General features: G+C 36.5%; 3 protein-coding genes across 3 annotated transcripts in view; 2 read left to right on the forward strand and 1 right to left on the reverse strand.

The window, feature by feature from the left end:
* The window catches only part of LOC136775072 (uncharacterized), a 3,776-nt gene extending 1,722 nt beyond the window's left edge, over positions 1-2,054 (forward strand). The window contains exon 2 of the mRNA XM_066729549.1: positions 1-2,054. This exon is cut by the window's left edge and continues 85 nt beyond it. Coding sequence (XP_066585646.1) covers positions 1-2,054 — 2,054 coding nt within the window.
* A 2,126-nt stretch (positions 2,055-4,180) lies between these two features.
* On the reverse strand, positions 4,181-8,701 carry LOC136775073 (uncharacterized protein MCAP_0864-like). The gene is made up of 5 exons (XM_066729550.1): positions 8,449-8,701; positions 7,754-7,889; positions 5,115-5,666; positions 4,353-5,056; positions 4,181-4,305 (listed from the first exon to the last, which is right to left on the reverse strand). Exons 1-5 carry the CDS (start codon positions 8,699-8,701, stop codon positions 4,181-4,183), a joined length of 1,770 nt encoding a protein of 589 aa, XP_066585647.1.
* Positions 8,702-29,424: 20,723 nt separating this feature from the next.
* Positions 29,425-30,645, forward strand: LOC136775074 (uncharacterized). The gene has a single exon (XM_066729551.1). It carries the CDS (start codon positions 29,425-29,427, stop codon positions 30,643-30,645), a length of 1,221 nt encoding a protein of 406 aa, XP_066585648.1.
* The last annotated feature ends 41,444 nt before the right edge of the window (positions 30,646-72,089 follow it).

Here is a 72,089-nt window from a genome sequence, read left to right on the forward strand (position 1 = left end):
GAGGTGCTGCTCATTATTCATGTAATATAAACTATAAATTAAAACTAAATATTCCAGTCATAGTTCATAATTTAAGTAATTATGATGCTCATTTTTTAATTCGCGACATTACAAATAGTTTTGAAGGCGATGTAAAAGTAATACCGTTAAATATGGAAAAATATATGACTATAATTAAATTTATAAAAAATAGTAATATTAAATTTATATTTTTAGATTCATTTCGTTTTTTGAATTCTAGTCTGGAAAAATTAGCCAATTACGTAGATCAGAATAATTTTACGTGTTTGAAATCAGAATTTCAAGATATTAGTTTGAATGCTTGTAATTTATTAACACGTAAAGGTGTGTTTCCATATGATTATGTTAAAGATTTAAATGTTTTAAATGAATCAAAACTTCCATCTCGTGAATTATTTTACAATCATTTAAATGAATGTGAAATTTCAGAGAATGATTATACACATGCTCTTAAAGTATGGAATACTTTTAATATTCAAAATATCGGTGAATATTCTGATTTGTATCTAAAAACAGATGTTCTGTTGTTGGCAGATATTTTTGAAAATTTTAGAAAATCATGTATAAATAATTATAGACTTGATCCAGTTCATTATTTTAGTTTACCAAGTTATACATGGGATGTAATGTTATTTTATACTGATATTAAGTTGGAATTAGTAACTGATATAGATATGTTAACATTTATTGAACGAGGTATAAAAGGTGGTCTCAGTCAATGTTCTAATAGGTATGCCAAGGCAAACAATAAATTTTTATCAAATTATAATTCAAGTGAATCATCTCGTTATTTAATGTATTTTGATGTAAACAATTTATATGGTTGGGCAATGTCTCAGGCTTTACCTTTTGGACAATTTGAATGGGTTGAGAATTGTGAAAATTTCAATGTAAATGACTATGCTGATGATTCAGATACAGGATACATCATAGAAGTTGATCTTTTTTATCCTGAAAAAATTCACGATTTACAAAGAGATTTACCCATGTGTCCGGAAAATAAAAAACCACCAAAATCAAAAATTTCAAAACTATTAGCAACATTAAACAATAAGTATCGTTATGTAATGCATTATAGAAATTTGAAACAAGCTTTAAATCATGGTGTGGTTTTGGAAAAAATACATAGAATTTTAAAATTTAAACAATCATTTTGGTTGAAGAGTTATATTGATTTGAATACTAAATTACGAACTGAAAGTAATAGTGATTTTGAGAAAAATTTATACAAATTAATGAATAATGCTGTTTTTGGTAAAACTATAGAAAATGTACGTAAGAGATGTAATGTTCATATAAAAAATAATTGGGGAGGTAGATACGGTGTAAGATCATTAGTATCAAAACCAAATTTTTATCGAATTTCAATTTTTGACGAAGATTTAGTTGCAATACAAATGAAAAAATTAAATATTATTATTGATAAACCAATATTTATTGGAATGTGCGTTTTAGATTTATCTAAAGTATGTTTATATAGCTTTCACTATGTTGTAATTCCACCAAAATTCAAATTAGACGTAAAACTTTTGTATACTGATACCGATAGTTTAATTTATGAGTTTAAGTGTGAAAATATTTACGATTTCATTCGAGAAAAAATAGATTATTTTGATACAAGTGATTATCCTATTAATAATAAATATAATATACCTTTGGTTAATAAAAAAGTAATTAGTTTAATGAAGGATGAATGTAACGGTAATTTAATGTCAGAATTTGTGGGACTTCGATCAAAAATGTATGCATATCGAATCAACGGTGTTAATAAGGATAAAAAATGTATTAAAGGTATTAAAAGCTATGTTGTAAAAAATATAGAATTTGATGATTACATAGATTCTTTAAAAAATTTCAATACATTAATATGTAAGCAAAATATAATAAGATCAAATTTACATAATGTCTTTACAATTTGTGAGGAGAAAATAGCGCTAAGTCCATACGATGATAAAAGATATTTAATAGCAAATTCAACTGATACATTACCATGGGGTCATAAAAATGTAATACAAGTAAATTATGAGAATTAATAAAACTTTTTATTTAAAAAAGACATTTTGATTACAATAATAATTACAATACGTTATTTTTATTAATCCACGAATTATGGTTTGAATTTAATCCTAACCATTTTACAAAAACTTTATTTCCTTTTTTCCGTAATACTTTTTCTACTAAGTATACATCAGGATTTGCAACACTATGTAGTTCATACTCGTAAAATCCACCTGCTATTGATTGACCAGTAGAATCTTTTAATAAATATGTTATTGGGTTTGTTCTTTGAACTTTTCTATTCTAAATACTTCTGTTGTCCAATTCGGTGTATAACCCTTATTAAATAGATGTTTTGTGACGAAGTATAATGTTCGTCACTTATATGTCTTTCGTCTTTTCAGTTAGTCCGGAAAACGGGAGGGGGAACATCACCTGCCGGGTTTAGCGACAATCATGCGTATTAATCTTAATCGCGGTCGATGAGAAAACAGATCCGCGCATGCGCAGAATACATTGTCTCGCGTGTCATAATTGCCGGACGACACTCGCAATTTTGGGCCTTACGTAGCCGGTGTGTGCCGTAGTTGTGTCCTGTTGAGTCGTTACGGGTACTCCCCTGTTTAGTATTTTCTATTTCTTCTCTACTTGTAATAGTGCGCCATAGCGATTTCACTGAAAGGATTCCCTGGTTATTAAGGGAAAAGGTGTAGCATGGTAAATGGACCCGATACATGAAGCATGGAAGGAAAGCAGAACTTGGGAAGAACCGTCTAGCACGTGGTAGTCCGTAAAAAGGCCCCTGCATGGATCCCCATTTTGTCTGCATATATAGTTGATTCCAGGTAAAGCTAACTTCGAACTTGCGAAATCAGGCTTCCTTAATCTTATACTCCTCTTTCCTTGAGTTTCGTCCGGCATTATTACTCGTATGATTTTTCTTATATTTATATTGAGCGTATATCCGGTATTTTGTAATTAATTAATTTTGATTCGGACTTGTCCAAACCTAGCACGGGATTGAGAAACGCGAATCGCTGAGGGAATGCCCTATATCTAAGGGATAATTATAGGTCGGGGTGTAACCCCTCGACGGAGGTGAGCATCGTGTGTGCCTCCTCTAAGGCTTTCCTCGCCTATTTCGCAATAGTCTCCCCTAGGTTATCTTTATTTTCAGTTGCATACTTTAAAGCGTCTTGGTCCACGCCTAGAGACAGTCTCAAGCCGGTCAGCCGCGGACGGTCATATTAACGGATTTAGCAAGCTGGCGCCCAACACCTTGTAAACGGTTTATTGTACTTGATTTCCCTTTCATTATGGTGTATTTAATATAAGTAACAAGTTTATATAATTAACGATTGTCATTTGAATACAACGTAGGGAATACTCTATTGTAACTATGAGAACGTTTGCTGATCCGTAATAATTAAAGTAAAGCTGAATTTTTAGAAACTAATCATTTGCTTATTTGATTACCCGGCCAATAACTCCCTCCGTGTGCCTTGTGCGTCGGTTCTGGTCACTGCCTATCCCCTGGCAAACCAAGGCCTATAAGTGATACTTTCCGTTTTTAGGCAATAACCTTAGTGAAAGCACGAAATTGGCCAGGCCGCGAAATACGACGTTACAGTTTATATTTACTTATACGAACAGCATCGCCAGCTTTATACTTTGCCTGTGCAGCTATTTTTATGAAATTATACACATTTTTCAATAAATCTTTTTCTCGTTCAATTGTTACACTTTGTGGAGACATACCAATAGTTCTATGCTTACGATTGTTGTAATCTTTAACTATATTTGACAGTATGTTCAGCCATTGATAATTTCCATTAAGCGTAATCATTTTCCACATACTGCTCTTCAATGTTCTATTGAAACGTTCAACTACTGATGCTTTAAGTATACTATACGTTGAATAATGATTAATTCCATGATGTTTCATTAGTTGTTGAAAATTTGTATTGTAAAATTCTGTTCCATCGTCAGTTTGCAAATTTTTTGGTTTTCTCTCTTCTAAAACTTTGGAAAATGCATGAGTAACATTTTTCCCACTTTTAGTTTTAATTGGTATAGCCCAAGCATATTTTGAAAATACATCGATAATTGTCAATATATATTGATGATTTTTATTAATTTTTGAATACAATCGCATATCCACTTAATCAGCTTGCCACAAATCGTCATATCCATGAACAATAACTCGTCTTCTAATAAAATTTTTTCGTGCTGGAGCATGTAATTCATCAACAAGTTGTTTTTTTTCTTTACTCATTTCTGTTTTCCCTTATCCAACAGTTCGTGTAATTTTTTCAATAATTCTTCAAAATTACCAGGTTCATTCTCTGGAGTAACTGAAGGTAATGTAGGAATTGGTGGGAAGTTAGGTTTTATAATAAGGTTTTTTTGGTCTTTCATTCGTTTAATTTCCTCGGCTAATGTATTTATCATACTTACACCAAAATCCATTTGTTTCTTAATTTCACCTTTGATATCATCATTTAGAGCTTTAACGTCAGTTTTTAATTTATTAATATCTTTCAAACTTTTATTTGTATCCTTATTAAAAGTATCATGTAATAAGTCTATTTTTTTTATTTCATTATTAACATAATCGTTTATAGTTTTCATTTTATTTTCCAAATTTTCAAATTTATTTTTTTTCTGTTCAAGATATTTGTTAAATTCATTAATTTGATTGCTTAAATCCACTTTTTTAATTTCATCCTTAACATTTTGACTCAAATATTTAACATTATTCTCTAATTTTTCAATTTCACTCTTCTTTCTGTCAAAGTCTTCCTCGAATTTTTTCATTCTATCATTCAAATTCAACTTCTTAATTTCAGTCTTCACACTCTCGCTCAACGATTTCACACTACTTTCCAACTTCTCAATTTCATTTTTCTTCCTACCAATATCTTCCTCGAATTTTTTCCTCTTATCATTCCAATTCATATTTTTAATATCACCTTGAAGCTTTTCGCTCAATAATTTCACACTTTTCTCCAACTTTTCAATTTCACTCTTCTTCTTGCTAAAATCTTCCTCAAATTTGTTCCTCTTATCGTCTAAATTCAAATTTTTAATGTCACCTTGAAGCTTTTCGCTTAATGACTACACTATTTTCCAATTTTTCAATTTCATTTTTCTTCCCGTTAAAGTCTTCTTCGAATTTCTTCCTTTTATCGTCCAAATTCAAATTTTTAATTTCACTCTTCACACTCTCACTTAACAATTTTACATTATTCTCCAATTTTTCAATTTTGCTTCTCTTCTTACCAAAGTCTTCCTCAAACCTCTTTATTCTATCATCCAAATTCAATTTTTTAATTTCACTCTTGACACTGTCACTCAAAGATTTCACACCAATCTCCAACTTTTCAATTTCACTCTTCTTCCTGTTAAAATCCTCCTCAAATTTCTTCCTTTTATCGTTCAACTTTAAATTTTTAATTTCACTCTTAAAACTCTCGCTCAGTGATTTTACATTACTTTCCAATTTTTCAATTTCGCTCTTCCTATTGTTAAATTCTTCCTCGAATCTTTTTCCTCTATACTCTAAATTTAGGTTTTTAATTTCATCTTGAAGCTTCTCGCTCAACGATTTTACACTACTCTTCAGTTTTTCAATTTCACTCTTTTTCCTATTAAAATCCTCCTCAAACTTCAGTAGAGTAGCTAAGGGGATTCTATGACCGGGTGACGAGGGGGTCGGGGTCCCGCGGGGGCAAGGGAAGTAGGGGAATTGCCCCCTCTCCTCGAGCGGTTGTGCGCATGCGCATCCTCCTCCCCCGACGTTAAACTCGTAGGGTACACACGTGGGCCCACTCTTACGTTAAGCAGTGGACGCAGAGAAAGAGAGAAAGAGAGAGAGAGAGAGAGAGAGAGAGAGAGATTCCATCGATGATTGTCGGTATCGCTAACTACCGATAGTTGTCGCGTGTATCCCCCCTCTGACTCCTTTGGTGGGGGGGGGGGGGGTACAAATGTGGCCTCCCCCTTTTACCTTAAATTCCTTAAAGAGCGGTGCCCAAGCGAATCTTGACGCTCCTGGGATGAGAGTTGGGGGGTGCCCAACCGAGTCTTTACGCTCCTGGGTGCCCGCGCGACCGACTTCTTTTAAGGCGAATAGTGTAGACGCTTTGGAGAAAGAGAGAGAGAGAGAGAGAGAATACTCGTAGAGAGCGATCCAGTGATCGCTCCCCCATATTTTTTTTTTCGTAAGTTAGAAAAAAGGGAATCTTTTTTTTTTTTTTTTTTTTTTAATTATAATTTATTGAAGTATTAAAAAGGTTTTATTTACAATGCTTTTTTTTAGAAATTTTTTTTACATTCAATTGCATGATGTATATATTTATGACAAATGCTACACCACTCTGGTAGTGAACAATTGATGCGTAGGTGACCATATTTTGTACAATTTGTACACCAGTAATGTGGTGTGAGATCTATCTGAGGCTCCATTTGCGTAGCCTCAGTTCTTGTAGCAATGGACTCCGTTTGTGTGGCCATATTTTTCACCTGGGACATATTTGAAAAACATTTTGTTATTTTTTTTTTTTTTTTTTTTTTTTGATATTGTAATAACTATTTTAACAAAGCAAATATACTTACAAAAATCACAAAAAGATTTTTAGGCTTTCGCTGCTTCTCCTTCGTTTTCCTCCTCCTCCTCCTCCTCCTCCTCCTCCTCATGCTCTTCTTCTTCTTCTTCTTCCTCTTATTCCACCTGCTCTTGCTCCGCTTGCTGTAGCCCTTCTTGTATTCGATTTCTGAGCTCCACTAGTTTTTCAACTAGTACTATCAAATCAGGATCGTCACCCAACAAATCTTCGTCCTCTTGCACTTCTTCCTCCATTTTACCCATTATTTCCACAAGTTCTTTAACCAAGGCGCTAAATTCAGGATTATCCTCCGGATTCCTCAACAAATCTTCGTCCTCTTCCTCTATTTGTTCCTCTATTTCACTTATTATCCCCACAAGGTCTTCAATCAAGGCATCAAAATCAGGATTATTCTCAAAAATGTCTCGTTTTTTAGGTGTATCACAGAACATTGTCACTGTCGTTGCTAGCGTTAAAATGATCTCAAGATTTTTCGTCACTAGTCGCTCAGATGCAAAACGATCTTCCAATGAAATATGAACTTACTGATTAGACACGTATTTTGTAGTTAATCTGATACCTTTCTTTCTTCTTTATCAATACATACATATTAGTCTACTCTTTATCAAAACGTATTAGCCTCCTATCCGAGAAGCGGAACGCAGTCAAAGAGAAGGAGAAGGAGAAATAGAATTTTGAGGTTGTGAAATGAACGATATTTTTTTTTTGTTTTTTTAATTAAAATTTATAAATATATTTTTAATAACAACACATAAAAAAAAAAGTTATAATTGAATTTAATAATAAAATATTATAAAAATGAAGTGGTAGTGAGAGTAGCAGTAGGAGCGGTATCATCTACGAGAAAAAATATTTATTATACTACTTATCTAAGCACTTGATAAAATTTTTTTTTTTTTTTTTTTTTTTTCATTGATTCTTACCGATTGTTGATGGTTTACAGTAGCTGGAGAACGTCATTATCCTCATCGAACCGTATTATATTTTCTGGAGAAATTTCTTGCTCCATATCAATACCCTCCCACTCCATTTCACTACTAAAATCTGATAGATGAACCTCATCATCATCATCATCATCATCATCATCGTCATTATCCCCATCAGACTGGATATTTGATGTGGATTGTTGCCGCTGAAGCTTCTTCCTCAACATTCTCACAATCGCGGTCAACGCGTTGTTATTCACGTCTTCTATTTCACCCCAATCTCCTTCCAAATCTACTTCTTCTTCTTCTTCCTCCACTAATTCATCCATATTTAGAATGTTTTCAATATTTTGTTCAGTAGATAATCTGTACAATTTAATTACACCCATTTTTTTTTTGTAGAAACTATCACGTCAAGCAAACTCGGTAGACTGAGAATGGTAGAGATGTAAGCTCAATACGAAATGTATAATTATTATTATTTTCTCTATCAATACGTATTAGATTTCTCCACTTCACAATAACTATTAACAGGTTATTATCCTCCTCTTCTACTACCTCGTCCATACTTTGGATGATATCGTTTTATCATTTTTCACGTGAATTCAAGGTTGAGGAGCAGGGGTTTGCTAGTTGAACAATCGTTGTAGTTTTTAATATATATTTTTAATAATAATATTATATACACACAATAACAATAATAGTAATGATAATATTGGTCTTAAACTGGAGCAGCAGCAGCAGCAGCAGCAGAATCTGCGATTAAAAAATTGAAAATGATTTATTATTATTATTATTAGTCTTAAATTTTAATTTCATGAAGTACTTAATGTTAGAAGAGTTAAAACTTTTCTTACCGATTGGTGGCTAAAGACGTGGTATAGGTTGATTATTGACATTATCAGAATCACCAGCACCAGCAGCAGCAGCAGCAGCAGCAGCATTAGGCTGAAGCGGTGCAGGTCTTCGAAGTGGTTGATGCTGCTGCTGCAGAAGCCTCCATGTATTTCGTCCTACTACTAACCGCGGTGTTGGCTTTACTATAGCTACAGGCTTTCCTGTTTGTTGATAATCCAACAATGTCATTTTTTTGTCTGGTAAACTGATTTTTTTTTGGTTCGAATTCATTTTGTCTACTGTCAGAAACACTACTGAAGTCGACATTGCTCTCCAGTACGAATAATCCTTATCTATCTCTACTCTAGATTGAGTTACATCTCTTAATCAAAACGTATTAGATTTCTTTCCGTTTACCCCTGATGAAATAGGAAGGGGAATATTTACAATAATATTTCTACAATAATTTTTAAACTATTCTATAAAAATTTAATAATAAAAGAAAAAGAAATGTGGTGATTCATCTTCCTTCTTAGTCTGCTTTGACGCATTATCTTTTTCCTCCTCCTCCCCCTCCTCTATTTTTTTCTCTTCTTCTTCTTCCTTCTTCATCTCCTTTGGCTCAATATCTTCCCCGGTCTGTTTCTCTTCGTCTTTCTTCACTTTAATTTAAAAATACAAATAGGTAATAATTATGAGAAGGTAAAAAAATAAAGTAAATACTTACATTCTTCCTCCTCTATTTTCTCCTCCTCCTCCTCCTCCTCCTTCTCCTCTATTTTTTCTCCTCTTTATCTTCTTCCTTCTTCGTCTCCTTTGACTCAATATCTTTTTCCTCAGTCTCTTCGTCTTTCTTCACTTTATTTTTTTTGAAGAAAAAAATTTTACAAACAAATAATAATTATGGAAATGTAAAAATATTATAAAATAAATACTTACAGTTTTTATGCAAATAATGATGCAGTTTCCGTTCATACTCTTCGAAGTAACGATTGAAGAAATCGTTAATTCGATTCACGTATTCCTCTGTCAATTCTCTGGGAGGAGTGGGTGAAAGAGGAACAATATCCTCTTGAATCATGATTAATTTACACTTTTCGCAGCTCATTTTTTCTTACTGTCACCGACGATATTGTAACATTGAATGAGGCTGCGAGGACTTGTTTTCCCCTCTTTATTTCTCTATGATTTTTAAAGAATCACATTTTTGCTTTTATCCATTTGGCAAAAACTGATACCTCCTCGTACGGACAGTGGATACGTTCATTGTTCAAGTTCTTCTCTCGAACGTGTAAATTGCACGGTGTTTTTTCAAAATCATATAATTCAATTAAATCCTTAAACTTAGGGCAACCATACACTTCTAAATTAATATTATCCACATTCATCCTATTCAATAGATTTTTTTCAATGTTCCCTCCCTTGTAGGCTACTACGGGATTCTCGCACGTTAGGCAACCTCTAATAAAATCTTCCACATCCTCCTGCTCGTATTTCTCGAATCCCGTATCACTGTATTTTATACCATGCACCATATTTAGCAAAAACCACACAGTTTTTTTGTCTTTTTCACTAAGGTTTTTCATACTGTCACGCAAACGAAAAGATGCGTAAGAAATTTGGTTACTTTTTAAATCAATTATAGCTATATCTTTATATTTAAGTTCTTTTTTATAAACTAAGAAACCTTCTATATCCATTATGTGAGTTATTCTATGCATTGTTGCGCTATTCTCGACGAAGATAAAAACTGAAATGAAGCATCTCCGAAGAAATATCTCCGTAGAGAGAGAAAGATTTTTTAAAAATATAAAGTTACATTCGATAAGGAGTCCATTCTTTCTTAATCTCTGGAAGATATTTTTTTTCCGAAGAAACTAACAATGGGAAAAAATTCTTAGAAAATATCCCCTCCTAAAAAAAAACATTAAATTTTAATATTTTCTTAAATGCGACAAAAAAAAAGATCGTTCAGTATTGCATCGAGCGACTGACGACGACGATAATGACACCGACATTCGTTGATTTTCAAGGTTTTGTATTGACCGACAAGAGTTTTATAGTTAAAGAATTTGCGGTGTTGCGTGATAATGAAGTGTATCACAATGTATTTTCACCACCATTTCAAGAAGCTTGGTTGAGCGATCTCGAGAGAGAACAGAATGAGTAAGTATTTTTTTTTTTTTTTTTGAATGTATTGTTTTGTATATAATTTTATTTTTTTTTTAAAGTTGGCTTTATTTTAATCGACATGGATTCAATTGGACCGACGGTCATTCACCTTATTACAAGCATAAAGATGTAATAAGAAAGTATGTAACGTCGTACGATGAAGATTGGATTTTCGTGAAAGGACGGGAGAAATATGATTGGTTGAGAAAAATTTGCAACTTAGAAAATATATACAATGCGAAGGAGTGTGAGTGGGGTAAATTTAGTCTTGGATGGAGTAAAAATTTCGAACCACCGTTACCCAAGTGTATGAATCATTATGGTATATGTTCACTGCAAAATGTTTACTTTATGAAATCTGTATATGATCAATATATAAAGGAATAAAAGACTTCTGAAAAAAAAAAACAATGTATATCAATGTCAGTATGCATCTCGGACGAAACAATGGGATGTGTAGATACCCCTACTTCCATTCTCTATTCGATATATATAAGCGTTACTCTTCGGGAGAGACGCATTCGCAATTATTAATTTATTGTTGTTGTTGTTCACCGTATGACAGAGTCATTTCTTTAAGAAAAAACATAAAATGTCGACTGAATTGCGAAGAAAATTTTTTACAATTAATAGTGCGAATGAGTACGATGCGTGGGTACTGGAATGTCGCGAGCATATTCGACGATTGAGCAACGCGGATCGAGCTTTACCCGTTGGAACGCGTCAGAAGAATTTTGCCGAAATCGCGTGTATAAAGTGTCTGTTGCTACGAGCGCAGAGGGAATTGAATTATATTAAATCAGGGGCTGGTTGTAGCAATGACGTACAAGGACTTACCTGGGAGGAGCTTGATTCGGCGTTTCGAAGTCGAATATGCAGCGGCATGGTAGTTAATAGTAATTATATAGAGCCTAAGGATTTTTTAGTAGACGCGGAAGTATTAGTGCGTACGCGTATAGATAAGGTATTTGTTAGTGCAAATAGTGTTAAGGTTAATTGTGTATTTAACGGACAATTCATCTCTAAGGACCAGAGTGATGATAAAAACATTAGTACGACTAATGCTACATTGTATAAGACTGATAATTTTAGTGATTGGTATAGGAAAAACATTTTAGACGTTATAATGAAAAAATTAAGTGAATTTCAAGAGCGTGATAGTGGATGGGCTTTGCACAAAATTCATTATTTAATAGTTAACATTAATCGTTTTAACCCGTTGCACGCGGGTTGTAGAATTAATATACCATCCGCTATCACGAGTAGGAAAGCTCTGATAAATTTAGAAACCAGTGATAATGCATGTTTCGCGTGGTCCGTGACGGCGGCACTCTATCCGGCAAAACCTACGGCTAATCCAAAGCGCACGTCCTCTTATCCACATTTTCGGACGGTTTTAGACGTCGGTAGCCTAACCTTTCCGACTACGCTAAAACAGATTCCGAAATTCGAGACGGATAATGACGTGTCGGTTAACATCTTTACCTTGGAGAATGAAGAGCCAAATATCGACGCAAAAATCGTACCGCTTCAGGTGACGAAGAAGAAGAGATCGAGGCATGCTAATCTTCTTCTCGTCAACGATGAACAGGGGGCAGGACATTTCATGTGCATAAGGAATCTGTCGAGATTGGTGCGAAGTCAATTCACCAAGAGCAAAAATGCGCATTATATATGCGATCGGTATGTATTAATAATGATACAAATATAACTGCATATGTTTTATTTATTTATTTATTTTTTTTTTTTTTTTTTTAGATGTCTCCACTACTTTCGCACAGTGGAGAGGCTGGAGTCGCATGAGCAGGATTGCTCGCAGCTCAACGATAATCTCCGATTGATGTTACCGAGAGAGTCCGAGGATCGCTGGGTTTCCTTCAAGAACATCAAAAATGGGGAACGAGTGCCATTCGTCGTATACGCGGATCTGGAGTGCATATTATCAAAAGTTGAACAATCGAACAGTAGTGATATTTATCAGAAGCATGAACCTATGAGTGTAGGCTATTATTTAAAAAGTGCTCGCGATGCGTCACTCTCGAAATACGATGCTCATCGGGGTGCCGACTGCATCGAATGGTTCGTACGCGAGCTCGAGGTCATTGCGCGCATCGCGAGCGAGAAACTGGGGACTGTCGTGCCCATGCATAATCTTAGTATTAGCGAACGATCGCGTCACTATAATGATCCCAATTGTCATATATGCAAAAAGCCGTTTCTTCCGAATCAACTACGAATTCGCGATCACGATCATCTGACCGGCAGATAAAGAGGACCGGCTCACAATAATTGTAATTTAAATTTCAAAGATTCGCATGTCATTCCAGTCATTTTCCACAATTTTTCCGGCTATGATTCACATTTCATTTTCGAGACGATCGCTAATTTGTACGAGGGATCGGTATATCTGCTGCCTGTGCATAAGGAAAAATACATTTCATTCACCAAATATCTGCGAAATTATAATATACGGCTGAGATTTATCGATTCGTTCAAATTCATGGCCTCCAGTTTGGACAAATTGAGCTCGTACTTGGCGGAATCTCAGCTGACAAATTTGAGGTCACAATTTTCGGAATTGAGCGTCGAACAGTTGAATTTGCTTACGAGGAAAGGTATTTTTCCTTACGACTAAATAGATAGCGCGGCTAGATTGGAAGAGACGGCTTTACCACCGCGACAGTCGTTTCGCAACAGACTGACCGACAGCGATATCAGCGAGGAAGCATACAATCATGCCGTAGAGGTATGGACCAAATTCCACATGCGCACACTTGGGGAGTACAGTGACCTGTACCTGAAGACCGATGTCCTATTGTTGACCGATGTTTTCGAAAGTTTTCGCGATAGTTGCATGCTAAATTATGAGTTGGATCCAGCCCATTATTATACGCTACCGGGCTTCACCTGGGACGCGATGTTGAAGCATACGGGAATCAGGCTGGAGCTTTTCACGGACGTGGATATGTTGCTGTTCGTGGAGCGCGGTATACGCGGTGGTTTGAGTCAGTGCTCCCATCGTTACGAGAGGGCCAACAATCGGTATATGCGGGACTACGATCCGGCGGAACCGTCGAAATATCTCATGTATTACGACGTAAACAATCTGTATGGGTGGGCAATGTGTCAGCCGCTGCCCACCCATGGATTCCAATGGATCGAGGACGCTGCCAATCTCGATGTCTCCGCTATACCCACGGATCATCCCGAGGGTTATATTTTGGAGGTCGATTTGGAGTATCCGCGCGAGCTTCACGACAAACACGTGGACCTACCGTTCTGCATGGTGCGCGAGAAGCCGCCGGGCGCGAGCCAGGAGAAGCTGCTGGCCACTTTAAACGATAAGACCCGTTACGTAATACATTATCGCGCTCTGCAACAATGTATGCGTAATGGACTCGTACTGAAGCGTATACATCGCGGTTTAAAGTTTCAGCAGTCCACCTGGCTACGCGATTACATCGAGCTGAACACGCGTTTGCGCACCGCGTCCACCAACGAATTTGAGAGGAATCTCTTCAAGTTGATGAACAACGCGGTTTTCGGTAAAACAATGGAGAACGTGAGGAATAGAGTTGACGTGAGGCTCGCAACCAAGTGGGAGGGAAGATACGGGGCGGAAAGCCTGATTTCCAAACCGAATTTTCACAGTCTCGCGATTTTCAACGAGAATTTGGTCGCGATTCAATTGTCGAAATTGTCCGCGAAATTTGATAAACCCATTTACGTGGGAATGAGTATTTTAGATATTTCAAAAATTTGCTTGTATGAATTCCACTATGATTATATGCTTCCTACATTCGGTGGTAAATGTAGAGCGATGTATACCGACACGGACAGTCTGATATACAGTGTCGAGTGCGACGACGTTTACTCGGTCATGAAACGCGATCTCGCGCGATTCGACACCAGCGATTATCCTGACGATAATCGGTATGACTTGCCACGCGTCAACAAAAAGATACCCGGTCTGATGAAGGACGAGAACAATGGTCGTGTCATGACCGAGTTCGTAGGACTGAGGGCAAAAATGTATACTTTCAAGGTGCAGGACTGTGCGAGAATTACCAAAAAAGCCAAAGGTGTCAAAGGTTACGTTATCGATAGAAATATAACATTTGACGACTACAAGGATTGCTTGGATAATTTCACCGTACAGTCTCGCAGTCAAAATTTGATTCGATCGAGGCTGCACCAGGTTTTCTCGATCAGTCAGAGAAAGGTCGCCCTCAGTCCGTACGACGACAAGCGTTTCGTTACACCCGGCACCGCGGCGACTCTACCCTGGGGACATTATAGTCTAAAATAATTTGTTTATTTATTTATTTATTTATTCTATATTTTGATACATCTTAATAAAAGTTATTATAAAACATTGCTCTTATTTATCCAGGAATTGTGCGTCCTGTCGAATCCCAGCCACTTAACGAACACTTTATCGCCCTTTCTACGCAATACTCTCTCCACCAGATACACATCGGGATTGATGGTTTTCGAAAGCTCGTATTCGTAAAATCCACCCAACAGTTCCGTACCCCTGGAATCCTTGAGGAGATACGTAGCGGGATTGGTCCTCTGCACTTTCGCCACCTCGAATATTTCGGTAGTCCAATTAGGCGTGTAGCCTTTGGCGAACATCTGCTTGTATCTACTGATTCGTACGAAATCACCGACTTTGAACTTGGCACGACCTGCGACCTTGATGTGGCTGTATACTGTCTTGAGTAGCTTATCTGCATGCTCGGGTTTCACATCCACGGGACGCATTCCCGTGGTACGATGCTTTCGCGCATTGTACGCGTCCACCAACTCTTGCAGCATAGCGCGCCACTTGTAATTACCGTTCAACGTAAATCGTTTCCACATTTCCGTCTTCAACGTACGATTCCAGCGCTCGACTATCGACGCTTTCATCACGCTGTAGGTCGAGTAGTGATTTATCCCGCGTTTCTTCATCAACGCCCGAAAGTCACTGTTGTAAAACTCCTTGCCGTTGTCGGTCTGTAAATTTTTCGGACATCTGCCGTTCTTCAGTAGGATTCTCGTCATTGCCGTCGTCACTTCTCCGCCGCTCTTGGTCTTCAATGCCACCGCCCAAGCGTATTTCGAGAGGGTATCGATTACAGTGAGAATGTACTGGTGACCCGCATCGACGTAATTGCGCATATCAACAAGATCGGCCTGCCAGAGATCGTCGAAGCCGCGCACGATGACTCTTCTGCGTGGAAAATTTATCCTCGCCGGTGCGTGGAGCTCCTCCACCAACTGTATCTTTTCTTTGCTCATTTTTTCAAAAATAGACAGATTCTTCGAAATTCCTAATGAAAAGTGTTGCTAAGTATTGCTCTTTCCAGATCTCTTTTACTCACTTTATCATCCAATTTTTCACAAATTGTTTGAAAAATTTGGTCCATCTTTTTCTCAAATTGTTCATTATGTTTATTCAATGCCATTGTCAGATATTGCTTGAATTCAAGCAGTAAATGCTCTAAATTTGGTTCGTGTTTCCTACTCTCACCATCCAGTCCAATTCCAAATTTATTTATCGACATTTCAAAAATCAGTCTCCTGTTCCTCGTTATTATTATTATTCCTCTTTTTGATGGCTCGTAATGTCGAGAGTATACAGTCTACGATGTATGTTAAACAAATGCAAATTTCACAGCAGCAGGAGTCAGACATTTATTTTTTTTTTTTACCTCGTACTACCGAAAGACGTTGATATTACACTGAGGTAAGAGTGTAACGTGCAACTTTCTTTATACGATGAGATCCTCGTCGCGCAACTCCTCGATTATCGACTGTATCTCGTTGTGATGACTCGTATTACCGGCAGCCACCGACGCGATCAAAAGTCTCAAACGTTCGATCAATTCATTCGGATCGTTCCAATGTACGTAGTTGATTGGTCCCTCGGTGACACGCATAAGACCTTTACCCTTTTTTTTCGATGATGCTGATGACGGTTTACTTGCGCTCGACGGTTTACTTGCGCCCGACGGTTTACTTGCGCCCGACGGTTTACTTGCGCCCGATGTTGACGCGTCAGAAGTTGACGATTTTCTTGCGCGTAATGTTGATGGTAACCGATAAGGCGGTAAAATAGGTTTTCCCAATAGCAATGGTTTCATAATTTCTGTATATTTTGCACCTCTATTACCTTTGATTTGTTTTAGACTATCGTTTAACAGTTTATGCGCTTTAGTTTGATTGAGAATACTCTTGTATTGTTCCAAATCGTCGGGTTTTATAATGGCTCGATTGGGTTCTCTCATGAAAATTAGTTCATAAGTACCCATTGTACCGGTGTATAACGTCTTATCGAGAATAATATCTCCCTCATGACTTATTTCAAATTTACATTTACCAAGCGTCAGTTGATCATCTTCATAACGAGGTCCAAAAGCACGATCAATCAAGTTATCCCTATCAGTCAGAAGTAATTTAATATACTTGCCAGGGATCGGATGTAATTGAATATGTTGAAAGACATGTTGAAACAAGCCTGGTTCCTGTTTTTCATCAACATTTAATTTTTCTAGCAAACTTTTTTTTGAATCGGGCGACGGTTGATCGGTTATAGAAGACTCGTCGTCGTCGTCGTCGGTCATGAAATCCAATGGATTCGTAATAGTTTCACTAATATTACTACTACTAAGATTCTTTGCTCGTTTATGCGGTGTCGATGTGAAATAGGCTCCCCTCTTCAATTTATCGTTGTATTTGACAAACGAACTATTATTATTATTATTATTTGTGTTATCCTCCGTTTGCGAAACGAGTTTCTTCAATGGTTCGACTATCGGCTTGAATGTCTCGTTCAAACTGCTCTCCATTATCGCCTTCTCCGATTTCAAGGCACGATGCTTGTCGCGAATGACCTCGCTCGTCTTGGCGATCCTCTTCAGAAGCGATTTTTCATCCATCGCGATGCTGTATAAAACAGCTTTCCCCCGAATTGAACGGTTTTTAACCGACCTGTTGCGATGCTGTATTCTCCCCGAACCGACACGGGTTTTAACCGACCTGACACGGTGATCCGAACAGCCTGCGCTCCAGTATCAAACTGACACTCAAGGCCGTGATCGTGAAACCTTACCGGCAAGGTCGAAACCTTACCGGCCTGACAAGACCGTTCACTCGATCGTGGCGTACTCGTTGAAACCTTTGCGATAACGACCGTTCCTCAGAGAGCTATCCTTGTCTATTACTAAGAAACCGTAATCGCGACTCCAACAGGTCGAACACAATGTGAGAAATTTCTCATACGACATATCACTGTTGACGTGATCGTTGAAAATATGCTTCAGATTAGTTCCATCCTGCTTAAATATTATTAGCAAGTTTGCGTTATCTCGTATCAGATGCTTCGGTATTTTCGCATAAGTCTGACAGAGGTAGAAACAATCGATGTTGGAATGTCTACCCATGCAAAAGTAGTCCCTTATATTGTCCTGCTTGTCGTTGGCCACATCGTCGAATATGAAAATGGAATTCGGCTTTGCATCCGCGACGTTCACAACCTCGCAATTGTTGGAAAATTGAAAGTAACCGATTTCCTCCGTTTCCTGCAGAAGCTGCTCCAGATATCGATACTTCGGTTGCTGGAGCGATTTCGAGTAGACGTACAGGTTCTCGAATCTCACACCGTGCGGACTCTCTATGAGGCTCAGCAGCACGTTTGTCTTACCGCAATTCGACGGACCGCAAACTATGCAGCGTATCGTAGATGGTAATAGCGATCCGTGACGTTTTTTTTTATTTGCGCGGTAGCATTGTGAGCATCCAAATTTGTCACGCGAATAGTCGGCACGTGCTTCACGAAATGCATCCTCGCTATTAACCTTCGGGAACAGCCGTATCGTTCATTTATATTTCGCGAATTACGGAACTATTCGGTCAGTTGCCATTACGATGGCGTTCATGCTAGTCGTCTTTGATTCTCTGCATAACTTGACGAATCATCAGCTCGAACACATACCGAAGATCGTATTGCTCGAGTACTTTCCAGACAGTATCGCGAGTGTGTGGGAAAGATTACCTCGGCACATTCGCGCGGACTCGGATGTGCAGCAATATCAATATTGTTTGCAACACTACAATCTACCTGATACCACTCACCACGACGGACCACCGAGACGGATAAAAGACTGTTACGTTTGTCAGCAAGAGAAGCAGTTGCTCTAAATGTCTGGATCGTTCTTCAATAAAGTCTTGAAAAAATTGCCATTTGAGCTGCACGTGCCCGGTTACAATTATTGCGGACCCGGCACTCGACTTCGCGAAAGATTGGAGCGCGGCGATCGTGGTATAAATCCGCTGGACGAGGCCTGCCTCGATCACGACTTAGCATATTGGCACAACGAGGATCTACCGGAGCGTCATCAGGCCGATAAAGTGCTAGCGAGGAGAGCGCGTGAACGTATTAACGCAAGAGACGCGACCTTGGGTGAACGCGCGGTCGCCGCAGCCGTATGGGCATCGATGAATGCTAAGCGTAAACTTGGCTTGGGATTACATAATAATAATATTGTTGCGATGAAGAAAGCAGTAGCGGCTAAAAAAAAGAACAACAACAAGAAAAAAATTGGTATTACGAGGAAGAGAAGAATTCGAATGCCGAGGAAACGGGGTGGTATAATACCTATACTTCCACTACTAGGTGCAGTCGGAGCATTGGCAGGTGGAGCATCGGGTATAGCGAGTGCTGTAAACCGTGCAAAAGCTGAGAGAGAACGATTGCGGGAAATGCAACGTCACAATCGCGCGATGGAAGCGTCGCGCGAGAGAGGCCGAGGTCTTTATCTGAAACCGTACAAGCGAGTCGTCGGAGCGGGTATCCGTGGAAAAAAAAAACAAAAAAAAAACGGTCGAGGAAGAAAATGAATGAGGGAAAATTTCGTCGTCGTCGTCGCGATGCTCTCCCGGATTCAGGTCCTACTAGTAACGTACAATTGGCACTCATCTGCCGACGCATACCATACTTCCGTGGAGTCTTTATGCGCACATCTCTGCCGCTAGACGGGCCGCGGTGCAACGAGTGCGCGATCGTGAATCTCGACGATCAATGCGGTCCTGGTACCCACTGGGTAGCCTACGTCAAGCGTAACGACATCGTCCTATACTTTGATTCCTTCGGAAATTTGAAACCGCCGAAAGAATGTGTGCGTTACTTTGGCCCTAACGTTACAATCTACTACAATCATGATCGATATCAATCGTACGATAAAAGCAATTGCGGTCAGTTGTGCGTGAAATTCCTGCGAGAACAGATACTTTGAAAAAAAAAAAAATGTCTTTCACCGTGACATTATCGGATCGTAAATCAGTATTAAATTCAGATTTCTTTCCCCCCATCAATCTGCAAGACGATCGGTACGAGATCGGTCTCGTGGACATGCAAACGTACAACTCGATAGCCAATGTGGACGAGACGAATAATAAGTTCTACTACGACAACGATAAGGTACTGACGATACCCAGAGGCTGTTACGAATTGAGTGCGATAAATGAGTATTTGCAGTCTCAAATTTCTGCGAGACACGAAATTCAAGACGACATTGACAGCGTTATTCTTCTACGAGCGAATAACAATACACTGAAGAGTGAAATATTCTGCAAATATTCGATTGACTTTGGAAAACCGAATAACATTGGCTCGCTACTGGGCTTCTCGTCGAATCGCGTGATCGAGGCGAACGTCCAGGCTGAATCCGACGATACCGTGGACATTGTGAAAACAAATATTCTACGCATCGAGTGCAACATTGCGGGTGGTGCGTACACCAACGGTAGACCACGACACATTATTCACGAGTTCTTTCCCAGCGTACCACCGGGCTATAAAATCTCGGAGGCACCGAAAACCGTCATTTATCTACCGGTCATCGTCAGAGTAATCGACCGTCTCACGTTACGTATCCTCGATCAGGACGATCGTCTCGTAGACTTTGGACGTGAAGAAATTACCATAAGATTACACATTAAGAAATGTTAATTTACAAAAGTAGTAGCGAGGATTATAAAGCGGTGAAACTGGATGAAACGTTCGCTAGTCGTTCGTCCTACGTGGAGTCGAATACACCGGCTCGGAGTGAAAATCGCGACAAGAGGAGCTTCCTGCTAACGAGAAGAAATATCGAATTTTTACAATCATTGGGATTCACCGTGAAGAGATTGGGCGAAGGTAGTACATAGTGGAACAATGGCAGATCCCTTGAACGTCACCGCACCGCTGACCTACGACAATCGCATCACGAAAATGGAGATGCATGCCTACAATCCGTATGCGAACGCCTCGTTGGCGAACAGCGACGAGATTCGCATTCCCATACAGCAGCAAGATTTCATACTCCTGCCGTGCGAGAGTTATCTCTACGTCGAGGGCCAGCTGGTGGAGGGTACGCGTGACGCGAGCGCCACCAACGATGATACAGTTACGCTCGACTGCAATTCCGCGGCTTTCCTCTTCGACGAGATTCGTTATGAATTGAACGGTATCGAGATCGACCGATGCAGAAACGTCGGTATTACCAGCACTCTGAAGAATCTCGTTTCCCTGAGCACCGAGGAGAGCGCCAGTCTACGTCATTCCGGATGGTTCGTCGCTACGGCCAGAGACCGGCTCAAAAAGGAGGAGGCTGTTAAGAATTTCAGCTTTTGCGTGCCCCTGAAAATGCTGTTGGGATTCTGCGAGGATTATCGGCGAGTCGTCGTTAACGCGCGTCACGAGCTCGTTCTCATTCGCGCGCGCGACGATACAAACGCCATTTACTCGGCGGTGAAAATCACCGATTCGTCGATCAAGCTGCTACGAGTGCAATGGAGAATACCCCATGTGACCCTGAACGAAATTACGAAACTCCAATTTCTCGGTATCGTCGAGCAGGACAAGAGTCTGTCACTCGCTTTTCGCGCCTGGGAACTTTACGAGTATCCCCTTCTGCCCAAGTCGCAGCGACAAGCGTGGTCCGTGAAAGCGTCCACGCAATTGGAGAAGCCGCGATACGTCATTCTGGCGTTCAGAACGAACAAGAAGAGTAATCAGCACGAGGATGTGCTGAGATTTAATCATTGCAAAGTCCTCGATGTCAAACTCTATCTGAATTCCGAATCCTATCCGTACGATCGTCTCGACACTGATTTCACGAAATCCCGCTACTCCGTCCTCTACGACATGTATGTAAAGTTTTTCACCTCCTATTACGCTGGTGAGAAACTCGGGAGACCCATGCTCGACTATACGGACTTTTTGACGTACGGGCCGCTCTTCGTCATCGACTGCTCGCATCAGAACGAGTCCATAAAAACCGGCACGGTCGACGTTAAACTCGAGATCGAGTGTATGGAAATCATTCCGGATAATACTACAGCCTATTGTTTAATCATACACGATAAAATTGTACAATATAATCCTCTTACGAATATTGTTAGAAATGTAAGTTAAAAAATTATTGTTAGAAATATAAGTTTATAAAAAAAAAAAAAAAAAAAATAAAATACTTTCTTAAAGTTCTTAATGTTTTATTCCTAAATTCTACATTATGGGAGATTAAACGTAGGGAATAAATAAATATTAATAATTATAAGCATCAATTAATTTTTTATTTTTAATACAAAATATCTATCAAACTTTACACTTAAATTCCACGTTGTGGTATTTTCCTCCTTTGTATAGCATTATTAAATTTTTGGCTGTTGCAGCCTTTTGCAGCTGCTGCAACTGCTCCGTATCCTCCGCCAATTTTGCCATTCTCCCTGGCAGGAATACCCAATCGGCTGTTGGCAGCTTTACAATAATTTTTATGCCATATTTTGTCTTAATTATTTCAACTTCAGATATTTCGTATTCGTCATTTTCCGTTAAGCTATCTAATTTAACGAATTTTTTTGGAATGACACTTCCCAATTCATTGATCTTATTGAAGTTCATTTTTATCTCTATGAAAAAATTAGTCTCATTAGAGTAAAAAAAAATCAATTAAATAATGCATTTACTAATCGAATGAAAAAGAAAATCCTTACCTTTTTTTATTTATGTAAGAATCAAGTTTATTTTTAATGCGTTCAAACACACACACAAACTTATTTTTTCTGAATAGTTCAAGCACGCGTGGTACGACTATGCAGCTCTCGTTTAACAGACTGACTTTTTATATGAACGATATTATCATATATTAAGCGTATGCAATGTTTGGAAGGGGTAATTTTTGTTTTTTTTTTCTTTCTTACTTGCGATGAATTTCCATTGTGATTGACCTATAGGTTTATCACAGTATAACACAATAGGAAAAAATATCTATGGATATCACTATACGGGGATTATTCAGAGGGTATAGTGTATCCTTCTTAATTAAGAAAGAAATAATGGAAGGGTTAATTTTTTTTTTTTTTTTATTTCCATTGTGATTGACCTGTAGGTTTATCACAGTATAACACAATAGGGAAAAATATCTATGGATATCTCTATATACGGGGAGGGTATAGTGTATCCTTTAAGAAAGAAAGAATGGACTTCTAATGTAATTTCATATTGAAAACAAACGATAAAGACTCTCTCTCTCTCTCTCTCTCTCTCGACGGGATTTCTTCAGAGGATTCATTCAGTCCTCGAACCTACAGCAGTACACGTTGAAAGAGCAAAATATTAAAAATGGAAAGTGAAAAGTGTTCTGTGACGATAAATCGTGCAGAAGAGGAGGAAACTGCAGCAGAATCTATGCAGGATTATATTAGGAGAATTAACGATTCTCATGAACGCTATTTTCGAGAATATGAAGCGTTGCTTCAGCGAAATATGCATTGTAAGTACTTATTTTATTAATTTTTAAAAGAAGAAAACCCACCCATACATAGAATCATGAAATAATCTTACAACACACATACGAAAAAAAAAAAAAATTTTAATTTTTTTTCCTTTTATTTTTTAGCAGCTATTAATTTAGAGAAGGAGGAGGAGGAGGAGGAGGAGGAGGAGGTGATTTTTGTAAGTATACTTGATTTGTAAAGTAGTTATTACAATATTAAAAAAAGTTTTCAAATATGTCCTAGGTGAAAAATAGTAGCACGCAGACGGAACCTATTTTCGCAAAAACAGAGGCTACACAAATGGAACCTGAAATGGATTTAACACCACATTATTGGTGTACTAATTTTGAAAAGTATGGTCACCTAAAAATTAATTGTACACTTCCAGAGTGGTGTTCCATTTGTAAACAATACATTCATCATACTATCGAATGTATGAAAAACTTTTAAAAATTGTAAATAAAACCAATAAATATATTTTTACTTAAATTTGTGTTTCTTCAATACCTTTCCATCCATCCACTTTACAAAATAATATTCTGCGTTCCTTAATACTTCAATAAATTATAATTAAAAAAAAAAAAAAAAAAAAGATTCCCTTTTTTCTAACTTACGAAAAAAAAAATATGGGGGAGCGATCACTGGATCGCTCTCTACGAGTATTCTCTCTCTCTCTCTCTCTCTTTCTCCAAAGCGTCTACACTATTCGCCTTAAAAGAAGTCGGTCGCGCGGGCACCCAGGAGCGTAAAGACTCGGTTGGGCACCCCCCAACTCTCATCCCAGGAGCGTCAAGATTCGCTTGGGCACTGCTCTTTAAGGAATTTAAGGTAAAAGGGGGAGGCCACATTTGTACCCCCCCCCCCCCCCCCCACCAAAGGAGTCAGAGGGGGGATACACGCGACAACTATCGGTAGTTAGCGATACCGACAATCATCGATGGAATCTCTCTCTCTCTCTCTCTCTCTCTCTCTCTTTCTCTCTTTCTCTGCGTCCACTGCTTAACGTAAGAGTGGGCCCACGTGTGTACCCTACGAGTTTAACGTCGGGGGAGGAGGATGCGCATGCGCACAACCGCTCGAGGAGAGGGGGCAATTCCCCTACTTCCCTTGCCCCCGCGGGACCCCGACCCCCTCGTCACCCGATCATAGAATCCCCTTAGCTACTCTACTAACTTCTTCACTCTATCATCCCAATTTAATTTCTTAATTTCACTCTTGATATTATCGCCTAACGTTTTCACATTAATTTCCAACCTTTCAATTTCACTCTTCTTCCTGTCGAAATCCTCCTCGAATTTTTTCTTCTTCTTCTCATCCAAATTTAATTTCTTAATTTCATTTTTAACACTATCACTCAACAATTTCACATTACTCTCCATTTTTTCAATTTCACTCTTCTTCCTGTCAAAATCTTCCACAAATTGTTTTGCTTTATTTTTCAAATCAAGTTCTTCTATTTCATTTTTTACTTTATCATTCTGTAATTGTACATTAGTAGTTATTTTATTAAAATCATCTAATTTTTTCTGCAAATTTTCATTGAAATCCTTTGTTTTTGTATCCAAATCAATTTTTTGAATATTATTTGAAATTTCCTTCTGTAAAAATACTTTATCAATTTTTGTTGGATCTTCATTATTTTCTTTTTTTTTTAACTTCTGTATCAACATATGATTTTGTCACTGCATCTGTATGGTTTAATGGTTCACCTAAATTTATAATTCGTCTTTTGTGTGCATCATATTCACCTCCATTAATGTTTAAAGATTCATTTTGATTTGCTGTTCCTACAATAGGATTATCTATTCTAGGTCTTTTTCTTGACACTGAACGATAACGGTATCGTTCATTTAGAGATTTACCAAACACATCGATGGTCATCGTGATACTGATTGAAAATGTGAAAATTATTTTAATTTATTATAAATCCAGCCTCTTTAAGCTCCTCAATAATAGATATTATTTCATTTTGATGTGAATTGTTTCCTGCAGTTTGTGATGCAAAGAGTAATCGTAGTCGATCAACAAGTTCATTAGGATCATCCCAATGAACATAATCAATGTTATTGTTTCTATTGAGCAGCATACTGGGAGAAGTAACCCATAAACCTTGACCTTTTATTTTAGAAAAGAGTGGTTTTATAATAAACATATATTTATCTCCTCTACTACTTTTAATGTGTTCACCGGGTATATGACCTCGTGTATGTGCACTTGTATACTGTAATATATCTTTATATTGTTTTAAATCTTCATCGTTATAGAGTGTCTCATTAGGTTTTTTTATTAACAAAAGTTCAAATAATCCTTTAGTACCTTGATACTTTTTTTCACCTACTGTTATAACATCATTGGAATCAATATGAAATATTTTATTTCCCAAATATAATTTATTATCACGAGGATCGGTGTATATACCAAAAACATCATCAATTGTTTCATGTTGTCCTAGAAGCAGTTCTCTTGCATAAGCTGATGGTATTGTAGCATATTGTTTTGAAACAGGTAATTCATCCATTGATATATATTCCATGGGCAATGATGTTTCTTCTTCAATCGTTTGATTGTTAAAATTTTCATTTAAATTAATTATTTATCATTTGTAGGAGATGTATCATGTAAATTTCGATTTAATTCAATTGCGTTATTTGCTGAAGTATGACGATTTGTATTTATTTCTTCTGAATTAAAATTAATTTCACGTATTTTTTTCAACGGACCTTCTTTTATTGGAGTAGATGTTTCCGAATGGATTCTCTTTAATAAACGTATTTTTTTCTCGGTTCCATTTTCATTAATATTTTATCTTCATCTGTTGTATTAACTATTTTCTGTAGTGGTTGAATAATAGGTTCTAAACTTTTAATAACTTTCATCCTATCTTCTTATTGACCCATCTTCAGTGCTCGATGTTTTTTTCGTATTGATTTACTAGCATTAACAATTGCTTTATTCACTTTCTCTACCTGTTTTAAACTTCTCATATTTTCACTACCACTTTTGTTGGTTTGTTTTTCCATGATGTGTTGTCTTTGCCACATATAATATAACTAACTTCAATTAACCACATCATGTACGTTTTAATATTTTTGTCATGTGACACTCTCTATTCTCTCTCTCTCTCTCTCCATTTTTATTTGATAATTATAAATTCATCAAAACCTTTACGATATCTTCCACTATTGAATTGACTATCCTTGTCAATTACCAAAAATCCACATTTTGGTTTCCAACATATTGAGCATAAATCACAAAAATTTTCAAACGACATATCATTATTTACATGTTCATTATAAATATGACGTAAATTTGTATTATCCTGATTGAATATTAGTATAAAATTTGCATTGTTACGAATTAAATGTTTAGGAATTGTAGCATAAGTCTGACAAAGATAAAAACAATCAATTTGAGAATGTCTACCCATCGAAAAATATTCCCGAATTATTGATTGGTTATCACAGGCTACATCGTCAAAGATAAAAATAGAATTTTGCATACTATCATTAGCAGGAATAACATCTATATTGTTGGTAAAAGTATAATAATTAATTATATCTTTTAGATTATTAAAAACATTTTGTATGAAACAATATTTTGGTTGATTTAATGATTTAGAATAAACATACACATGCTCAAAGCGTAATCCGTGAGGACTGAGAAGAAGTGCAAGAACTCCATTAGTTTTACCACAATTTGATGGACCACATACTAATGCTCTGATAGTATTAGGTAATAATATTCCATGTCTTCGTTGTTCTTCTGCACTTGTTGAATATTTATTATCTAAATTATAAACTGGTATTCGTAGATTTTGCTTTATAAAATTCATTTTTACTTTATACTACAATTCAAGGTTAGTTGAGGGGTATATATAGAGAATGCACTCAAGAGAGTGAGTCAGTCAGTTTAAATCATGATTATAATAGTGATTGATTCTCGTATTGGTGATTTGACAGAAGAGGAATTAAAGTATGTACCAAAGCTGATTCTTACAAAATATTATTCACATGAAATAAAATATTTGTGGAATCGATTACCTGACGATATAAAATATGATAATGAAATTATAGAATATCGTTCGTGTACAAAACATTATAATCAACCGTGGTCACGAAGTCATATTGATGGTCCTACACTAGCTGTAAAAGATTGTCGTGAATGTCAAATTTTAAAACAAAAGGAAAAAGAGGTACAGGACTAGTTAATAGTGTTATTAATGTTCTTCCATTTGAATTACATATACCTGGGTATCAATTTTGTGGACCAGGTACACATTTGAACAAAAGATTGACAAGAGGAGACAGTGGTGTTAATCAACTTGATGTCGCTTGTAAAGAGCATGACATTGCATATTCAAAAAACAGTGATCTGAAAGAGCGACACGAAGCTGATCGAATTCTTGCTGAAAGTGCAAAAAAACGTATAACTGCTAAAGACGCTAAATTTTCAGAACGTGCAGCTGCTTTAGCTGTCTATGGAGCAATGAAAACAAAAAGAAAATTTGGTATGGGTGTTGTAAAGAGGAAGAGAAAGAAGAGAATTATTCCAAGAGCAAAACGAGGAGGATTTTTACCATTTTTAGCACCTATTTTAGCAGGTCTTTCAGCCGTTGGATCATTAGCTGGTGGTGCTGCTAGTATTAGTAAAGCTGTGAATGATGCTAATGCAGCACGAAAACGATTGGAAGAATTAAAACGTCATAATAAATCAATTGAAGGACAAGGACTTTATTTGGCTCCCTATAAGAGAGGTCGTGGATTAAGAAAACAAATAAAAAAATAGAGGAAGAAGAAAAAAAAATAAATGACGTAACAACCAATATATATCTGGAGAAAATGTTAAAAAATTTACCAGGATTTCGAGGTGTTTATATGCGGACAAATCTACCTAAAAAAATTCGTAAGAAAGAATGTGCAATTGTAAATTTGGATAATAAAGAAGGATCTGGTACTCATTGGGTTGCATATATAAAAAATGGAGATAATATTAAATATTTTGATTCGTTTGGAAATTTAAAACCACCGAAAGAATTAATAGATTATTTTGGTGAAAATACAAAAATCGTATATAATTATAAGCAATATTAGCATTATTCTGAAAAAAATTGTGGTCATCTTTGTATTAAGTTTCTTCGTGAAAATATATAGAACTATCATAAAATATTTCTTCAGTCTCCTTAAAATGTCCATAACGTTAACATTAAACGATACAAACTCACAGCTAGAATCTTATTATTTTCCATTTATTGAATTGGAAAATGATGAAGATTATGAACTTGGTTTAATTAGTTTTGAAGCTTTTAATTCTATACCAAATATTGACGCAACTAACGATAAATTTTATTTCGATAATTTGAATATAGATATTCCTCATGGTTCGTACGAAATAGAAGCATTGAATGATTTTTTACGTGAGTCACTATCAGCAAATGAGGTAAATCCAGACAATATTGAGAATTATCCAATTACAATACGTGGTAATAATACAACTTTAAAAAGTGAAATCTTCTGCATTTATGATATACATTTTGAAAAATCCAACAGTATCGGATCTTTACTTGGATTTACTAAACGTACAATTTTGGCAAACAAATGGCATAAATCAGACTTTCCTACTAACGTTAATAAAGTGAAAATTTTGCGAATAAGCTGTAGTATTACAACAAGAGCCTATAGCAACGGATCGTTAGTGCACACAATTCATGAATTTGCACCAATTGTACCACCTGGGTATAAAATTGTTGAGGTACCACCAAATGTAATATATCTCCCGGTACCTCAAAAAATTATAAATCATTTAATTATACGTATTTTGGATCAAAATGATAATTTAGTTAATTTTCGTGGTGAAGAAATTACTGTTCGATTACATATTAAAAAGAAGCATAAGTAAAATGCTTATATATAATCAAAAACATCATCTTTCAACTCTCATTCCTGGGGCAACTCGTGAATCGGAAGTACAACTTAGTAGAAGAGGTTTAAATCTATCAAATATTAAATTTCTACAATCATTAGGTTACATTGTGAAAAATGATCGACATACTAGACATTCAAGAATCACCCGTGTTGGACAATCGAATAACAAAAATTGAAATTCATGGATATAATCCTTATGCCAATACAAATTTGAGAAACAATGATGTAATTAGAATTCCAATCCAACATCAAGATCTATATATATTACCAAGTCAAAGTTTTCTCTACATAGAAGGAAAAGTAACAAGAACTGACGAAGGTAAAGATGAAGTATATCTTGATAATAATTGTATGGCATTTCTATTCGATGAGATTAGATATGAATTGGATGGTGTTGAAATAGATCAATGTAGAAATGTTGGGATTACAACATCTATTAAAAATTATCTATCAGTTGGCAGTATTAATAAAAATTATGTAGAAAATGCAGGTTGGTGTCATGATGCTTTAAAATATACAACGAGTGATAAAAAATTATTTTTTAATTTTTGTGTACCATTACGAATGTTATTGGGATTTTGCGAAGATTACAATCACATTGTAATAAATGCCCGACACGAATTAATACTAATTCAATCTCGAAACGATTTGAATTCTCTCTTTTCTGGGTATGATAAACCCAAAGTTAACGCATCGATTGAATTAACTAAAATTCAATGGAAAATACCGCATATTACATTGGAGGAAATGAATAAATTAGCAATTCTACGTTTTGTTGAAAATGGAAATGTTGTTACTATGAACTATCGAACTTGGGATTTATATGAATATCCTCTTTTACAATCATCAACCAAACATACTTGGGCTGTGAAAGCATCTACTCAACTGGAAAAACCACGTTTTATAATATTAGCATTACAAACAAATCAAAAAAATCAAATATCAAATCAATCTCATATTTTTAATCATTGTAATATATCAAACGTTCGTCTCTATCTTAACTCTGAATCATATCCTTACGACAACTTAAACATAGATTTTGATAAAAATAACTATAGTTTGTTATACTTAATGTATTCAAAATTTAAATCTGTTTATTATGGATTACAAGAGGATAATTTATTAACTCTTAATAAATTTAAGAATATAGCGCCTTTAATTGTCATTGATTGTTCACGTCAAGTTGAATCCATTAAGAATGGTACTGTTGACATTAGAATAGATTTTGAATGTAAAAAAGATATACCTTTGAATACTAGCGCTTATTGTTTAATTTTACACGATCGTATAGTTGAATACAGTCCACTAACTAATATTGTTAGAAAAATTACATAATAAATTATAATTTTACACAATAAAATTAATGAAAAATAAAAAAATTACTAACAATAAAATTAAGGATAGGGGAAAACATCTTCGTAGAATGTGTATTGTCTAGTACCTGAGAGAGATTTTAAATAAAAATTATAAAAAATATTTGTAAAAAATGTAATTTTTGAATATATTTTGTATATTATCAAAAAAATGAATAAATAAATAAATTAAGATTTTTTTTAATTATAAATAATAGTTTTTATTACAAATTACCCCATAGTTTATAACGTATACTATTTTATAATACTACAATATTTATATAAAACAATTGTTATTAAATACACTAAAATTATTTTTCACTTAAAAATTGTTTACATATAATTTATTCTGGAATATAAAACAATTGATTTTAAATAAAAATATAAAATTTCGTTTTGTACAAGAGAATATTTGTTAAAAATTGTATGTTTTTCAATCAATTCAAGAATACAATTTTTAAACTTAGCAGAACGAGCAATTTTTACAAAATCCTGAAATGTTTGTAAAACTGTATCCAAATTAAATTGTAACCATTGAGTTGTAATATTAATACAACGATAAAGAGATAACATATTTTTACAAATTTTACTTGATACATAAATAACACTATTTACTTGATTAAATTTAACTTTTTTTCCAATTCCATCAATTTTATCCAACAATTCTATTGATGTATCATCACTAAGTAGATGAAGAGTGGGTGTAGGTATATTATCAAAAAATTTATAAATATATTCATGATAATTATAGACCTCATTCCATGTTTCTTCGGAAAATTCAATGAAGTCATTTGTTGCAATATGACTAAGGATGATTGATATAGTAGCTTTTTGAATATTTGAAATTTTAATACCAATTTCCAAATATTCATAATCATTTGAAGTTAATGGATATCGCCTTCCCAGAATAAGAATCGGTTTCCTTTAAACAAATATATCTGTAATAAATAATAAAAAAGACAATTTTTTTAATTTTTTTACTTACTCTCGAGGAACAGCGTTCATGCTTGACGATTAAACGATTACTGACTAGTTTTTAATGAAATTTTTGTTGTCTTATAATTCATTTTTCTTAATCTGATCAATTTTATACTTTTGCACTTCAGCAAATGAATTAAATCTCTTAACACGTCCAGAATCGAAGGATACTCCTTTCATACTTTGATATGATTCATCATTAAAATCATTATTATATTCATCATCATCATTATTATCATTATTATTAGCATCATCGTTTAAATAATTTCCTTTAAGATTATGATAATGGTTGGTATCATCTCCGTAAAATGTTAACATCCTCACCATAAGAGTTTTTAATTTTTCACCTAAAGTGATACTTGAACATTCAATATTAAATAATGATAAATCAAATTTATCTGACTTTACAATTATACCCATGAATTCATCATAGGCTTTATACATATCATTTTGTATTATATATATTTTTCCATTTGTATATTTGAATAATGTAAAGTTCTGATAAAAATTTATTTCAGTTTGAAAAACTGATTCAACTGTGGTGAATTTGTTGGGTTTTAATACTTCACAACTGGACAATTCCATTACATAATTAGGAGTATAAAAAATATAAACTTTTCCAGAATTTGTTAAAACAGCTGCTTTAACACCATCATAATTAACATGATTACCTAATAATTGTTGATTTGTTCTTGGATATCCTGAGTCTAATTCTCTAGTAAGAGCATCAAATATATATATATATTATTATATGAGTATAATACTATTTTACCAACACCTATTTCATGTATTGCTGTTATTCTAGTAAAATTACTCGGTAAAAATGTTAAAAAATCTCTAATTAATTTTCCATTTCTATAATATCTTTTTTTTTATTTCTATGAACTTCAAAGTGCCAAAACCATTTTCCGTAAATAATGAATAGTGTACCATCAGTAATTAAATAAACAAAATCTTTAGACGATGTTTCACATACATCATCAAATTTTGGTGGTATTTCATTTTTAGGACGATAATAAGATTTTTTAATTACTCTAGTTGTTGGTTTAGTTGTTATAGCAGGAGGAGCAATAGTAGTTGGTTTAGTAGTGCTAACAGAAGGAGTAATAGTAGTAGTAGAAATTTTATTTCTATCAACCTCTTGATTGTCATTATCATTATTTTCAATATTATATAATCTTTGTATATCTAATATGTCAATATTATTAAATAAGTTATCATTAGTATTTTTAAAAAATAAATAAGTAGGTTGCATTAGTCTACCCTCATGATTATGAGAAAGCCCTAATGTATGACCAACTTCATGCATTAAAACATAAAAAAGACTGGATTTTTCTTCTGGTATTTCTTCCAAACCATAAAACCAGTTTATACGTCTTCGTATATGAATCTCTCTCGGGCTATTTTCTTTATCAGGAAGAAAAGCATGTCCTAAAACATTTTCTGCTAAATTACCAGTACATTTGATGTTTGGTTCTAATTTATAATAGTGATTATCATATTTAAACGATATAACTATATCAGCGTATTGCTTTTCATTAGTGTGATTAAATTCTAAACCTGTCATATTACTCCATATTTTAAATACTTCAACAGTAGTAGCAATTTGTTCTGGTAATGCCAAAATAAAATGCCAATATAATTTCTTTTTATTCCATTTCAATTGTTTTTGAGTAAGATTGAAAACATCTTCTTTTACACCACATCTGTCTTCTTTCATATATTTAATTATTTCATTAAATGAACTCTCATGCACTAAATTATAGTATTGTTTAAATAACGTCATACCAGTTTCTATTTCTTCATTGGCATATTTCAACCAATTTAATTCATCTGCATTAGAACTATTATTAATTTTACTAACATATCCAAATTTTATCAAAAAATCTATCATAAATTTATCATATTGACTACTTTCGTTTATTATAATTGAAATAAATCCAGCAAGTAAGAACATAATGTATCCGCACTGCATTTTCGTTGAAAAATGTACTATCACTTGTTAAATGTAAACTCTTTGCGTGAAGCAAAACTAAAAACTATCAAATCTACCAAACATCTTGTTTTATACAGTGAGTCCCCTCCACAAAAATCTGTAGAGATACAAACATGTTGAAAGAAAAAAGGAAAATGTTAATTAACAAACTAGTATCTTCTATACACGTGCCAGAAAAAAATGAAAATTTGAATTGATTAAATCATTGACTTCAAGAAACAAAACAAAAAAACTGTAGAGACACGTGTTGATAGGAAAAAAGAAAAAAATTGTTAATTGACAAACTATTATCTTCTATACACGTGCCAGAAAAAAAATTAAATACAGTAACTCATTGACTCCAAGTAAGTCTATTACATCTTATTAAATTACTGTCTAAACAAGTATGAATAAGAAAGTTGAAGGTTGTTAACTGATAGAAAAAAGTAAAAAAACTCGTGATTTCAGTTAAGTCTACTACAACTTGTATATTTATATCTATGAGTAAAAATGTAAATGAGAAAGAACAATATCCTCTATACACGTGGTAAAGGAAAAAATATTATTATTATTTTAACACGTAAAGTTATTTAGTATTTATTATGATAATTATAACATACATATATATAAATACAAAATTTTAATTGTTTTTGTTTAAACAAATATACATTTCTTAAAGCATAAATACCAGAATGAGTTATACATTGTGGAAGATTTTCTTTGACATAATCTTTCACTCGATAATCCTTATAATCATCTAGATCATAAACATTTACATTACCTACAATGTGTTTCAAATATGTAACTTTTTCAGATCCTTTCACATAAACATCAACTCCACTGTTTTCTTTGATATACTTGGTTATTATATTTTTATGGTATTTGTAATCAATGTAACCGTCAGACCAATTAAAACCATGATGGTTTTTTGTTAACGATCTAGCTGTTTTTCTTTCTTCATCACTTAAATTATTAAATGGAAAAGGAGGTGAAAATACATAACACCCCACTTTATTTTTATCCAAAATAGCAAACTCCTTAATAATAAATTATTTATCTGCTAATCTGAATCCTTGAAAGTCAACGTACATTTTTAATATTCTCCGAATTTTTTCAGCACAACAACAATAACAACACTTTACTGATACTGTTATTAAAATTCTTTTTTGTTTTCTGGTCTCTTTTTCTTTTCTTATTCAAACAAAATCTGTATATTGTAAACCAGATAGTACGTTACGCTTTCAGCTTAAAACGAATGAGACTGGTCTGTAGCTTTTATACAACCCACATCTACGAGAATTAGCAATTAATACATAGAAAGTGTATAGGTTTTTTCTATAACATGAATAATCAATGCACTATTCCGATGAATCTTTCAATTCAATCACCTCCTCCTCCTCCTCCTCCTCTTCCTCTTCCTCCTCCTCTTCCTCTTCGTCCAGCAAATCTTCTCCTTCTACCTCTTCTTCGTCTTCTTTACAGAGTTACCTTCTATAATAAAATACTGTATAATTAGAAAAAAAAGACAATACATAAATTCTTGATAATCAAAGAAAATTGTTAACTTACTTTTTGCCTTTATTGATGATTGACTTTTTTTTTCACATTCATCTACAATTCTTCTTTCAAAAACAAATTTATCTGCATCATACATTTTTATATAAAGATTCGAATTTTTCGCCAAATTCTCAAGATAAAAAAATCTGTCAGATATATCAATAATTTTAGAACTAATAGATCCAGTTAAAAACATACTCCACTTTGAATCTATTTCTATAACTATTCTCAATCCATAAGTTGTGTTAACTTTTTTAATTTTTGAAACTTTATACAATTTTTTCAATTTAAATTGTTTTATATTAATTATAGGTAAATACTTAACAGGAGCATTTATGTCTTGATTTATTATTTGTAGCTTATCCATTTTTTTGTTTTACACACTCAGACACTAAATTTTATGATTAAATAAAAACTTTTTTTCGCTGAAGACCAAACTGTCGTGATGGTTGACAGAACAATAACTTCATTACTCTCGTAGAAAGCTTCACTATATATACACACCCCTTTTTTTTGAAGCTCTTTAACATTAAAATATAATAATGACGACTTTATAGGAAGAGACGTTTAAAAATTTTCAAAACCCCAACACAATGGGGATATAACTTATTGATATTGATAAAGCAGACTTTGTTAGACCTCATTCAGTTAAATATAGTTCTTTTTCTACACGTGCCGACGATAAAATTGCATCAATGTCCAACCAATTAGACTTTATTAGCGGATGGAAGTTCATACGCTGACGACTAAATGAATACATTATTCCTTATAAGAAGTCTTTGAAGTTCGTGTATCGATTCATCAACAAATGCATTTTGATGCATAATCGATTACATTATTCATGCATGCATGCATGCATGTGCGCTTACACACACACACACAGCTCATCGAAATTTACTCGTGCAGACAATTATGTTCTCTTAAAGTGGAGGGAGAGGGAGAGAGAGAGAGAGAGAGATAGAGAGAGCAAAAACTTACCTTTTTCATGCTGATAAAGATACTCACTGCCTTGCCGACGGGGTCGGGGCCTTGTCGGCGGCGCGCATCCAGGTGCGTTGCACCCTCGGCGGCGGGAAAAATGCGCGCGGGGTTTTGAAAAAAAAATGGGGATGGGTGGGGGTGGTGGGTGGGGCCTTAGGGGCGGGGCCAGGGGGACAACCCCCACCCAAAAACGGACACGAACCATATTTGCACATAACCATATTTGGATCGAAATCTTTTTTTTTTGGACATGCCCATATATGGCTCGATCCTTATTTGGAATACCCCTCTCACCTCTCTTCACCTCCCCTCACCTACACTTCATCCAGGTCCTGTCTAGCCCTACTACTAACCGCCATATTGGCTCTCCAGGCCCATCCGTGAGGCCACCGACCGCCGCGCCGCCTATCCGAGCCCTTACGTCTGGCTTCCGACCAAAGCACCGCCAGCGGGCGAATTTTGTACCTGCGACATACACATATGCGTACACACCTGCAGCGGCAGTACACAAGCAACACAAACATAAATAGATTAAGGTTATAAGATCGATGTATACAAAAACCTTGTAAATAATTGTTTCTTTTATTTATTCTCTGAATAAACGGTTTTTGTTACCTACATTAGACTTGTCCATATTTAATTTGATCCCTCTCGGTCAGATCGAACCTAACGGTTTTGCGGCGACTAACCTCGCCTACAAAACGCGTTACAGAATTTATAAATATTTCAATGAAACTAGTTATATTAAAAGTATAATTTATGCAATTTATTAATTAATAGATATTGTGTTTATTTTTCCAGTTTACAGCGAAATTATAAAAAAGGTAAGATAATATAAAGATAATGGAAGGCTCTAGAGAAATGATAGTTGGTAAACGTCAATTACAAAGAAGAAGGGAATTGCATTTGCAAAAATTAAGTTATAGTATTAATAATGATACAGAAGAAAATGTAATAGAATTGCCACAAACACAACACATTATTAACGATGATGGCGAACAATTGCTTGAAAATAATATTAATGATGAGATAATCAACAAAGAAATTTTGATTTCGTTGACTCTAACATTCAGCAATTGAAAAGCACAAATATTGTCAGTATAGAAATACCAGATAATACTGACCTACAAATTATAAAAAAATTGCAGAATTGGTCAATTGCGCACAATATTACAGAAACAGCTGTAAACGATTTGTTGCAAGATTTGAAGTCAGTTTTGTCCTTTCTGCCTACAAATTATAAAAAATTAATACCAATGCCAAACCTGATGCCCCCTAGAAAAATAAAAAATGGAGAAATATTTTACTTCGAAGTAAAATATAATGTTTTAAATAAAGTTAAATGTGGATTTAAAACCTTCTGTAATACAATCAAATTGCAAATTAATATTGATGGGGTTCCTGTATTTAATAGCAGTGGGACAAATTTCTATCCAATTTTAGGCATGTGTCATGATTTTGTTAATAATCGACCATTCACAATAGCAATTTTTTGCGACAAAGGGAAACCTGATCCAATAGAAGACTTTTTAGAAGATTTTATTAAAGAAGTTAATGATTTAACATCAAATGGTATACTAATAGATGAGATATTGTATAATTTCGAAATTCAATGTTTCATTTGTGATGTGCCTGCAAGAAGCTATTTAAAAGGAATTAAGAGTCATACAAGCAAATACGGCTGTGAAAAATGTCACATTCTTGGAAAAATTGTTAAAAGAAGAATTTGATATTCTTTAAAAAGCTCAGATCTTTTACGTATGAATAAAAAAAAGAATGAAGATTTTTTGAATATTGAAGAATTTATATATATAAAAAGCCATTCTCCTCTGTTAAAATGTAAAATATAAATGATTTCACAATTTCCGTTAGATCGAATGCACTTAATATTTTTAGGTGTTACAAAGCGGTTAATTACGTTTCTATCCGGTGAAAGGCTTATAAAATTAAACACTTCTAAACTAACAAAAATAAATATATTGGTAGATACAATTCGGCCCTTCATTTCTTCAGATTTTGCACATAAGCCGAGATCATTAACAGAGCTTAAAAGATGGAAAGCCACAGAACTCAGATTATTTCTGTTATACACAGGAACAGTACTTTTATTGCCTGTCTTAAATTCGGAAATGTATAAAAAAATTTATTATTACACTCTGCAATAACAATTTTATCCAATAATTTCTTGATAAAAATAAATATTTTTATAAAGCAGAGAAGATTTTACAAAAATTTGTTTTAACAGCGGTAAATATTTATGGCGAACATTTCATTGTATTGTTACGCGGCAAAAATCCTGGCGATAAAACTTGCCGCGTAGAGCAAAATACGAAAGTTTCTATAAACGGTAAGTTGGGCGCCAGGTCCACATAGACCAGTTTTCTCGATCACTACGCTCTTCACGCTAAATCTCCTATTCGATATCCACAAGATTCCCCAAAATGCTGGGCTAGCTCGGTCCCGATCTGGATAATGGAGAGGGGTCAGGTTAGGAGAGGTCTACGCTAAAATCGATGAAAGAGTCTCTAACAGGGAAGTAAAATCATATTCAAGGAAAAGGCACGATTTGCCAAAGAAAATTCGGAGGTTTATTAACAAAATAAGCTATTTTACAGCGATCGATCACACCTCAGATTCAAATCATAAGAACTAAGAGTCGAAATTCGTAAATAGAGTGACCCGCCACATTCTATTACAATTTATGATAATTTATTAAAGGATTATAAGTATCCACTCTTTACGGAAATATACAAGCGAAATGCTAGTAAAATACAGAATATGTCCTGCCACCACAAGATAACGTAAAATGGAGATACAGCAGGAAGATACAATAAGCTTTACAGAAAAGGTGGTGAATATTGCCTATGATCACAGCCAATCACTTATACCGACAATTAATCGCCACGATTATTTGCTCAAACACAAGACGTTACGAATCTCACACGCCTCAAAAGCGGAGAACCTATTCTTCAACTGGAGAGTGAGCTGGAGGCGGAATTGATGCCCGGCGACACTCAATCTGGGGCCATCAATCCGTGGAACGATACGAAAACTCGGGCAATTTCGTCCCGGCAAAAATCTACTACTACCTCGAAAATTATGCCGAGCCTACAACAGGCAGGCCTCGACGCGCGACATCGCCAACGATAATTAACTACAATAATAAGGAAAATAATTAGCTTCTCCCCAGCTTAATTTCCGATATTCTACTTCGAATTTTTACTACAACGATTCGTCTTCTAATTCACGGCCATGATCACACGTAAGCAAGAAATATAGGATTTTCGGCATATTACAATGAATGACTCGATATAAAGAAAGTAGTTAATTACTGGCATGGTCGACCCGAGGGAGGCACTCACCGATCCGCTCAATTTTCCATATTCTGCACCTCAAACTCTTCCTCTCGAATACGGTAGCTTTCCCAGGACAACGTTGGTCCGGTAGATTCGACGATGCCCCGTTAAACGGTCGTAGGCCAGGTTCCAGAAGCCCCAGATTCACGTCGGACTCCAACTAGGGTCAAATTTCGACTCTCATAGCGATACAGTGATCTCGGTACCTCACGATCATCCCCACCTTGTCATTAATAGGTTCGGATATCGATCGGATTACCGAAGATTCACGAGGATCCGCGGTATTAGGCTATCCTCTTCTCTAGCTATTTTCTCTTCTTTCCTGTCGTCCGGAATCAATTTTGTCCGGGACGACTCTAAATATTTTCGTCGGCGGCAGCGGCAACGGGACACCTAGGCTGAGGCTGTTCAGGGGCCGACCAATGGATAAAGGTTCCCTGCGAGGGCGGTTAGGCGATAATCCCTTCCTCCTGATATGATTCTTCCTTATATCCCGAGACCGCTAAGTTAGCTCAGGCCTAGTTTGCATAGCGTAGCGACCTAAAGAGCTTCTATTTCAGTCCTCATTCTGGTTGAGTGGAGATGCGACGACTATCGGGGGTCCGGAAAGCGAGAGGGCGAAGCTGCGGGGTCTATTGTTGACGATCTTGGTGTTGGTGTCCTTCGGGAGGTGGCAACGGGATAGAAGAGCGGAGAGGCAAGGCCCCCCTCAGGTCGGCACGCCGTACAAGCAATTACAAATTAGAGGGTGCGCCAGGTACGAAAAGAAAGCCAAAAAGTGCAACGCGATATATGACTAAGTACCACCGTTTGTTGTTGCTATAAACAAAAGCAATATATAGGATAAATGCGACCTCTGACCTTCGTTGGTGGCGGGGTTCCGCAGTGATCCCGGAGCCCTTCTGGACCTTGGCTGTAAAATCTTAATCTAACAAACTCATAATTTGGCAAAGGGAGAGAGCTAGAAATATCCGGACTAACCATTTGCTAGTGTTATTTAAAACATCTACTTTAGGAACCGCACCCAAGAGTGTAAGGGGGTTCTTCATAATTATTTTGTGTCGCCGCCAAGACGCTTAGGTTTGGCCACGTCACAGTATATAACGTGCACAGTCTTATACATTTGTGCGAAGACGTTAAAGAATTTGGCCACATCAAGAGACACGGTAGTGTCTCGACGGCTAGTACATAAAAGTAGAAAAAGTCATGCCTATACCGCCGTCGAGGCACTACTCTCTTATACAGCTAGTTGAGGCGTCCCAATTTTCAAACCGATTTTTCTCCGTGAATAATCCATTGCCATTATTTAAGTAAAGCTTTTTTTAAAATGGTTTTGAAAAAGCTTTCATTTGCGCCTAAGAACATCAAAATCGGTTCACGCAGTCCAGAGATCTCATACTCTGTTAGCTATATATATATCGAAAATAAAATTTTCTTTCATAATCTTCTTCTTCTCCAGCCAGAATGTATGTCTCGGGCTGAAGTTGGTCGCTAAGAAAAAAGACGTCATTTTCACAACGCTTCCAACATAATATACTCAACGATCAAACTATATAGTTGTGAACTGTCAATTCGGCGACTATATTGAACTGTGTAAATTGTAATGTGAGGTTATTTTTATTTAATGCAGTGAGGTTATTCATCGTGTTGCGATATTGCATCTGTTAATTTCTACAATCACAAATAATTCAATTAACAGTGACTGAAGGATTCGCAAATTAGATAAGTATAAAAATATATTTTACAATACAGGATGTAGTATACTTTGTGGAATTTCTTTTTCAGATTAAATTAAGACAGAACATTTTCATATTCATTGATGAGGATAGAGCTGACTGGATTAAATAAGATTAATATTTACAACTCTGTGCCTATGAGAAGTATACTTTCAACATTAATGTGCATCGGTGATTATCAGGAGGATATTTATTGAAAGAAATTGTTAAGGTATTCATATGCTAAACTTTCATGTATTGAAATCATTAATCAAATGCATGTTTTGCTTTTTGTTTTCTTTAAACTGATATTGATTGTAACTATACGATAGGTTATATCATATATATACGAACAAATATTTCAGATTAAATTATGGCAATGCTTATTTTAAAGATATGAAACATTCCAAAGAATCTTCATTTACGTAAAATACAAGTTAACCAGTATTTGGTTTTGAACAAATTATACGATAGTAGATGTTTACAAAAGATGCGAAGACAACCAAATATTACAGAAGTTAGGTCAACAAGCAATAAAAAAATGGAGATGGGGCAAAATCAAATACTGGTAAGTAACTGAGATGCTTCATGTTACTTCAAATATTTATTTTCTTTGAAGATTAAGATTGTTAAATGATGAATTTGATTTCAGGCTTACTCATAGTGTTATCATTTAGTATTTTACAGTCACTGTGGAAGTGTCTTATAGCAAATGGTAATACTTGTGCTTTGACATAAATACATTTGGTACAATAGAGTTGAAAATCCAAGGAAGAAGGTTCGCTCACATACTGACTATTGGAGTTGAATCAACAACTGGGCTTTTCACTCCTGTATTCTGGTACTTGAAACAGGCAAAGATGAAAGCATGGAAAGATTGGCAAAGTAAGAATAAGCCAATATTCAGAAAAACGTCATCAATTGCTCAGCCATAATTTAAGGATGAGACTCATTGGATGAAATTCTGAAAAATTGAGTTAATAACTATTAATTGTTTTCCTCTGTTACCTATGCTAGTATTCTAGGCCAAAGGCAGTATACTGGTCATTGGTATGGATGTAAAAATGCAATGTTTATTCTCAATTGAAAGTCAGTCCAAAAATTAATGGTTTCTACTCCATTTTGTGGCACCAGAAGTCCGACCAGTTTCAACAGTGTATAGAAATTAGCGAAACGAACATCTGAGGACTCTGGCACAGGAAATGTTATAAGGATAGAACATACAGTGAATAAATTTGGGAAAATGAAAGCAGTATATCTAAAATAGAGGCTTCCATTGCATTAATTTGTGTATTTTCGAGTTTATATTGATGAAAAGAAAATACAAATGGCACTATTTTGCTTGAAAAAGAGCCCTGATTCATAGTTGATATTGGGAGTAACAGTTAAGAAAAAGAGATGAATTTCTAACCAAATCCTTAAAAGTGAAGGGCTTGTAGATGATTTTGGGTATACAATTTTGGAATTAAAAATCACATACTTGATGAAAATTATAACAAAATCATGTAGATCTGTAAATATGAAAAGAATTCATGATTGCAATATTTAACATGTGATGGGGCATACGGTGAATAAATTTAGGAAGCTGAAAACTATATATCTAAAGAAGAGAGGCATCCATTGCAGGAGTTGGTGTATTTCCTACTGTATATTAATGAAAGGAAAATATAAATGGCATTAATGTGATGGAGAAAGTGCCATAATGCAAAGTTGATATTGAGAGTGACAGCTAAGAAAAAGGTGGAAAAATGAGTCAATTCATAAGAAAATCCTTGAGAGGGAAAAACTTGCAGGTGATTTTGGGCATACAACTTTGGAATTAGAAATCACATAGTTGATGAAAATTATAATAAAATCATGTAGATGTGTAAATATAAAAGTAATTCAGGATTTCAATATTTCACATGTAATAGAGCATACGATGTGTAACTTCAGGAAACTGAAAGCAGTATACCTAAAAATCATAGGCTTCCATTACATTAACTGGTACATATTTTACAGTTTATATTAATGAAAAGAATATATAAATGTCACTAGTTTATCAGGGAAAGAGCCATAATGCAAAGGTGATAGTGAGAGCAACAACTAAGAAAAAGGTGGATTTAAAGGTAAATTTAGAAATAAATTTTTGAAAGCGAGAGGCTTTAAGGTGATTTTGGTTATAAGATGTTGAAAATATAATTCAAACAGTCATTGAATCCTATGTTAAATGCAACTAAAAGTGTAATTATGATAAGAACTCATCATTGTAGTATTTTGTATTTTACATATTAGATTAATAAATTAATATCTCGAATTGAAGCGTTACATTATGGAACGATCACAACATTGGAAAATGTTTTGTAAGATTGAATTAGTTAAAACAATTTTTTAGTTTTAATTCCTATATTCTTACAAAACGTTATAAGATCCCACAAAAAACAACCTTCGCTTGTAAAAAATGGACGGCAAGTACATAAGTCGTATCTAACATGATTAATATATAATAATATAAAATATTTTAATTAAAAAAAATAGTGAAATCTAAATGTTAGGCAAGCATAAATTTTTATCATGGCGAAAATTGAAATTTGGAAAAAAGTAAATAGCAATACAAAAATTACTTGCAGGGCCCGTAATGGTAGAGTGTAAATCTTTCGAAAAAATTTTTACACTGCGTGCACCCATCTATAGAATTTACATCTATGTAGCTAAATTCCGGAAGTGAGGTGTGCATAGTTTGATTTGGAGAGAGTTGGTAGCAGTTTTTAAAGAGTTCAATTATGACAGTCGAAAATAAAAGTTTTGTAAAATATTATTGATATAGGTTATAATGATATTCTGATTTTAGATGAGTGTTTAACATTAATTAAATTTACTAATCTAATTAGTTAAACAAGAATAACATTCTTTGTGAGAATAATTTTGTTTTACAGGTTAATGCGAAATATGGTTATCACTAAACTTTATATAGAATATAATAGGATGTGCTCTACTAACAGAGGAACTGTGGTATCAAACTGTAGCAATTTATTTGATCCAAACAAGTGATTACTGCAGTAGTGCAACAATTTGAGACAAATATTTACTCTGTGAAAGCTCATACAAAAGCAACTATTTTTTTTAAATACTGTTCGAGATCGGGAGGAGCAAAAATGCTGAGAAGTAGATTCCACATTTTCTGCGATATCTCCCTATCTCTATTGCGTTCACAGGGGACGGCTATACCAACAGCGTATAGCCGCTACCTCTATCTCACTCTATCTCTCACCGCGGCGCGCTTGCGCGTCTACTGGCCCTGGCGCGTCGCGGCCGCGGCACAGCTTGCGCGCCTGGCCACTAGGTGGCCAGCGCCACGAGCAGCTCTCTCGCTGGCAAGTTTCGTGCCGCGGAATTATATAGATGGGTCCTTGATAAGGACCCATCGCACCCTCGCATTGCTCGACAGCTGTGTAAGCAGCAGCAACCGCAGCAACGAAGCAGCCTTTTTCGCCTCAACGGCACCTCAGCAGCTTTTGACGCCTCATCGGCAGCGCCTCCACGGGCAACAAAGAGCGCCTCCACTGGCGAACTCATTGGGAGCATACTTTGGTAAGTATCACCCACCACCCACTGCCTACCAAGAGGGGACTACCCCTCTGCGGCACATTCCTCCCTCCTTAAGGGAGATTTCTCCGGGGACTGCCCGGGAGAAATTCAACCCTCTCCTTCCCCTCCACACTGCCTCCGAGGACTACCTCGGACCCAGTGTTCCGACCCCCAAGTCCAGGGCTCTCGACGAGTCGGGTATTGGGAGGGGTAGAATTCACCCTAGGGGTGGGGTGGCTCGGAGCCACTAGAGCTCTTGGAGAAGGCGGCCGAAGGGCAAGGGGACTTCCCCTTCCCTAAAACCACTTCTCCAACTTCGCTTCCTCCCGGGGCTGGGGATTTTACTAGGGAATACCCTAGGGAAATTGTCCAGTCCGGGAGCTTATAAGTACGCGCTCCATTCTGGGGAATTCTAGTCTCTGGGGTTCTTGGGAAACTTCGTCTACCGAAATTCCCTAGAATTTGACGACGACAAATTCCCTAGGAAGACGATCATTTTTAACTTAGCGGTTCTTTTGTAAAAATATTGTAAACTTTTGTATATCTTTATTTATTAAATAAAAACTCTTTTACCACATAACCTGGCTTTGAATACTTTATTTTAGAATAAGGCCTTCCTTTCTGACCACAGGTTCGGAGCCAACTTGAGGCACTGTTTCGCACAAATACATATATTTCTATGCGTTTTACATTATCTTAACAATGGATATATTGGTTAATTTTTCTGTTCTTTCCAATTACAGTGTGCACCTCCATATCGATGCAGTTTAATACCATCTAATGAATTTATTAATTCGAATGGTAATATGTCACATCAATATGTAAGAAAGCCACATTTATCTGTGAAGATTGAGAGAAATGTTTCCACAAGAAAAATACTAAATATGACAATCTATTTAGGAGTTTTCAACAGAAGTCGCATGTAAGGAGATAGCAGTAATTTAGCTGTACCTAATGTAAATGTAGATAAGTAATTGCTACTACTGATGAACGTACAAAGATTTCATAGGTTTCAGATAAGTATTTATTGTTTAATGACGTACTTTGGCAATAGCTAAATGAGAATACTATTCTTTGTGAGTATAATAATGTTTTGCAGCTTAATATGAAATGTGGAGTACCAAACGTTTTCAACACACAATATCTTGTAAAACTAAAATATACCGGATCTATTAATAAAAGAGGCCACCATTTGATGCATCTAAGTAGGAGCATTGGTTCCAACCAAAGAAGTGTCAAACTCAGTGATGCGTTGAAAGACTTTACTCTCTGTAAGTTAGATGGAGACAGACTGTATATATAAAAAGTAATTCCTTTTAATCTGTATTTAACTAAATTGTTATGAATGAGTGTATGATTAGATATTCTTACTTTTCTGATTAGTTGCAACGTGTTTTTTTATGTTGCAGTTGCTTTAAGCTTATTCGATGGATTAATTCTTTGGGAAAGTAAGATCTTACATCACCGAATAGGAAAATCTTAATTTATTGTAATGATTGAGGATTAGTCAATATTATGAATGCAGATGTTCGTATGCAATAAATATTTGTTTAATTAATTTTTAACTATAATTGACCTCTTTGAAAATTTTGAGTAAATCTTAGAGTTCACCTAAATCAAAATAAGTAATTTTTTAATACGCAATAATATTAGTGCCTAGTAATAATTTAAATTATTTAATTTCAGGTCAGAGTGCTTACTGATATTAATATTTACTGTTCCTTCAATTTTTCCTTTGGATAGTCTCCATGGCTCTATGAGTGTAAGCTCATCTAAAAAATGAAAGAGTCAAAATTTCTAAAGATATAAATAAGCCTACATTTGTACCTTTTCTCGGATTCACTTTCTTTTCTATTTTTTCTATTAAGCTATTGTTTTTAAATACCGAAAACGTTAAAAACTTTAAAATGTGATTGTTTTTTGACGCCTTATCTAAATTTTTGTATAAACTGCTACTGTTTAGCCAGTTATCATAGTTTTTTGCGTTTCTGCTTATATTACTTTTTTGTTTTTCATTTCCAGCTAATAATTGGTTATATTCTATTGATTGAATTTTAATTAAATCCATAAGTTTATCTGTAATATTAATAGTAAATTTGTAAACAATTAACAATATTCAAATCTATATAGATTAATAATTACACTTACAAAGAAATACAGTAATAGTCGGGTGTGTACCAAGTAGGGAATGAAGTGTTCTATGGTACCTCTCTTGAGCATTATTCGTTCTTTCCTTAGGAAAATGAAAGACACTTAAAACTTCAGGGCCAATTTTATCCATCCAAAAGCTCTGCACGTAATTTATTAATGGTTTAAGGGTTTCGTAATGTTGCCAATTTTTTTTCAGTTCTAAGACTATAAGCCCTTGTGCTTTACTGATCAATTCCGGTGGAAGTAAAGGAAGATTGCAGATTTTTCTAATGGCTACCAATATGGCTACTTCCGTGTTGATTGCACAATTACTTCTTGGTATGATTTTCAATGCACTTGCCATTTTTCTGACACTCTGAAGAAAAACAAATGATTATTAATATTTTCCGGTTTAATTTCATATAGTGTCAATCCAATATCACTCATATTTACCTGGACATAATGGAAATAGCATCCAATAATTTTGCATTCTGAAAATACACTTCTCAACGAAATATGCAATGCTAGTTCAAAATCGCAATGTACATACTTCGGTTTGAATTTTGGCGAAAGTACTTTAGATTTTAAAAAAGTAAATAAATTGAGATATGCTCTTGTACTTTTTTTATCCATCAACACCCATATGAATGGAAACATCTAAATTATACACAATAAAATTAATTATAGTGATAGAAAGCTTGAAAAGTGAAGAATCAGTAATAGAATATGTAGAGAGTCAATTTGCTTATAAAAAAACATTCAAGACGCATATTTTCTAATTACTTTTTTAAACTGCTTTAAGCATGCAAAGACATAAATTGAAACCATTAAAAAAAAAAATTTATCTTAGCGTATACTATACATTTGAATCCATCAATTTTAACTTTTTTTAATAACGTGATTCATGATCTTTCTTATTTTAATTCTCATGCTCTCTTTGCTTGCTCTCACCATTAATTGCAGCGGCATTTAATGAGTAAAGTATAAGAATTATATTAAATAATTCAAATATGGCATCGAAAACAGTTTTATCCAATATACTTCACTTTATAGTTATAATTGCCTAAGAAATCTATATATTGTCAAACGTTGAATATGCATGTGTTCAGAAGGTTATATCTAAAATATAACAATTACATGATTCCCATTAAACTGATGTTGCATAAGACACAAAAGACTTCATATGCAAAATCATTGTTTAATGGGCTATTGTTTCTATGTTCCTTGAACTCCCAACATTTTCTGAAAATAATCATATCCAATTACTTTATGATTTTTTTCACCCATCACTGTTAATAACTGATAACAGTTTTCAATTTGAGGTGTGGTTTTATATGTAGCATCTACTGAAATTGTGGTGCAATTAGTAAACTTTTCCAAATACTTTTCATCTACTAAAATAATGGACATGTTATCCTTTTGGTAAGTTGAATGAACTTTCAATGAATGCTTTTCCTGATCAACTTCAAATTCTAAAAACTTTTTCCACTTTGCATTATTTAAAACATGGTGCATTTCATTCAAAGTTGTTGGTTCCTTAGGATGGTCTCTTTGTTTCCATTTACAAATAGAACTTTTCAATTTAGAGAATGGAAGTTCATTAGCTATTATTGGATACCTAAAACAAGACATCTTTAAATATTAAAAGATATTTTTCTATAATGTAACAAAATTTTTATTTTTTCTCACTTTAAGCATGTTACATTATATGCTTCTCTAGATGTGCAAGGAGTATTTGTGACTAATTCTTGTATATTTTTCTTGAAAAGGGCTACATTTTCATAATTATTTTCTTTTTCGTGATTGTGCTCTTTATTCGTCGAAAACACTTCATTTTTTAATTTTGCCGTTCCACCACAATTCTTCTTAACACATTTTAAATATCTAGTATTTGGAAAGATATAGCATAAATATAATTATAGGTTTTTAATTTTACTTATGAATGCGTATTTCCAAAAACGATGTTAAACTCACGTTGTAACCCCCTTAGAATTTTCTACATTTTTATCTTTATAATATAAAAATCCATCTGGATATAGCAAATTTATACTTTTATAATAACTCATATTTATATCTATATAATCGATGACTATAACCGTCCAAATGTTATTACAATTATAAATTTTTAAAGAAGCAGACCATTAGCAGGTGCGACAATTTCTTAAAAATTTAATATTCAATAGTTCAAATCGCTGACAATATATAAAATATTTAAGAGATTGCCGAACCTGTGCTAACAACCTATTTCTTCTAAAATTTATAATTTTAATAACATTCAAATGGTTCGATTGATCCGCAGCAGATCAATATGTGGTTATAAATAGATATAACCGTCTAAATGTTATTAAAATTATAAATTTTAGAAGAAATAGGTTGTTAGCACAGGTTCGGCAATCTCTTAAATATTTTATATATTGGCAGCGATTTGAACTATTGAATATTAAATTTTTAAGAAATTGTCGCACCTGCTAATGGTCTGCTTCTTTAAAAATTTATAATTGTAATAACATTTGGACGGTTATAGTCATCGATTATATAGATATAAATATGAGTTATTATAAAAGTATAAATTTGCTATATCCAGATGGATTTTTATATTATAAAGATAAAAATGTAGAAAATTCTAAGGGGGTTACAACGTGAGTTTAACATCGTTTTTGGAAATACGCATTCATAAGTAAAATTAAAAACCTATAATTATATTTATGCTATATCTTTCCAAATACTAGATATTTAAAATGTGTTAAGAAGAATTGTGGTGGAACGGCAAAATTAAAAAATGAAGTGTTTTCGACGAATAAAGAGCACAATCACGAAAAAGAAAATAATTATGAAAATGTAGCCCTTTTCAAGAAAAATATACAAGAATTAGTCACAAATACTCCTTGCACATCTAGAGAAGCATATAATGTAACATGCTTAAAGTGAGAAAAAATAAAAATTTTGTTACATTATAGAAAAATATCTTTTAATATTTAAAGATGTCTTGTTTTAGGTATCCAATAATAGCTAATGAACTTCCATTCTCTAAATTGAAAAGTTCTATTTGTAAATGGAAACAAAGAGACCATCCTAAGGAACCAACAACTTTGAATGAAATGCACCATGTTTTAAATAATGCAAAGTGGAAAAAGTTTTTAGAATTTGAAGTTGATCAGGAAAAGCATTCATTGAAAGTTCATTCAACTTACCAAAAGGATAACATGTCCATTATTTTAGTAGATGAAAAGTATTTGGAAAAGTTTACTAATTGCACCACAATTTCAGTAGATGCTACATATAAAACCACACCTCAAATTGAAAACTGTTATCAGTTATTAACAGTGATGGGTGAAAAAAATCATAAAGTAATTGGATATGATTATTTTCAGAAAATGTTGGGAGTTCAAGGAACATAGAAACAATAGCCCATTAAACAATGATTTTGCATATGAAGTCTTTTGTGTCTTATGCAACATCAGTTTAATGGGAATCATGTAATTGTTATATTTTAGATATAACCTTCTGAACACATGCATATTCAACGTTTGACAATATATAGATTTCTTAGGCAATTATAACTATAAAGTGAAGTATATTGGATAAAACTGTTTTCGATGCCATATTTGAATTATTTAATATAATTCTTATACTTTACTCATTAAATGCCGCTGCAATTAATGGTGAGAGCAAGCAAAGAGAGCATGAGAATTAAAATAAGAAAGATCATGAATCACGTTATTAAAAAAAGTTAAAATTGATGGATTCAAATGTATAGTATACGCTAAGATAAATTTTTTTTTTTAATGGTTTCAATTTATGTCTTTGCATGCTTAAAGCAGTTTAAAAAAGTAATTAGAAAATATGCGTCTTGAATGTTTTTTTATAAGCAAATTGACTCTCTACATATTCTATTACTGATTCTTCACTTTTCAAGCTTTCTATCACTATAATTAATTTTATTGTGTATAATTTAGATGTTTCCATTCATATGGGTGTTGATGGATAAAAAAAGTACAAGAGCATATCTCAATTTATTTACTTTTTTAAAATCTAAAGTACTTTCGCCAAAATTCAAACCGAAGTATGTACATTGCGATTTTGAACTAGCATTGCATATTTCGTTGAGAAGTGTATTTTCAGAATGCAAAATTATTGGATGCTATTTCCATTATGTCCAGGTAAATATGAGTGATATTGGATTGACACTATATGAAATTAAACCGGAAAATATTAATAATCATTTGTTTTTCTTCAGAGTGTCAGAAAAATGGCAAGTGCATTGAAAATCATACCAAGAAGTAATTGTGCAATCAACACGGAAGTAGCCATATTGGTAGCCATTAGAAAAATCTGCAATCTTCCTTTACTTCCACCGGAATTGATCAGTAAAGCACAAGGGCTTATAGTCTTAGAACTGAAAAAAAATTGGCAACATTACGAAACCCTTAAACCATTAATAAATTACGTGCAGAGCTTTTGGATGGATAAAATTGGCCCTGAAGTTTTAAGTGTCTTTCATTTTCCTAAGGAAAGAACGAATAATGCTCAAGAGAGGTACCATAGAACACTTCATTCCCTACTTGGTACACACCCGACTATTACTGTATTTCTTTGTAAGTGTAATTATTAATCTATATAGATTTGAATATTGTTAATTGTTTACAAATTTACTATTAATATTACAGATAAACTTATGGATTTAATTAAAATTCAATCAATAGAATATAACCAATTATTAGCTGGAAATGAAAAACAAAAAAGTAATATAAGCAGAAACGCAAAAAACTATGATAACTGGCTAAACAGTAGCAGTTTATACAAAAATTTAGATAAGGCGTCAAAAAACAATCACATTTTAAAGTTTTTAACGTTTTCGGTATTTAAAAACAATAGCTTAATAGAAAAAATAGAAAAGAAAGTGAATCCGAGAAAAGGTACAAATGTAGGCTTATTTATATCTTTAGAAATTTTTAACTCTTTCATTTTTTAGATGAGCTTACACTCATAGAGCCATGGAGACTATCCAAAGGAAAAATTGAAGGAACAGTAAATATTAATATCAGTAAGCACTCTGACCTGAAATTAAATAATTTAAATTATTACTAGGCACTAATATTATTGCGTATTAAAAAATTACTTATTTTGATTTAGGTGAACTCTAAGATTTACTCAAAATTTTCAAAGAGGTCAATTATAGTTAAAAATTAATTAAATAAATATTTATTGCATACGAACATCTGCATTCATAATATTGACTAATCCTCAATCATTACAATAAATTAAGATTTTCCTATTCGGTGATGTAAGATCTTACTTTCCCAAAGAATTAATCCATCGAATAAGCTTAAAGCAACTGCAACATAAAAAAACACGTTGCAACTAATCAGAAAAGTAAGAATATCTAATCATACACTCATTCATAACAATTTAGTTAAATACAGATTAAAAGGAATTACTTTTTATATATACAGTCTGTCTCCATCTAACTTACAGAGAGTAAAGTCTTTCAACGCATCACTGAGTTTGACACTTCTTTGGTTGGAACCAATGCTCCTACTTAGATGCATCAAATGGTGGCCTCTTTTATTAATAGATCCGGTATATTTTAGTTTTACAAGATATTGTGTGTTGAAAACGTTTGGTACTCCACATTTCATATTAAGCTGCAAAACATTATTATACTCACAAAGAATAGTATTCTCATTTAGCTATTGCCAAAGTACGTCATTAAACAATAAATACTTATCTGAAACCTAAGAAATCTTTGTACGTTCATCAGTAGTAGCAATTACTTATCTACATTTACATTAGGTACAGCTAAATTACTGCTATCTCCTTACATGCGACTTCTGTTGAAAACTCCTAAATAGATTGTCATATTTAGTATTTTTCTTGTGGAAACATTTCTCTCAATCTTCACAGATAAATGTGGCTTTCTTACATATTGATGTGACATATTACCATTCGAATTAATAAATTCATTAGATGGTATTAAACTGCATCGATATGGAGGTGCACACTGTAATTGGAAAGAACAGAAAAATTAACCAATATATCCATTGTTAAGATAATGTAAAACGCATAGAAATATATGTATTTAAAAAAAATAGTTGCTTTTGTATGAGCTTTCACAGAGTAAATATTTTCCTCAAATTGTTGCACTACTGCAGTAATCACTTGTTTGGATCAAATAAATTGCTACAGTTTGATACCACAGTTCCTCTGTTAGTAGAGCACATCCTATTATATTCTATATAAAGTTTAGTGATAACCATATTTCGCATTAACCTGTAAAACAAAATTATTCTCACAAAGAATGTTATTCTTGTTTAACTAATTAGATTAGTAAATTTAATTAATGTTAAACACTCATCTAAAATCAGAATATCATTATAACCTATATCAATAATATTTTACAAAACTTTTATTTTCGACTGTCATAATTGAACTCTTTAAAAACTGCTACCAACTCTCTCCAAATCAAACTATAGTTTCAAACTATGCACACCTCACTTCCGGAATTTAGCTACATAGATGTAAATTCTATAGATGGGTGCACGCAGTGTAAAAATTTTTTCGAAAGATTTACACTCTACCTCCATAACTCTTCAGGTATGTGTTGGGTTTACAAGGGTACAACGAGCACTGATGGTAGTAAAAGTTTCTTTTTCCTGATAAAACTCTTTGTCGAATTATTTCAAGAAGAATTCTCCTTAGCATGATTTTCCCCATGAAAAATAGCACTTTTTTTTTTTTTTAATTCCGCATTATCTTCATTATAAGTTTCTTTGATTCAGCATCCTCTTTAGTCTGATTCTCCATGAAAATTGATGCATATTTCTTTAAATCTGCATTATCTTCAGCATGTTTCTGTACGAAATTACTCAATTTCACTTGAAAATCATTCAGCCTTAACTCAGTTTCATCCAGTCTTAACGCAATACTTCGTAAAATATCACTGTTTTCTTGCATTTCATTTTTAAGGTTCTCACGTACAGCATTCATTTTATCCAGCAGAACACGCATATTCACAGCACATTTCTCATCAGTAGCATCAAATCCTAAATTTGAAATAATATTACCCTTAGCATTAAATGCATTCATACGTTTATCAAATTTTAATGTTTCATCTTCAGTTTTGCGGAAATATTTTCTCACATTACTGGCAGTGGAAATACCTCCAAATTTATTTATCGACATTGTGAAGTAACATAATCAACTGAGAAATTATGGAAAGTGTAATCTCTTTTATAGGATAATACGTTCTTCATGAAGCTCCTCAATTATTGATTGTATCTCATTATGATGATTCGTATGTCCTGCAGCAGATGATGCTATCAAAAGTCTCAAACGTTCAACTAATTCGTTCGGATCATTCCAATGTACATAGTTCACTGGTTTATCATTAACACACATATAACCGCTACCTTTTACAAGATTCTTTGGAGGAAATAATGGGCTAATTATTTTCTTCTATTTATGACCCTTATTCCCACGGAGCTTTCCCTCGCTACTGTAATCTGCTCTGTGTACATTAGTTTGGGAAAGAATATTCTTATATGTTTTTAAATCATGTTCAGTATAATCATGTGGCTCTTTCATGAAGATCAATTCAAATAGACCAATAGTACCCTGATAATACTCATCATCAATAATAATAAAATCTTTACGATTTACTTTAAAAGAACATTTTCCAAGTCTCATTTTGTTAAGTCTAGCATCTCGTTCAATTCCAAAATTATCATCAATTAAATCCTTATTTTTACGCAGAAACATCTCTATATATTTACGTCCAATTGGTGCATATTCTGACAAAGAACTATTTAAATCTAAGGATCTTTGCAATGGTGATGATGGAGTTTCTGCTTGCATTGGTGATGGTATTGCTAAATCATTAACATCCTTTTCCACTTTCACTCCCTCCTCCTCCTCCTCCTCATCCCCATCCTCTTCCAGAGAAAGGTATAATGTTTCATTAGGTCGTGAATTTCCTTGCTCATCATCATCATCATCAGATGAAGGGGTTGGAATTTTAATTCTAGAGTTGTCTGCGAAATATTTACGTTGTGGAGTCGATGAAAAATAAGTTCTTTTACGTTCCGATGGAATAATCAAAGAATTATCGCTTACAGTAGTCTTCAGTAGCGGTTCCTGTTTATACTCATATTTCGGAGACACGAAGGTCATCTCATTATGTTCAGTGAGCTTCTTCAATGGCTCAACAATTGGTTTAAAAGTTTCATTTAAATTGGTTTCCATCATTTCTCTTCCTGATTTGAGTGCACGATATTTTTCACGAATTACTTTACTTTTCGCGGCAATCTTCTTTAGCAGCATCTTTTCTTCCATTTTCCTGCTTTCCATATTTTCCACGTTCAATCAACGTTCAATCCACGTTCAATCCACGTTCAATCCAGATTCAGTCCACGTTTTTATTTCCACGTTTATATTAGGTTTATTCCATGCTCATTTGATGTGTGTGTTTTGATGGACACTTAGCTCTAAACTGAAGAATCTTAAGCAAACGGTATACTATTTAATCTTAGCATACTCATCGAAACCTTTCCGATATCTACCATTTTGAATTGTACTATCCTTGTCGAACACTAGAAATCCATAATCATGGTGCCAGCACTTTGAACACAATTCATTGAATTTTTCAAATGACATATCCGTGTTTACATGATCGTTATAAATATATTTTAAATTAGTACCATCTTGCTTAAAGATTATGAGAAGATTTGCATTATCACGAATCATGTGTTTAGGAATTTTAGCATAAGTCTGGCAGAGGTAGAAGCAATCAATATTTGAATGTCTACCCATGGAGAAGTAGTCTCTGATATTATCCTGCTTATCGTTAGCAACATCATCAAATATGAAAATAGAATTGGGTAACGCCTCAGTTACCTTTACAACGTAGCTATTGTTTGGAAATTTAAAATATCCAATACCTTTTAGTCCTTTTAATAACCGTTGAAGGTATTGATACTTGGGTTGTTGAAGCGACTTTGAGTATACATAAATATTTTCAAATCTCACACCGTGAGGACTTTCTACGAGACTAAGCAGTACGTTTGTTTTACCGCAATTCGAGGGTCCGCAAATTATACTACGAATTGTAGATGGAAGTAGGGATCCATGACGTTTACTCCTTCCTCCACAACCCCCACCGACAATAAAACGATCGGCGTTGGAGACACGAATGTGCAGTGGTTGCTTTACGAAATCCATAACGGTAAAACTCTATGATCATGCAAGCTATTTATAGGCTCGAAGCTGATTATCTGATCAGTTCTCATTATGTCGTTGTTAATGTTAGATGTGCTACGTTTGGAGGATTTAACTATTGAGCAGCTTGAATACATTCCAAAAATTTTACTATTGAAGCGCTTTCCAAACAATATTCGACTTGTTTGGTGTAAATTACCTGAGCACATTCGTGCAGATCCTGAAGTCCAACAATATCGTGCCTGTACGGAACATTATAATTTACCTAATCAAGATCATTTTGATGGAATACCGCCTTCAATAAAAAATTTCTGGATGTGCCAACGAACCCGTTAGGAATGCATGACATGATGAGATATGGTTGTGGATCTTTTTTCAATAGGCTGCTAAATAAACTACCCTTCGAGCTGCATGTACCTGGCTACAATTATTGCGGTCCAGGTACTCGCCTTCATGAACGGTTAGCACGTGGTGATCGAGGAATAAACCCTCTGGATGATGTTTGCCGTGAGCATGATGTCGCATATTCAGTATATAAGGACCTGCCCTCGCGTCATCATGCTGATAAAGTACTTGCACGCCGTGCACGACAACGTATCATAGCTAGTGACTCATCCGTAGGTGAACGAGCCATAGCGACTACTGTCTGGGCATCAATGAATGCAAAACGGAAACTCGGCTTAGGACTGCGAGTGTCTAGAAAAAGTACGAAGAAAAGAAAAATTCGTGTACCGAAAAAACGAGGTGGTTTATTGAAAAAAAAGTCACTTACTAAAACAAAACGGGGGGGTTTATTACCATTGCTTCTGCTGCTGAGTGCGGTGGGCGCATTAGCTGGCGGTACAGCAGGTATAGCAAAGCCTGTAAACGACACCAAAGCAGCCAAAAAACAATTGGAAGAAATGCATCGACACAATCGCTTAGTGGAAGCGAGACGGGGACAAGGTTTATACCTCGCACCATACAGTCGAATAAGAGAGGGAGTGAAAAGGAAAAGGAAAAGAAAATAAATGGACTTCCTAAATCTGTACCTACTAGTAATATGCAATTATCAAACGTCTGCCGTAAAATACCGCATTTTCGGGGAGTCTTTATGCGTACATCTCTACCTCAAAATGCGCAACGCAATGAGTGCGCAATTGTGAATCTTGATGACGAACAAGGTCCTGGAACACATTGGGTCGCTTACGTTAAACGTAATAAGCACGTTAAGTATTTCGATTCCTTCGGAAATTTAAAACCACCAATTGAGCTTGTGGAATATTTTGGACCTTCTGCTATAATCTACTACAACCACGATCAATATCAATCGTATGATTCAAGCATATGCGGTCAGTTGTGTGTCAAGTTTCTACGTGAACAATGTCTTTAACAGTTACACTCTCTGGCCGTGACTCGGTATTGGGGTCAGATTTTTTCCCCCCGATCGATCTTCGAGATGGACATTATGAACTCGGTCTCGTAGACTTTCAGAGCTTCAATTCAATCTCTAATGTTCATGAGACAAACAATATATTTTACGTTGATGATCAGGAGCTAACTATACCTACAGGTTGTTATGAGCTCAATGCTATAAATGACTTTTTACGTGCTCAGATGTTCGAAGGTGATGAAGAAGAAGTAATTGTTCTAGGTGCTAATAATAATACATTAAAAAGTGAAATAAAGTGTAAATATCAGATTGATTTTACACAACCTAACAATATAGGCTCTTTGTTGGGTTTTTCATCAGATCGTGTTATTCCACCGAACATACTAGCTGAATCAGACGAGCCCGTAAACATTATAAGAGTAAATATTCTACGAATTGAATGCAACATTACAGCTGGTGCGTACACAAACGGTAGACCTCGACATGTTATACATGAATTTTTTCCGAGTGTTCCGCCAGGTTATAAAATTGCAGAAACACCGAAGAACGTCATTTACTTGCCAGTCATTGCGAAAGTAATTGACCGTCTCAACTTGCGTATTCTCGATCAGGAAGATCGTATAGCAAATTTCGGCGGTGAAGAAATCACAATTCGTTTACATATTAGAAAATGTTGATTTACAAGAATACTTATAAATCACCGATACTCGATGAGCCTATCAGTCCAACTGCTGCAGCAGGACAGAATACATTGAGTGAAGGTAACGCTGGAGGACAAAATACATTGAGCGAAGGTAACGTTGGAGCATCATTAACAAGAAGAAATATCGCCTTTCTACAATCACTGGGTTTCAACGTTAGAAATAAAAATGGATCCATTAGATGTAACCGCTCAACCGGTGTTCGACAATCGCATCACTAAAATGGAAATGCATGCATACAATCCTTATGCAAATGCCTCATTGGGAAATAGTGATGAAATTCGAATTCCTATACAACAGCAAGATTTAATTCTTCTACCCTGTGAAAGTTATCTCTACATTGAGGGAAAGATAATCGTTGGAACCCGTGCTCCAGATGCAACAGTCCAAGATGTCGTAGGACTTGACTGTAATTCCATGGCATTCTTGTTTGATGAAATTCGTTATGAATTGAATGGTATTGAGATTGATCGCTGTAAGAATGTGGGTATTACTAGCTCCATGAAGAATCTCATCTCCTTAATTGCTGAGGAAAGTGCAAGTCTACGTCATTCAGGATGGTTTCTAACAGATCACAGGTCTACGAATCATTTTAACTTTTGTGTACCATTGCAAATGCTGTTCGGTTTTTGTGAAGACTACAGAAGAGTTATAATAAATACACGTCATGAACTCGTTCTTATTCGAGCACGTGATGATATAAATTCACTACATTCTTCAAGAAAAATCATCAACTCCAAAATTGATTTGCAAAAAGTGCAATGGAGGATTCCTCATGTATCACTGAATGATTATACAAAACTTAAATTTCTACGTTTGATTGAGCAAAACAAAAATTTAACCATGGCTTTTCGTTCCTGGGAACTCTACGAATATCCACTTCTACCTGAAATACAGAGGCATACATGGGCCGTAAAAGCTGCAACACAATTGGAGAAACCTCGATATGTTATACTAGCATTTAGACAAAATAAGAAGAGTACGCAGCATATGGAGGTGCTTAGATTCAATGACAGTTCTGTTCGTGATGTTAAAGTCTATCTGAATTCAGAATTTTATCCATATGACCGAATTGATAGTGATAGCGAAAAAAACCTTTATTCTGTACTATATGATATGTATGTTAAATTTATCCATTCATATTATGCAGGAGAAAAACAGTCGAAACCAATGCATAATTACAAAAACTTTGTGGAATTCGGTCCTCTCTTCGTCATCGATTGTTCGCATCAAAATGAATCTATAAAGTCACGCACTGTTGATGTTAAAATTGAGATTGATTGTACTAGAAATATTCCAAGTAATACTACTGCGTTTTGTTTAATTATACATGATAAAATCGTTGAATATAACCCACTTACTAGTATTGTTAGAAATGTAAGTTAATAGACTAGATTTATATGTATCTTACTAATGTAGTGAGGGATAAAGAAAAAATAAATAAATAAGATATAATAAACATTTATTGATGTCATTCCTTAAAAACATTCCTTACAAACATTTCCAAAATTTATCTTATGATTATCATTGAGTAACTTTAAATTCTAAATTATTGTATCGTCCTCCAACATATAAGATTTTTAATGTATTCGCTGATGCAGCATTTTGAAGTTCTTTGATTAGTTCAGGCGACTCCAGTAATTTCATCATCCTTGAGGTTAGGAAGAACCATTCGTCGGTAGCCAGCTTCGCTATTAATTTCTCTCCATATTTGGTTTTAATTTTCACTAATTCAGTGATTTGATACTCCTTATTCTCCTCAAAAGTATTCAGCTTTACGAAAGTCTTAGGTTCGTAAGTTACACTTGCAAGTGCATTGATCTTAGTTAAATCCATTTTTCTGTGAAAAAACATAGAAATTGAGAAAAGAAAAATATTGAAATAGAATAGCAAGAAAAGAGAATAATAATAAAAGAATAATTCTTACCACCCAAAAGAGTTTCTGTGGTAGAGCAAGGAAAATATTCGGAATATAGCTTTGCACTGGATCTTTCACCTCCTTGAAGCTTCTAATGAAAACTGACTGACTGAAATTTCCCGATTGCTAACAACAAGGGTTTTAAAAATGGTGGAAGAGATGAGATGCATTCATGGAAGGGGATGAGATGCATTCTTATTGGAAGTTAATATTTGGGTGGTTGGGTATTCTTGCCCGCCTATGAAATTTGCGTCAAACAAGTCGTAACACGTTACAAGCGGTTTCTCCTGAATTCTTTTAATTGCATAATCATGTTGTAGACTCTTCTAAAGTGAACTGGGGAAAATTTGCGTCAAACAAGTAATGACACGTTACCAGTGGTTTCTCCAGAATTCTTTTAATTGCATAAACGTGTTGCAGACTTTTCTTAAGTGAAACGGTAAAATTTACGAGCACATTCCTCTCGATAGCTAGGCATATAAAAAATTGAGAGAATATGAAAAAATCGAGGATTTAAAAGGTCTTAAATCAAGTAACAAGTCATGACATGACATGATCTCAGGCGTCAGGTACTCGAGCATATCCGTTCTAGAAGATATCAGCACACTCAGCAATCAGTTCTCCAATCGCTAGAATGGTACCAATACAGCTTCTTAATGTCTAGGTAAAAGTTATGTTTTGCTTTACCCTTCAAAAAAATGAAGTGCACTGACAACTCTTTCCCTTTCTAATACCTAGCCTGCTTGTTAGATGGATCGTATGATATGTTTACCTGAAAAGCTAAAAATGGCTAAAAGATAAGTCAGGGAAGGCTATAAAAATTCTTAAAACTGTTTTTTTATTCAATAACTAAAGTTTTACTATCAGTTACTCATCCAGTCTCCATGTCTCATCCTCCTCCTCCTCCTCCTCCTTTTTCATCCACATCCTCCTCTTGAAGGCTAGCTTCTCTATAGCCGTATCCCGTGGTATCGCGAATGTATAATTTTAGTCAAACATCTTTTTATCACTTTAACTAATTCGCTCGTAGAAAGGTAAATGATTTCTTGAATGAAAGTCTAGAGAGAGGGTCCATAGAAGGAGAGAATAGTGGGAGGGTCTAGGATTGGTTCTGAATGGTCAAATAGTACCCTCTAAGGACATACTATAAGTGTGGAGCTGTAAAGCCTAATAAATTGGTGAACCTGACCTGGGTATAGTAACAGCTAGGACTTAATAAGTTGCCCTATCAAAATATTAATATTCCTGAAATTGATGTTAAATTGTTATTCTCCCCAATAGGGGAGACTATTAAAATTATATCCTTTCATTTAAAGGATATGTTAGTGATTCTCTGCATAGGTTTAGTTAAAACCATGCAAAGTTATAATTCCATGCTCGATGGAAAGTTAATTCCTTGCACGATATCAGCAACTTATCATAATAGCTATCTACAATTTAACTAACGAGAAAAGGGGGGATTGCGGTAGCCACCTAGCGGCAATTAGTGGTACTATCAATTAAATTGAACTAGTTCACCCGTGTGTGTAATTACGTAATATTAAAATACCATTAGCGCGAAAGAAGATTAAGGAAGGCAGTCACCTAGCGGTGACTACTGGAACTAGCAAATAACTCAACCTAGTTTATCTGTGTAGCAGAGTCGGAAATAGTTAGGCTACGTAAGGTAACTAACCATTGACTTCGAAGGGTGAAAAAACCTTCCCTCAACTAGGGCCCCGTAGGATAACTTAGGTCCCCGTAGGATAACTAACCAATGGTACCATAGGGTGAAAAATACCCCCTACCTAACCAAACCCGGTCCCACTATAAGACCTTCCAACTGTGACATAGGGTGAAAAATACCCCTACCCTCCCTAACCAAACTCGATCCCACTATAAGACCCTTTCCTTCCTCATCCCCACCACTACCATACTAAGAGAGTCTTATCCCCACCCATCCCCCTTCCACACCACCAAACAGCTTCCCCCACTCCCTGTCATCGGAACCGCATAGCTCCTCTACTGGTATTACTAGTTCCATGAAGAATCTCATTTCTCTGACTGGGGAGGAGAGTACGAGTCTACACCATTCAGGATGGTTTCTATCAGATTATAAGCCTACGAAATATTTTAATTTTTGCGTACCACTGAAAATGCTGTTGGGTTTTTGTGAAGACTATAGAAGAGTCATAATAAATGCACGTCATGAGCTCGTTCTCATTCGAGCGCGTAATGATACGAATTCGATATATTCTTCAACGAAAATCACCGACTCCAAAATTGATGTTCAAAAAGTGCAATGGAGAATTCCTCATATATCATTGAATGAATACACAAAACTTCAATTTCTACGTATTATCGACCAAAACAAAAGCCTCACCATGGCTTTTCGATCTTGGGAACTCTACGAATACCCGCTTCTACCAGAAACACAGAGGCATACGTGGGCTGTAAAAGCTGCAACACAATTGGAGAAGCCTCGATACGTTATTCTAGCATTTAGAACAAATAAGAAGAATACGCAGCATATGAAGGTGCTTGACTTCGATGATAGTTTTGTTCGTGATATTAAAGTCTATCTTAATTCTGAATTTCATCCGTATGATCGACTTGATACTGATACTGAAAAATCACGATTTTCTGTACTATATGATATGTATGTTAAATTTATCCAATCCTATTATGTTGGAGAAAAACCGTCGAAACCAATGCCTGATTACAACAATTTCTTAGAATATGGCCCTCTCTTTGTCATTGATTGTTCGCATCAAAACGAATCTATTAAATCTGGCACAGTTGACGTTAAAATAGAGATCGATTGTTCTAAAAATATTGCAAGTAATACTACTGCGTATTGTTTAATTATACATGATAAAATTGTTGAATATAACCCGCTTACAAGTATTGTTAGAAATGTAAGTTAATCGTTAATATTTAGAAATGTATGTTAATCGCTAATAGACTATAGTTAAGCTTATCATTATAATGAAGGAAAAAAATAATAAATAAGATATAATAATCATTTATTTGTGTTTAAATCATTCCTTACAAATGTTTTCTAAATTAATTTTTTGAAATTTGACTAACAATTGCAAATGTCATATTATTGTAATTTCCCCCATGATACGTGAATGTTAATATTTGATTTGAAGCTGCATCCTGAAAATTCTTGAATTGTTCTGGTTTTTCCAGTAATGCCATCATCCTCGCAGGCAAGAAGAACCATTCCTTCGTAAGCAACTTTGCTATTATTCTCTCTCAATATTTGGTTTTAATTTTCGATAATTCAGTTATTCGGTATGACCCCCCAATCTCCAAAGTATTCAGTTTTATAAAAGTTTTTGGTTCTACAGTTGCGAGTTCATTAATCTTAGTTAAATCCATTTCTATAATAAAATAAAAAAATAATCTTAGTTAAATCTATTTCTATAATAAAATAATATTAAGAATAGAGAATAACGTAAGAAGAAAAAATAATTCTTACCTTCTAAAGATTGTCTACGACAATTACGTGACAATAAAAAAATATTCTGTCTGCAACGTGAAACTGGTACTTTGCACTGCTTGAAGCTTCAATACTGCTATTACACCACAATAAAATATTATGACTGCAGCGTTACAGACTTGAACTTTCGACTGCTTCACGCTTCTAATCGAGATTGATGAAATTTCCTAATTGCTAGCGTGGGTGACTTTGAATAATATCCTAGGATGGAATAAGATATACATACTTGGAAATTGAGAGTAGGGGAAGTGTTGCAGGCAAACGAAACTTGGGTGGCTTTGAATAATATCGTAGGAAGGGATAAGATATACACACTTATTGGAAATTGAGAGTGGAGGGACTGTTGCAGGCGAACGACATTTTTGATGGGTTACTCACTCATGATTGTAGATTTCAAAGAGAATTCATTATTTTAAACCTGTTGATACATGTATTCTTTAGATCAAGTAGTTGTTAATTAAAATAAATAAATCCATTTAATTATATACACGTTCCTTATATAAAGTGACATCAGTCTAGAATATAAACTTTTCATTGTTTAAAAGCAAGTCGTGAGATACACGTTCTTCAGATCAAATAACCGTCATCTAAAACAAATATATTTAATTCAAACGTGTCATAACACGTACTAGATGGTGCAGATAGTCACGTTCCTCAGATAAAGTAATGACAGTTTAAAATATAAACTTTTCATTATTTAGAAACGAGTCGTGAAATATACGTTCATTATTACATGGGTTGGGAATACTAGCATCTTAAGGACATATCCTGAGTGCAGCTTAAAATTTACAAGCGCATCAATGGCTTTTCGACAATGTTATGTCACACTGTGACTCTGTTTAGCACGTGGGATCATTTGTCTGCTCTGCTTGTGAGAAAAGTCTTGAGAAAAAAATAGCTAGAGGCTGAATGATTTGTCTGGTCTGCTTGAGGGAGGAAAAGTCACGAAAAAATAGCTAGAGGCTGGTTTAGAGGGTAAAATATGGTCAGAAAGTATCGAGCGCATCAATGGCTTCTTGACAATCTTACTTCACACTGTGACTCTGTTTAGCACGTGGGCTCATTTGTCTGACCTGTTTGTGAGAAAAGTCTCGAAAAAAATAGCTAGAGACTGGTTGAGAGGGTAAAATATGGGCAGAAGGTATCGGGTCAGTTTTAGAGAGCCCTGGGAAAGCTCATAGGAGGAACATTGGGTGGTCCCTAGAATTTCACTCCCCATTGTTTCGCAAAAGGAAAAATAATGTCTGTTAACTATGTGACATGTAGAGCATGCTTACAGGAAGATGTAATGAATAATCTATTCACTTATAATATGCTTACAGTAATTTTTATTCAATATTCAAAAGATTTAACATATAATACTTGTATTCAATATATATATATATATTTATATATATATTGTAACGCGCGGAAAAGGAATTCCGGGTTAAAAAATAATTATTACGACACGATCAAACTCCAAGGACACAAGCTTTATTAAACACTAAAAAATCTCGGGGGGAGAGGCCTCCCGCGATGTCCTGGCACACTTATTATACGCGCACAATGATTTCATCAAACACTAATTAAAGGGAAAACTATGGGAGGCGAAAAGGGGAAGGGAACGGGGCGAGGAAAAATTCTCCGGCGGCTCCGACGATGAAATCCGGCGATCCCACGACGTCCGCCACGAGAACTCCACGTCAAACTTCAATGAATCGATGGCTGGGGCCCGCAATATTGAATTACACCGAATTTCAATAATTGCGGCGACGACCCAGCTCTCTACTTAAACCACGTACTGATGCTCTGATAGTAGAACAAGATCTGGCCCAATTTGACGGATATTCCTCCGTCCTCTCAATCATTTCCCTCATTCCGGGGTGTCATAGTTGTGATCGGGATCCAGGGACCAATCATTAATTAGGTATGGATCCGCGATCCATATTTCTCGCCGTTCCGGCTAATCACCCATATACTTGGCATAATAGCCGGCTGGCTAGCTCCTGCGCTAGAATCCTGCGTGGTCGTCCTTAGCAGCAGACGACACTGTAGCTTCGTGGCTCGGCAGCGGGGCGATGCGGTGCGGGGTCGGCAACGATGGGCCGATAGTGGCGCGGGCCGGGGAGAACGCAGCTAGGCGCGCGAGGCGTCAGCGCGGTAAGGGGAGGGGACTGGGACTCGCTGCCTGGCGCTCGAGGCGCGGCGCGGTAACGGGAAGGAACCGATGAGGCGCTCGGCGGGGAGACTGGGTAAGGGGACGGTAGGAGCGTCGCGTAAACAACCGCGCTCGGCAGGAAGGTTAGAGAGAGAGGGCATTATATGCCTTCGGGCATGGGAGCATAAAGGATAGGACAATAACAGTTTTCTAGCTCATGTTGGAGCAGGGAATCGGTCTTATAAGCTACGAATAAAATTTACCATTAGGAATATAATATTTAATCCTAAATAATATACAACCTACTGACATTCGCTCAATCCGCAATCATGCCATGTCCTAAAAACATTTACTCTCCTTCCGTGGATGGCAATTACAATATCCCTTCAGCGGGTAACTACATTACCATCACACGGAAGGTTCATCTATGCTCACTCACTCACTCACAAACATACTCAAGGGGACGGGAGGCACTAAGGGGGAGACCGAAGAAGAGCTAACCATAAGCATTTTTCTGTAACGGGTTTCCACCACGTTACAACTCCTCCCCACTTAGCTCGGACCTCGGGGGGGTAGGGGGTGCTATACTAACTTAACCTACTATTTACAAAAACTTACACTCTAAACCATCGCGGGAGAATGTGCCTCGGAAATTTTCAAATTTTCTATAAAAAGGGGGAATACTTAATCTACTGAAGGGTCCTTATGCGGAAGGACAACGCAACTTACTACTAACTGCACATGATTTCTTGTAATTAGTGCATTTTGCACTCTTGAATCTATACAATGCAATTCTTAATTTATCTAGGTGCCGCTGCACCGACTACTAGGGCTCTTGCCCATTAACAAAACAACCAAAAATTTCCCTTCCTGGGAGAACCGTGGAGAAGATTGGGTCGTCGAGCCCTTAGGGCTTCTGTGGCCCAATTTGTCCTTAAATTTCTACGTTACTACCTTTAGGTAGCGGGGGGAGACTCGCGGCAGGGGCCGGGGGGGGGGGGGGGGTTCCGGCGTAACGCGGACGCGAGTCGAGTGCTAAATTCGCGCGGAATGACCGCTGCAACCAGTGCGCAGATCCACACAACCACACCCACACCACACACGCCACCACCATGCCAATAAAATTGAAATAAACGCTTACCTGGACGGCTTGGTCGGCGATGAGCTCCTGGATGAGGAAAGAGGAGGTGTGTTGGAACCGGGGGGGCTTTTCCCCGTCCGGGGTTACTTTCCCGAAACTAATTGGCTTGCCCAAAGCCGCAACAGCTCGAGGGGGACTGGGCGATCGCGAACCGAACTCTATATGGATGAAGCGAGCGCTACGCGGGGAACTCGACACGCGATTCGAACCTGAAACTATCAATTCCCGCGATCGAGACGGCGACGGTTTTTTACATAGCGACTGACCGCTCTCATCCACTGTAAAATTAAGCAAAACAACATAATACTGTAATTTTGAACTATTTAGGCGCAACGGTTCAAGGGCTTCCTTCTTAGGGCGGCGGGGCATCGGCTATTTTTCGGGCGGCTGGGGCGACGGGCTAAGGGCGGCAGGGCATCGGCTATTTTTCGGGCGGGCTGGGGCAACGGGCTAAGGGCGGCAGGGTAGGGGGCAGCGGGGTTATTGCGGGTTTTAATATTAACAGATTAGCGGGGGGGTGGACGTTGGGTTCGGGGCCGAAGTCGGACGGGGGAGCGAGGGGGTGGGCGTCCGTTATTCGGGGGTTTGGGGACGGTAACCGGGGTCCGGGATCGCTGAAGTGCCGGTGTGGACTCCCTACTGGAGTGTGTTCCTTTCGGCCTGGCGTCGCTCGAACTCCGATCCTGCAAAGTGGTCTTTTTCTGAAATCGGGGGCGGGGGTGATCGCGTGGGGATACGACGGGGGGAGGGTTATCGGTTGGGGTTGCAAAGTAGGGTTTCAGATCTTTGACGTGCACTCGTTTCACTAGAGTGCCGTCTTCGGCCTTAAGGCGGTATACTGCTGGGGACAGGACCGTGTCAATGATATATGGGCCTATGAATTTGGGGGCAAGTTTCGAGGCAAATCCCTGGGTGCCAGACGAGAGTACGTAATATTTGAGCAAGACTTGGTCGCCCTCCTTGAACTCGACGTTCCGTCGTCCTTGGTCATACCGGGCTGCTTGGCGGAGAGTGGCTTCACCTAAATTCTTCCGGACCAAGTCTCGCAAATGTCCTAAATTGGTAACTCTGTCTGCCCAGGTTACGGTATCGCGGGGTTCGTATTCGGTAGGGGAGGGTTCTTTTGCGAGGGTTCGGATCGGTAAGGGGTGGCTGCCAAAATTGAGAAACGCGGGGGAAAATTGGGTCGAACTCTGGGTTGACGTATTTAGGGCAAACTGCAGCGCTTCGAGTTTTTAGTCCCATTCGCGGTGGTCTCCCTCAACGTACATCGCGAGCATGGTCTTTAGGGTCCGGTTTACGCGCTCTACGGGGTTGGCTTGGGCGTGGTAGGGGGGGGGGGTGGTGATTTGGGTAATTCCGTAAGCTTCTGTAAGGGCTTTAATATCCTTGTTGACGAACTCCGTGCCGTTGTCGGTCAGGAAGAACGTCGGACATCCCCAGCGATGGACTATAAGGGAAGAAAAAGCGGCAGCGATAGATCGGCCATCCGCCTTCCGCAAAGCTTTCAACTCTACGTACTTGGTGAAGGTGTCCTGAAAGACCAACAGATATTTGTTCTGGTTTTTGCTTTGCGGAAGCGGTCCCATGATGTCTGCAGCTACTAGGGTCCATGGTTCTTCGACGACTCGTTCTCTCATCAGTCCTGGGGGGCCTTGGGTGGACTGTTTGTGGGTCTGACAAGCACGGCAAGTTCGGATATACTTAACTACGGAGTGATAAATTCCTGGCCAATAGAAATCTTGGGCTAGGCGAGCATAAGTCTTTTCGATTCCTAAATGGCCGGACTGGGGAGGATCGTTTGCGTCGCTAAGGGCTCGGGGGCGGCTTTCGGGAGGCAATACTAATTTCCAGGCATTCATATCTTCCATGGCGGGTTCTATCAGTGGTTTTGGGCGATGGTAGTACAACTTGTCCTCGTGAACTTTCCAATCCGGATATTTCCAAGGAGCTTCTTGTACATTCTTCAAGCGATTCAAATACCAATGATTTTGGGAAGAGCCTATGGTGGCCAGGGCGGTGACAAGGGAGGGATACATGCGGGAGAGGGCATCAGGGACAACATTAGCAGAGCCTTTCCTATGTTCGCTCGTCATATCGAACGATTGCAAGGCCAAGGCCCAACGGGCGAGTCTCCCAGTGGGATCGCGTAGCCGCTGCAACCACCGCAAACTACTATGGTCGGTAATTACTCGGAATGCCGTACCCTCTATATAGGGGCGGAACTTCTTCACGGCCCACAATACCGCCAAACACTCTTTTTCCGTCGTGGAGTAGTTTCGTTCCGCGGGGCTCAGCACTCGGCTCGCGAACACCACCGGGAGCTCGGCTCCGTTGCTCATTTGGGTCAGGACCGCTCCTATCGCGGAGTTGCTGGAATCGGTCTGGACTATAAAGGGTTGGGAGAAATCAGGGCGGAGGAGGACAGGGGTAGAGGACAGAGCGGACTTTAAGGCTTCGAAGGCTGTTTGTTGTGCTTCTTCCCACTTCCAGGGTGCGTCTTTCTTCAGGAGCTGCGTTAGTGGGACCTTGTGCTCGGAGAATTTGTCTATGAAACGGGCGTACCAGCCCACCATCCCTAGAAAGCGTTGTAGCTCCTTGATGTTTCGCGGGGCGGGGTATTGTACGACGGGGGCGATCTTTTCGGGGTCGGCCTTCAATCCTTCCTTATCGATGATGTAGCCCAGGTAACTGACCTGCTGACAGCATAGCTCGCTCTTTTCTGGGTTGACGGTCAAGTTAGCGGCTTTTAGGGCTTTTAGGACTTTCTCCACGTACTCCGCGTGTTCTTCAAAGGTTTCGTTGACGATAATGATGTCATCCAGGTATGCGAAAACGTGGGTGGACCATTCGGGTTTAATAAGTCGGTCCATCAGGCGCTAGAAGGTAGCGGGGGCGTTGGTAAGGCCAAAGGGCATTCGGGTGAACTGGAAAAGGCCGGCTCCGGGGACGGTAAAGGCAGTTATTTCTCGGGATTCGGGGTCAACGGGGACTTGGAAGTAGGCTTGGCTCAGGTCGAATTTGGTGATGTAACGGGCTGTTCTTAATCCGTCGAGGATGGCATCAATGTTGGGCAGGGGGTAGGCGTCCTTCTTGGTTACGCGGTTGACATCACGGTAGTCGATGCAAAAGCGAAATTTGCCAGTACTTTTCTTGATAATGACGGGACAGCTGCTCCATGCACTACTGGATGTTTCAATTATTCCAGCGGCCAGCATGTCCCGTACCTCTGCGTGCGCAACCTTTAGCATGGCAGGGGATAGACGGCGGGGACGTTGTTTAATGGGAGGGTGACCTTGGATATCAATATAATGGGAGGTGAGGGGAGTAGGGGGGAGGGATTGGTCGGAAATGGGCATCAGGGTTCGGCAGAGGGTTTGGAGGGTCTCTTTTTCGCTGGGGGTGGGAGCAACTAGGGCTAAGCCATCAAAGGTAAGTTCAACGGGGGGTTCGGTAGGGGAAGGGGAGCGTAAGGATCGAGAGGGAGAGTTAGGAGTGCGCCACGTCAGGTTTGCGAAGTCCAGGGTAATCTGCAGGGCTTCCAAAAAATCCACTCCTAGGATGCAGTCGTATCCTAGGGCTTGGCACACCCGAATCGCCAGGACTTCTGTCTGCCCGTCCAAGTGGAATCGGACTCGGGCTTCTCCTTGGGCTGGTTCGACGGCTCCATTAGCAACTTGTATATATGCTACTATGTGGCGTAGGTGGTTTTTCAGGAGGTCTCCTATTCTCTTCCCGAAATATGAGCGGGCAGCACCGCTATCCAGCAGAGCGGGGAAGGTGTGTTGGCCAATGCGTAAATTTAGGAAATATCTGGGATCATGTTCACTGGGGGAGGCAGGGGAGAGTTCGGGGAGGGAATCCAGGGCGGTATTGGGACTCTTGGGGGCGGGAGTTGAATCGTCGAGTCCTAACGATGTCCCGATCATTCGTTTCCCGGGCTCGGCTTATCTTTACAGCTGGGGCAGGTCTTGGTGACCGTGCCCATCCGTCCACAACGGCAACAGAATTTCCCTCGGGGGTGGGAGCACTGGGGAAAATGATGTCCTGGGCGATGACAATTCCAGCAGGTGTTCGGGGGTGGCCTCATCTTTTGGAAATCCGTATCTCCAGTGGCTGGGCTTCCCGGAAGGGGTTGATTAGGATCGAGAGGAGTATTCGGCAGGGAAGGAGGGGTACTGTTTTGAGGAATTTTCGCGGGTTTGTTGCGGGGGCCCTTGGGGGGTTTGGACTTGGGGGATGTCGGGGAGGAGGGTTTATTGGGGGTCGGGGAACTGGGAGTGACGGTGAGGGTAGGTTCTTTTCCTTGGACTAGGGTTAATTCGGCTTCAATGGGGGCGGCAGGATTACGAGGACTGGTAAGGGGGTTATACGCCTCAGTAGGGAATAGGGACGCAGAGGGCAGGGGAGGGGGAGGATGTTTGGAACGATCAGCCAACCTTCTGGTGTCCACTCGATGGCACTCGTTGATCAGGTCCTGGAAACTGGACAGCTCTTCTCTAGCTATTTTCTGGCGATACAGGGGAAGCAAATTGTGGTAGGCCAGGTCCAGTTGCTGCTCCCATTCCATAGGGGGGTCCATTCGTCCCAAAATTCTCCTAATTTTCATAATGAAGTCCAGCGGTCGTTCCTGTGGTCCTTGGGTTCGAGCGGTGGCTTCTCGTCGGATTACGTGGGCGGGGTATTTGATGGCGAAGGTTTTGCAGAAAGCCTTGACGAAATCGTAATATCCTGTCCATGCGGGACTTTCCAATCGGAACCAGGTTAACGCGGTTCCTGCGAGGGCAGAGGGGAGAGCGCGTAAGACAGCCGGGGCCGCTAGATTTCGACCTTGGATCAACTCGTGCAAGGAGGCCAGGAACTCTCGAGGGTCCTCGTCGAATTGTCCGGTGAACACCGGGATATATTTAGTGAGACTATCCCACGCGCACATTTCCGGGGTAAGGGTCTCTGATAGGTGGGAGGAATTTAAGTAATAAGGATCAAACTCTCGAAGGGTGCTGGGCTGAGGGGGTTGTTGGGAATGTTCCGGGATTGGGGTAGGGGTGAGCGTAGGGGTGGGAGTATGGGTCGGGAAGTAAGGGGCACCAGACTCGCCGTTAAAACGTACTGGGTATGAAGCCTGACGGGCCATAGGCGACGTCGCTTCATACTGGTTCGGTCCGTGCCATCTAGGGGTTGCCAGGGGAGGAGGGGGAT

This window comes from Prorops nasuta, unplaced genomic scaffold, assembly GCF_024137725.1.
Source record: "Prorops nasuta isolate Cenicafe-Biocafe unplaced genomic scaffold, Cenicafe_Pnas_1.2 PNAS00007, whole genome shotgun sequence".
In the NCBI taxonomy this organism is placed as follows: Eukaryota; Metazoa; Arthropoda; class Insecta; order Hymenoptera; family Bethylidae; genus Prorops; species Prorops nasuta.

Excerpts from the sequence above, each read along its gene's own strand:
- LOC136775073 (XM_066729550.1), bottom strand. The coding sequence starts at position 8,701 with ATGAATTCGAACCAAAAAAAAATCAGTTTACCAGACAAAAAAATGACA. Across the intron at positions 5,057-5,114 it reads ATTAAGCGAAAAGCTTCAAG|CAAGAAGAAGAGTGAAATTG; the intron begins GTGACATTAAAA and ends GGAAGATTTTAG. Across the intron at positions 4,306-4,352 it reads TACTCCAGAGAATGAACCTG|GGAAAACAGAAATGAGTAAA; the intron begins GTAATTTTGAAG and ends CTGTTGGATAAG.
- LOC136775074 (XM_066729551.1), top strand. The coding sequence starts at position 29,425 with ATGATCGACATACTAGACATTCAAGAATCACCCGTGTTGGACAATCGA.